Here is a 72,089-nt window from a genome sequence, read left to right on the forward strand (position 1 = left end):
TGGGTCGGGCGGTAGCATAGAACGCAGAGAAGACGGATAATATGAGAGTAGGCTCGAAGAACATTGATAAAATTACCATCTGGAATAGAAAACCGAGGAGACAAGAAAGACGCAGGTATAGCTGAAACAATAAAACATACACTGAAGGAAAAAAATCGCAGCACCAAAGAATAATTAACGAAGAGCTACAACATTCTAGAAATACGTTTGTTCAGGTAAGACGTTGTAAGTGCGCTGCTTCTGTGTTGTGAGCGCGGTGTAGCGCTTTACATTGGATCTGTGACTGCGCTTTCTTTGTAAGAGACTCTGTGGCTGGTCGGACTCGTTGTTGGAAGTTAATCGGCAGTAGTGTTGGGCAGTTGGAAGTTATGAATGGTGGCCTCCACGTGGTTCCAAAGTTGTGCAGCGACCGTAAACAATAAAATTACCAAATAAGCAGCAACCAGTCGCAAAATCATGTTTTATTTATTCACTTTTGCAAATAGATTTCAACTGATTAACAGCCATCATCGGTGCTACAAATACAAGAATAAAAATAAATATAATTAATGACAGTGACCAAACGAATAAATGTACATAAATCAACGTAAAACCAATTAAATGTACAGGATTATTACAAATGATTGAGGCGACTTCACAGCTCTACAATAACTTTATTATTTGAGATATTTTCACAATGCTTTGCACAAACATACAAAAACTCAAAAAGTTTTTTTAGGCATTCACAAATGTTCGATATGTGCCCCTTTAGTGATTCGGCAGACATCAAGCCGATAATCAAATTCCTCCCACATTCGGCGCAGCATGTCCCCATCAATGAGTTCGAAAGCATCGTTGATGCGAGCTCGAATGCGTGAGGATTCTCTACCGCCCAAATTCGCACATTGTGTCCGTTCACTTCACCATTGAGAAAAAATGTTGCTTCATCACTGAAAACAAGTTTCGCACTGAACGCATCCTCTTCCATGAGCTGTTGCAACCGCGCCGAAAATTCAAAGCGATTGACTTTGTCATCGGGTGTCAGGACTTGTAGCAATTGTAAACGGTAAGGCTTCTGCTTTAGCCTTTTCCGTAAGATTTTCCAAACCGTCGGCTGTGGTACGTTTAGCTCCCTGCTTGCTTTATTCGTCGACTTCCGCGGGATACGCGTGAAACTTGCCCGCACACGTTCAACCGTTTCTTCGCTCACTGCAGGCCGACCCGTTGATTTCCCCTTACAGAGGCATCCAGAAGCTTTAAACTGCGCATACCATCGTCGAATGGCGTTAGCAGTTGGTGGATCTTTGTTGAACTTCGTCCTGAAGTGTCTTTGCACTGTTATGACTGACTGATGTGAGTGCATTTCAAGCACGATATACGCTTTCTCGGTTCCTGTCGCCATTTTGTCTCACTGCGCCCTCGAGCGTTCTGGTGGCAGAAACCTGAAGTGCGGCTCCAGCCAAACAAAACTTTATGAGTTTTTCTACGTATCTTTAGTGTGTCGTGACCATATGTCAATGAATGGAGCTACAGTGAATTTTTGAAATCGCTTCAATAATTTGTAATAGCCCTGTATACAGACGCATTAAACCGTTTAAAATGCACATACAAATTTACCTTTCAACAAATATGTGCCCTGAGTAGTAAAATTCTCTTAAACAGAGATCAGACATAAAATGATACATCGAGACTTGACTATGACAACGAGAAACCATAAGGGGGCGCTGCAAAGCAAACCCGCCCTCTATGAGAAAAGACATTACATTTCACCTCACTTTGTATGTCATTTCTTCTTCTCATTTTTATTTTGGCTGTATCTTTTCGCATAGACGGCGGGTTTGCTTTGCAGCACCCCCTCATGGTCTCTCGTTGTCATAGTCAAGTCTCGATGTATCACTTTATGTTTGACCTCTGCTTAAGACAATTTTACTACTTGGGGCACATATTCGTTGAAAGGTAAATTTGTATGTGCATTTTAAATGGTTTAATGCGTCTATATACATTTAACTGGTTTTACGTTGCTTTATGTACATTTTTTCGTTTGGTCACTGTTATTAATTATTTTTATTTTCATTCTTGTATTTGTAGCACCGATGATAGCTGCTAATCAGTTGAAATATATCTGCGAAAGTGAATAAATAAAACATGGTTTTGCGACTGGTTGCTGCTTATTTGATAGTTTTAAGTTGGAAGTTAGTCTGCAGCAGTGATGGAAGTAGTGTTGGGCAGCTGGAGGTGAACAGCCAGCAGTGATTGATGTTAGATGTGAGAAGTTAGCATTGATGGAGGGTAGAGGTCTGAAGTGTTAGCGTAGGCTAACGATCTGGAAGTATCCGACTAGGAGATTGAAAATTATTCATGATTACTTACCTTTGTACTAGATGTCAATGACGATTTATTTTCGCCTCTGAGCTAGATGTCACATTATTGAGGTAAAAAATACATTATTTGGTTTGTAACAAAATCTTTCCCTTGCTAACCACGTGCCCATTAGTAGTTAGTGGCTTTAGTAGTTAGAATCTTTCATTTAGCTGGCAGTACTAACGCACCCCGTATTGCACTAGTTCGCCTGGTGAAGATTTTTGTGAGGTAAGTGCTTAATGAAATGTATAGGTTATTGTTAGGATCTCTTTTTCAGTCAGGGCCATCCTTTTGAAATAATTATTTGAAATAAGGTTATCTTTTTCTGAGCAGTCAGATTGCGTTGCTGGGATATTGGGGGTCTGAGTCATTCAGCAATTTAGGTACAACCACACTCATTTAAATAGAGAAGTTTCAGCATTTAAGTGATTAACTTGTGATCTTCCAAAATTAATGTAAACGCGAGATAGCGCATTGCAAATGTGGAATGCTGGTACATTAACAACCGGGGTAACAGCCACAATGTTGAATGCAGGCGCGCAAACATAGTGCTGTTCAAGTGCCACTGGTAAGTTTGTGGGATGGAGTTCCAAGCGTGGCGCCCTTGCTCAGTCTACACAGGGACGGTTAATCCTGTTTTTGCATTGCACTGTACTTGCCGTCCGATGATGTCCAATACGAGCTCGACTGGAGAAAGATCTAGTGATCGAACAGGCCAAGGCCACATTTCGACCCTAACTCCAGGTGTAGGTCCAATGTGTCTAGCAAGCAGACAGGTTGATCGCAAATAGTGAACTGGTCTCCTTATAACCAACACACAGCCATAATTGGCGCCGAGGCAGAACGAGCTTTCATCAGAAAACGCAACAGGACACCACTGAAGTCGCAGTTCGTGGAGATTCGGGGTCAGTGGAATGTATGCTACAGAGCGCCTGGCTTGGAGCTGATCTTGAAGTAAACGATTTGTGACAGTTCGTTGTGTCACTGTGGTGCCGACTGCCGCTCAAATGGCTGCAACAGATGCTGTACGATGCGCCAGAGCCGTACGCTGAATACCATGGTCTTCCCTCTTGGTAGTACCACTTGGTCGTCCGGAGCTGGGTCTTCTTATGTCCGTACATTCTCGTGACCACCGCTGCCAGCAATCTTATACAGTGGATTATACAGCAATCTTATACAGTCTCTCTACAGTATCGCAGAAGGCACGTACAGCTTCAAAGTGGTTCAAATCCCTCTGAGCACTATGGGACTTAACATCTGAGGTCGTCAGTCCCCTAGAACTTAGAACTAGTTAAACCTAACTAACCTAAAGACATCACACACATCCATGCTCGAGGCAGGATTCGAACATGCGACCGTAGCGGTCGTGCGGTTCCGGACTGAAGCGCCTAGAACCGCTCGGCCACACCGGCCAGCCTTTAAGGCATTCTTGGAAAACACCAGTCCACCAGTTCCAAAGGTGACTAACGCTCAGAAACGTTACAGCGAGTATTTAAAACAACCTGATTTGGTTTTTAATAGTGTATTTGACAATGTTCCGCACTTGTGTAACCGAAATCATGCAGTCGGTACTAGTTTTGTATAGTAACTGTTGATGTAGAGGATAAAAGTGGAAAATGATGATTCACAAGCGAAACCTAATATTGTAGCCTTCGTATTTCGTTTCATCTTTCGTATATAAAGCTTCACCACGTGGGCAAGCACACACTCAATTGGGGCTCGTCGTCATCCTGAACGTAAAACATGACACATTATTGCCGTGCGTCGGAAATCACTTTTTCAAGTGTAGAAGACGGATCACGACACACTATTAACGTGAAAGACTACGCGAAGATGTGCTCAGGTATGAATATTGTATGTCGTGGACACATTCACTATCGTTTCCCTTCGCAGTCAGATTAGATAAAGCAAAACATCGTTGCAGAAATAAAAGTAAAAACTGATATCAACAAGTGCATAAACAGAGTTCTTATACGTCAGAAAAAACATCCCAACGTGCTGTCACTAAGCAAGTGTGCTTCGACTACGAATTAAATACGCACGAGATTCGTACTGTAATAGTATTCTGGTCTCACCGGGCCAACTATGTCTACACCAATTGCGTTCCGGGTGGAGCAAATAGCAGTTCCTAGTAGTCAATGACGACTAAGCTGACGTAGTGAATGGCTAGCGAAAAGAAAGCAAGGTTGTCGTATGCGCATAAGATAGTCCAAACTGAATGCTGAAAGAGATGAAAGAGTAAGTAGTGAAATAGTAGAACACGGTTGAGACATTGCGGGAATCAATAGGTCGCGCCATGCCCCGTACAAGCTTATCTCTGGAGCTTGCAAAGCCCCGAGGCAGCGACTTGGTACCGGATGACCAACGTAAGCGGCGGCGAGGGGATGTGGCGCGGAAGTGTGCGCAGGTGTTAGTTTTGAGTACGATGTGTGCGCTGGGCGTGTGCCCCCGCGTGGCCAATCTTATAATTCGTTGTCGACTTGTGTTCTTAACACGCCAGGAGTGTCTACGAGGAGGACGTGGGGAGGGCATGTCAGTGTATCGACGTGGGCACTCTCTAAGGGGAGCATGCGGGAGGAAGCTGTCTGCGAGCTTCAGACAACACCGCAGTTACCTTCGCCTGACACCTCACAAGTTCTCCCTGGTAAGCGCGTCTGGTAACTCACATTTCTCGGGGCTAGCTTAACCGAGCAAGTGTCATTCATAGTTACGCCACTGCTTGCAAGTTTTTTGTAACAATGCTGCTTTCTTTTCATGTTGTATAACATATAGACCCACTAATTAGATCAGGTAGTAGGTTTTGTTGTATCATTATATTGTATATTGTATTGTATCAATAAAAACTTTTTTTTTAAAAAAAAGTGTCATTTCTGATCATTGATCACGTCCCAGTGTCAGATGTTTCTAGTGGCCCTCCTGCTGCGGCAGGAATCCTTTTTCGGTCATAATTCTGTCTTAACGAAGTGCGTGTGGTTTGCTCCTGGTTCGTGCTTCAGCCCAGCAACCTAACTGGAATTTCGTACTGTCTCCCACATTTCAGTGTGCTGTGCTTCTAACCGGTTTCCGGTGGACTACACTTGTGCCACGTTTTCTTCAAAGTGTAACAGGATACTGTGTAGAAGTTTGTTAAATTTTTGTCCCCTTCCTGTTTACTAATTTTTTATGTATTACTATTGAGTTCTTGTCTTCATTCCCAGCCTGGACTGACAGGTGTCTTGAAACTTAAGTTCGTGGCATTCTGTAACAGATTTGGTGAACCTACGGTGAAACCACCGACCGCCAACAAAAGCTTCCTGGAAAAGCTCGAAGGAATCTCTCTAGCCAACATTTTGGTAGTATTTACGCACGCGAGCTGAGTGTGTCCCGCTTGCCGGCACGTGGATTCGTTTCGGTTTAGCACCAAGAGCGTAGTACTTGAATTTAGTTAACTGTTGATGTTGGAACTTATTCCGATCTACAGCGGCCTATTGTGTGTGGGTGTGTGTGTGTGTGTGGGGGGGGGGAGTTCCTTTCCAACCTGCTGAATTTGCTACCTCTGTTTGACAGTTCTTCTACCTAAAAATTACTTTCGGCGAATTGCTGTCGTTTATTATTATTATTATTATTATTATTATTATTATTAATACTATCGTGATTGTTGTTGAGGTAGTGTTCACCGGTTGTACAGCCGGTGAGTAGTGTCTTTCCATGATTCTGTAACGGATACGCAAATTTTGCACTCATCAAGTAATGGCCTTAGGCGTTTTGGTGCTGCCGACGCAACCTCCTCTGTCTACATCTAATTGTTAATTACATCATGTAGCTGCATAGTCACATGTGCCTATTCTGTGTGTTGTAGAATGTGAGAGCCAGAATTCTGAGCCGCTCGATTTGTTATGTGTCCCGAGTCGGGCCAGTGACGCCGGGCACTATGGATCAATTATTTTATATTGCCTTTCAAACAATGTTTGCAAAATTTATCCTCATTTTATAAATTTTCAAGTCTTAATAAGTATTTTTGACGTCTTGGTGAACTTATTGAAGCTCAGCTCTTAATATTATTAAATGCGGTTAATCTTCGCAATCAATTTTCATATTTTAATAAGTAAATCAAACGTTTCGTTTTAAAATGAACTGGCTGAAACAGTTTAATTGAATTAGTTTCACTTTCCAATATTGCAAAAACTGTGACTATCCTATTCAACTTAATCTGTGTTTCATTAAATGTCATTACATGTCTACAAATTTTGTTTTGAAACTTTTCAGTCATGTGGGCGATGTTCAGTCCTTTTCCCTGTCTTTTCACTTCTAGGCAACCGGGTAAGGAATCTGGCGTATCATATGGTGGGGTGTAAGGGCTTCAAATCAGAAGAGGATAATGGAATGGAGCACGTGACCGTGCAAATGTATGTTAGCGCAAAATTTCGGCAGATGGAGACCCGCTTGTACTCTCGGCTTGCGTCATTTTCAGAGCGTTGAAAAAACAGTGTCTACCTGTTAGGTGCAGTACCTCGGAGTCTGTATTGTGGCGTGGTGGATATCGGAATCTGTTTGACATATGAGTGCTCATGAAAGCACCGGCTACGTTGTTGCAGCATCTACGCTGTCAATGTTCTCCTCCGCAATGGCTGATCTTTTCGTTTGGCAATATCTCCGTGCTTCAGTTTAAATCAGATTGCCAAGTAGTGAATTAGAATAGAAGTAAGGACATTCAGCTGAATTTTATCAATTCTAACACTGTTAAACTCGGAAAACACATTGCTTCATCTTCGCAGGTCATGTCCACTAAACGATATAAACTCAGTTAGCACGCTAGAGAATGAGCAGTGAGCACACTGGCCGATTTTATAGTTATTTATTCGCTTCATCGTTACAAGGACTGCAGAAACATAACGCGACGATTCTTACCATGTGCTGCGATTCATGGTGGTTTGGGCTGAGTGGAATGACAATTTGGTAATTTCTACAACGCCCTTACGTGAACTGCCAAGATGGAGATACTACATAGAAAGTGTGAGAGAAGAATGAGCAAGACCAGGTGAGTTAGTCCAGAGGAAGGCCAGATAATAGTATATCTCTTTAAGAAACACAACTACAGATTATTGTTTGTGCCACAAGCAAAAATAAGCAAAGAATTAAAAGGCACAAAAGGTTGTTTAAAACTTTTATTTTCTCCTACGACGCATTTCAGAGTGCATACACCTACCACTTCAAGTGGATCAGGGGACTAAAGTACCCTTCTGTTAATTTGTTGATGTACCCACCTGTTTTGAATGTTATTTCATTACAAATAATGTACAATTTTCATTTGCTATCGTAATACAGAACTATAACTGTAGATTATAAACCATAATAAAGATACTTATGTCCCAGCAGAAAGAACCCTGAGGGTGATTATAAATGCACACACACGAAACACCATACCAGACAATGCACTCATTGTACCTATGTAGAAATAATTGTAAGACAACGAACATTAACAGCCTGCATTGCCGATCACAGATAGTTTTTATGAGTTTAAATCTTTGCATCTATTCGCTTAATAATATATCATTATTTAAGAAAATAAAAACTTTTAACGAAGATTTCAATACATTTAGTGGTTAATTTGCCAGTATGGTGAATGGAGCTGCATTCACGATTTAAGTGATTAAAGAATAAATGATTGTAAAAGTTACTGTGTATGATCTAGTATGCTTGAAAGGCTTCTAAAAAAATCTTCTACGCTCACAGCTTTGTGATTAACAAATAAATATGCTCAAATTACGTTAACTGTTTTCTTTTTTTCGAAACTGAAACACTCATAAAATACCTTATCTGTATGTTTAATTCGCCATGTAGTGTATTAACGATCTTTGATTTACAAGGCACCATATTTCTTCATACGTACAATCTCTGGACTATTTGTCTTCTTTCATGTGTGTGTGTGCCATCTAACGATAGATGAGTGTGTTTTTAACAAACGTTAGGATTCCTTCTGATAGAATATGTGTTGATTCATTATTGTTTAAAATGGATAATTCTAGAGCCATATTACGAAAACGATTGAAAATAATATATTATTTCCAGCGAAATGGAGTTAATAACAGACAACAAGCTACACAGGAAATAAAAATGTAAAGTAATCCACTGATCTACCTGATATTTGTGTAGCCCTCGAGACGTTTCTTGGGATAAAGTAAAAGGGTTTAACACAGAGCCGCGCGGGATTAGCCGAGCGGTCTGAGGCGCTATAGTCATAGACTGTGCGGCTCATCCCGGTGGAGGTTCGAGTCCTCCCTCGGGCGTGGGTGTGTGTGTTTGTCCTTAGGCTAATTTAGGTTTAGTAGTGTGTAAGCTTAGGGACTGATGACCTTAGCAGTTAAGTCCATAAGATTTCACACACATTTGAACATTTTTTTTTTTTTTAACACAGAAAGTTGAAGTAGGTAATAAGGTTGCCATGAACATTGTCAGTTCCCAAGCAGCACTCAAACATCCACATGATGAGATTCATTAAGCGACAGCATTTTTTTATTTTGTTTTGTGTCATTAGTCTTCTCAGTGGCTTGATGCTGCCCGCCAAGAATAATTTCCTCCCGAATGAAGTGGCACAGTGGTTAAAATACTGACTCGCATTCCGGAAGACAACGGTTCATACCCGCGTCTGGCCATTTTGATTTAAGTTTTCCGTGATTTCCCTAAAACACTTCACGCAAATGCCAGGATGGTACCTTCGAGGAGGCACGGCCGACTTTCTTCCAAATCCTTCCTTAGTCCGATGGGACCGACGACCTCGCTGTTTGGTGCGAAGCAACCAATCAAGAATTAATGTCTTGTGCCAACCTCGTCATCTCAGAATAGCACTCGCACCCTTGCACCCTACATAAGCCCAGACAGAAAAATACGGCGCTGAACAAAGGACAAGGAGACCTTATGCACCGAAGAGCCAAAGAAAATGTTACACCTGCTTAATAACTTGTCGAGCCCCCACGAGCACGCAGAAGTGCCACAACACGACGTATCATGGACTCGACTAATGTCCGAAGTATTACTGGAGGGAAGTGATACAATTAATCCTGCAGGGCTGTCCATAAATCCGTAACAGTACGAGGGGTTGGATATCTCTTCTGGACAGCACGTCGCAAAGTATCCCAGATATGCTCAATAATGTTCATGTCTGAGCAGTTTGGTGGCCAGCGAAAGTGTTTAAAATCGGAAGAGTGTTCCTGGAGCCACTGTGTAGCAATTCTGGACGTGTAGGGTGTCGCAGTGTCCTGCTGGAATTGCCCAGGTCCGTCACATGCAGATGCTTACGTATGTGTCACCTCTCAGACATGTATCTAGACGTATCAAGTGTCCCATATCACTCCAGCTGCACACGCCCCCCACCATAACATAGTCTCCACCACCTTCAACGGTCCCCTCATGACATGCAGGGTCCATCGATTCATGTGGTTGTCTCCATAGTGTTGATGGACTGAGGCAAGTCGTAAAGCTTTGTGTCATGCAGTCATCAAGGGTACACGAGTGGGTCTTCGGGCCGAAAGCCCACGTAGATCATGCTTCGTTGAATGGTTAGCACGCTGACTTTTGTTCATGGTCCAGCATTGAAATCTGCAGCAATTTACGAAAGGACTTCTCTTCAGTCCTCGTTGGTCCCGTTCTTGCAGGATCGTTTTACCGGTCTCAGCGATGTCGGAGATTGTAGCAGCATTAACCAATCTATCAACTGCGCCAGACGCTTGTTATATTATGTAGGCGTTGCCGACCGCAACTCTGTATTCTGCCTTTTTAGATGTATATGTATTTGAATACGCACGTCTATACCAGTTTCTTTGGTGCTTCATTAAAAGTATAAGACCCGCCCATACCTCTTGGCTTCTGGCAGTGCCCGCAGTACCATAACGACACGACACAGCAGAGAGCACGGTATTAAGTGTCAGCTACCTATACCATTGAACCCAGTCCTGCTTAATTTTCTACAGAGCGACAGTACAGGTAGTGCAACAATTTAGCTTTGTGTCAAGTTTCGTATAAAAGCAAAAATAGTGACCACTGTATCGGAGTCTGGTGCGTTGTTAGTGTGTACTAGACTACGTCCAGCGCGTGCCGTCTCTGTGTGGATATCATTCGGCAGCGGTGTCTGAGGGAGAAGGCGAATGTTGCCCATGAGGATCTGCACTACCTCGCCTAATATCAAAGCCTCCCGGGTAGTATACGAATGTAGCGTAATGGAGAAGCGTGCGCAGGCTTAATGCTCGTCTGTGGGCCTAGCGCTGCCTTGTGACGTAGTTAAACGCCGCATATCCTTAGCTGCAAGGAATGGAGTGTGCACTCGAAAAGTACTCGCCAGTAGGCGAGCACTGAAAGCGAACGAAGCCGTACTATGTAGGTGGCGAGAGATGGGAAGCGAGTGTCGTCGGCCGGTGTGGTCGTGCGGTTAAAGGCGCTTCAGTCTGGAACCGCGTGACCGCTACGGTCGCAGGTTCGAATCCTGCCTCGGGCATGGATGTGTGTGATGTCCTTAGATTAGTTAGGTTTAATTAGTTCTAAGTTCTAGACGACTGATGACCTCAGAAGTTAAGTCGCATAGTGCTCAGAGCCATTTGAAGCGAGTGTGCTCACTCAGTTTCTCCACATAGATGCAGTGCCCAAGGGTCTTCACAACTGGAAGGTGGTAGGCGAGATTACGTGTAAGCACGTTATGGTAGCCATTCCGACCACCTCACCCCAGGCCTGAGAAATCGCTAATGGGGAGTCGGAGCAAATTCGGCAATACTCTCGTTGCAAGGTCAACTACTCGTAATTATTTTAAACAAATTTTTATAACGTTTTTCAGTCGCTGCAGTTTCTGTGAACAATACTTCGCAAAAATTTTTCACTGATTAATCTTGAAAATCAGCGACACTCCATGCACACATCCCTGCTGGAGGGGCGTCGAACCACGGTTCATGACTGCAGTGCACTATTAGGATCCTGCTTACGGCCATGAACTGTGCAGCAGTACTTGGGCGCAGAATACTGTTGCTGTGCAGGATGTTCAGTGGTACCTGACGCTGAGCCGGGGTTGACGAAGCAGCCATATTTCACGGCCACATGACGCACAGTGGGCCAGAATCCTGAAAACCCGCCCAAATGGCCAACATTGCTGAATGTGCTCCAGTTTGTCGACAAACGGGTACAATAGGGTTACGGGCCTTTGTCATAAAGACTTTCGATATAAAACTTATACATTCAAAATGGTGGATTCAATACGGCGAAAAGGATCTGGAAATAAAATTAAAGATATGGGTCAAAAATGTTTTTGGTGAATATTTATAATTTTAATGATAAACTTCGTCACACAGTTGCCTGTATTACTGTCCATATTACAGAAAATATGCTATAAGTCTTCTTAATCTTCTTCGTCTTATGCATCTTGTTCTTAATCTTTATTTTCTTTGAAGGGCTTATTTCAATAGTGGTACAAGTCCATTTTTGTTCATTGTGAGATACAGAGTCCTAAAGCTAAATGAGCACTGAAAAATGTGCAGTTGAGATACTAGAAATATTCAAGTATATGGCTTCTTGCTAGAGATGAACCTTTCTTTCTCTTTGTTTGCATCATTAATTTCAGAAGCATTATAGGCAGAAAAGTGGAGGTAATGGACTTTTACCACTATTGAAATGGGCCCTTCATTTGATAAAATTAAATTTATCAAAGGAAAACTTGTGAATATGTGGTAATATAATTATTTTATGAAGAGTACTTTTTATATTTTCAATATCATATTTAGTAAGAATATTTTTATTTGGTAATAGTTTATTAGCTATTTTATAAGAATAACAACTGAATGACTGTGCATATGTGTTTTATTCGCATTTTAATAAAATTTTCAGTTTTCTCATTGTAAATAAAGGCATTTTGCAACTGTCATAAAAACTAACTCAAAGCCGGAGTTCCGGCTAGTAGCTCGATTTCTAAGGTGGATTGGCAAAGATAATAGTACATGCTTAAGGACCGAATGAAAAAAGTGGTATGTCATGGAATCTAAAACTCATCTCTCTTTTTCGTCCGTGTTTCACAATTTTTTCCATGCATTCAGGTAAGAAGTTAATTAACAAAAACGAATTGTTAATTAACGGGTAAATAATGAAACAGTAGTTCGTAATTAGGTACATACCTTCTGGAGTAGCTTCCATTTAGAAAAATCGGTCTGACACCCTGAACAAAGACTAGGATTCAATAGCCCTAAGCTTATTGTAGACAACCTATTAAATGAAACTTCAAACTTTTTTTATTTATTGCCGCATTTTTGGGATTCTGTCCGAATGTTTGACAGATTGGTAATTTCACCAGCCTGTCTGGTATCGACTTGCGGCGAAAGTGACGTCTGGTTATGGATGTCACTAAGCGGGGGATGAGTAAAGGCGTCTTAGTCCGACCCTCAGTCCCATTGGCGTTAGATGCAGGAATGTATGGTAAGATCTTTATTTATAAGCGACCTGACATGGCGTGTTGAGAAGACGATCCAAATGTCACCCTGCCGTAACGAAAAATTGATGTCATGGATTTCTGTAACACTGCTGGTCATCAAACAGAGTGCGTACTGACTTAGTCGGGCTGGCGTGTAGCGTAGTGTTGAACTAGGTGCTTGCAGAAATCTGTGACGGTTATGTAACTATCATGATGTGACGTAAAAGAGCTGTGTAGCGGTGTTATGCTGTATAACTACTAACAAAACGTGAAAGAGAGCGACGGTCAACAGATCTTCAGGCCGGTGTACAGAGTGTAACCAAATTTCCTTTCCAGACGTTGAGGACTTGTAGTGAGGACCAAGATAGTTAAGTTTAGCATTGGAAATAATGACCAGAAACATACCGTTTTCTCGCTGTGTGACAAATATCACAAGAATCGTTCAGGTCTCCCACATTTTCGGCGCACTGGCTAGGGAATTACGTACCTCATATACATATTAGCTGATGTCCCATGTCCACTACAGATTTATTTGCTTGCCAGTCAGTTGAGTTTGTGATCTGCTCAAGGAGGTTTTTACTTGCTGTTGTGCTTGTGGCCTTTGCTCACACTCTAATACTGTATCCACACCGAGAGGTTTGTACCTGCAATTGTGGTTATGGTCTATATTCATACTGAACTACTGTACAGCTGTCATCATTCACTGCAGTACAGAATGAAAGCTGTGTATACATTTCATTTTTAGTGTGTTTCTGTTGACCAAGGCGAACCACACGTTTGCTGAATACCCCGATATGACGTTACTGTCCGGCTAAGCTCGGTGCTGCGGGAGGGCTGATGATCAATGGAATGCGAGCGTCTTCCACATCGGCAGACACCTCCGCACTCCCTCTTTACAACTGTGTACCAGCAGGCCTCGGAGAATGGTATATTCACCACCAGCAGGGTCGCCTGTGGTGCTTTACGGCTGCGCCACACAACCGAGTTCGAAGAGCCAGTATTCCACGCAGAGCAAAAGGACGAGACGACGGATACCAGAAAAATAGTGGGTAGATTAAATGTGGATCACCAGACTGACTGCCATGTTCTGCAAGAACAGCAACTACATCCATACCACCCACAGAAGGTACAGGCAATGCGGTCACAGGATTTTGCATCACCACGCCACTTCTACAGGTGGTCTGGCACTGTTGTGTGGACGAGCGCGACTCACCTTGGCGAATTCTTCACGTGGATGTAGCCAAGTTAAGCGGGGAATTCCCGCAATAGTCACGTGTGGGCTGACGAAAACGCGCAAGTTTCCTCCTACCACCTCACTGTGGGTTTCATGAACGATGTGATCCGAATATTTGGATAGTTTTCCTGAGTGGAACTGTGACTGGGCTACACCTTGTATCATCGCATCCTAAGTTGCAGGTTCGAATCCTGCCTCGGGCATGGATGTGTGAGATGTCCTTAGGTTAGTTAGGGGATTGATGACCCCAGATGTTAGGCCTCATCGTGCGTAGAGCCATCTCAACCATTTTTTCCATCACATTTCACTTGTGCAGCATAATTGGGATTCCTTGATGGCCTAGTGCGTGGGCCCTTGGAACACGTGGAATTGCATTTGCTTCCAGACTTTTAGTTCCAGCAGATGGCGCACCACCTCATTCTTCAAGTGTGGTCTGAGATCGTCTGAACCAATCATCTGGATAGCAGTGGTGGCCCAATTGTTCACCCTGTACGTTCTTCCAACCTCAACCTGCTAGACTACCTCCTTTGGGGTCACATGAAATTGTCGATTTTTGAATCCCGTGTGGCATCAAAGTAAGACCTGTTGACGCGGGCTATGGCTGTAACTTATATTGGATGATGAGGGGTTGATGATAGCGTGTATTGGAAAGTGGTATGGATGTACCGTATCTGAGCACTTACTATGTACCTTCATACTTAGTCTGACGTTGATACTACATCAGAATATTTTATGATCTGAAGATGGCTGTAGTCGAAACCGGCAATAGTGAAGTGTAAAAGTTCGTGTGATCAAGACAGGCCCGTAAGATAAAGTGCCAAAATATAATCACGGACTCATTTTCAGACTTCGTCTTCAATTGATAAGTACCGTATCTGTTTTGACGCTTGTGCTCGTCACATCGTTCCCTACTATACTCCGTACGACGAGAGAAGAGCTCTGACAGCCGGTAGCGCAGTTGCCAGTATTCGACACTGGCGGGCAGCGAGCCTCAGCGAGACTATGGCTCCAGCCAAAATAAAAATTACACACACACAGATTTTCAACATTAAAAGGGTACAACAAATTGCACAAATGTTACTTCTAAAATATCACCTAAGGACGTTACCTCCATTTTTCGTGCGGGAGAAAGGAAGCCCCAAGATCATCGTCATCTGATTGGTCATCTCTCGTCAGGACCACACAGTCTTCGGTATCTTCTCTGCTGCTGTCCTCATCGTCTCATAAATAAACTGCAATATTATGAACGGGTTCTTCTCTTGCACCTTCTTCTGTATTTAACTTTGTAATTGCTTTCCACACGTGGTTCACAACCAGTTTTCTGGCGTTATTCGTCCGACAGCCTCATTTACTAGCCTTTACGTCTCGCAACGTAAAGGTTTAGTTTCGCTCCGCAACATCTGCTTTTATTTGAACCCAGATGAGTTCAATTGCATTGTAATGGCAGTGGTACGGTGGAAGACTTATAACTTTGTGGCCATGGTTCTCTGTTAATGTATCAGATACATAATGTGTTTTCCCTGGCTTTTATTGTTTCACTAATCCTAGAGATTCCGCTTTCCGCATATTCTGTTCAAAGCCTATTTTATATTTCCACCAGCTGACTATTTCGTGTTTCCTTGCAGCAGTCGTTGGTGCCTTATTTAATTGTACAGAATGGTACGGCGCATTGTCCATTACAAAAACACTACCAGAATTGACGTTTGGTAGCAAACGAGTAATGAACCAGTGTTTGAATGTATCTGCATTCATCTCCTCGTGGTAGTCGACAATCTTTTTTAATTTTTTTTTTTACTTAAACATCATCATAGCACCGGGCACAAAATCGTTTATAGAGCACTACAATTAACGCCCTCCATTACCAGTTGGCCGACTCATAGTTCTGTGGCGCATGTCGTCTGTCCATGAGAGGGAACGTGCATGACGCACGTTCACCCATGTTTCGTCAATCCATATTAAATTTTCCGGATTCACTGCTAGAAAATCTCGCAGGAAACGACATCTCCATGCGACAATGTCTCCGTGTTCCATTAATACCTTTCGTCCTAAGAAATTTTTCCAACGGAAACCGATTATTTTCAAAACAATGGAGAGACTTATCATTCTGCCTGTGAACAAACCACTGTTCAACAGTGATGCCATTTAAGTGCCTGGCAGAGGGTTCCTCTCATTAAATAATTGAATACCCGTTACACTCTTAATGTAATCGCCCTTTGTTTTAATTTCACCCGTCAGCCGTTATGGCCGAGCGGTTCTACGCGATTCTGTCCGCAACCGCGCAGCTGCTACGGTCGCAGGTTCGAATCCTGCTTCGGGCGTGGATATGTATGATGTCCTTAGGTTAGTCAGGTTTAAGTAGTTGTAGGTCTAGGGGACTGATGACCTCAGATGTTAAGTAACATAGTGGTCAGAGCCGTTTGAGCCATTTGAACCATTTGATTTTAATTTCACCATAGGTTGTTTTGACTTTCCTAAATGCTGAGTCAGTCCTTCCGACAACCATTTCTTCACATTTTTCATGCAACCATTTCATCTTAGCTTCCCTAACTTCCCATTTATTTTATTCCTCAGCGACTCGTATTTCTGTATTTTTCTGAACATTTTTGTACTCCATCCTTTCATCGATCTACCGAAGTTTTTCTTCAGTTACCCATGGTTTCCTCGCAGTTACCCTCTTTGTACCAATGTTTTCCTTCCCTGCTTCTGTTATCGCCCTTTTTAGGGATGTCCATTCCTCTTCAATTGTACTGCCTACGGAACTGTTCCTTATTGCTGCATCTATAGCCTTAGAGAACTTCAACTGCATTTCGTTATTCCTTAGTACTTCCGTCAAAAAAAATGGCTCTGAGCACCATGAGACTCAACTTCTGAGGTCACCAGTCGCCTAGAACTTAGAACTACTTAAACCTAACTAACCTAAGGACATCACACATATCCATGCCCGAGGCAGGATTCGAACCTGCGACCGTAGCGGTCGCACGGTTCCAGACTGTAGCGCCTAGAACCGCACGGCCGCTCCGGCCTTAGTACTTCCGTATCCCACTTCTTTGCGTATTGATTCTTCCTGACAAATGTCTTCAACAACAGCCTACTCTTCATCACTGCTATGTTAAGATCTGAGTCTGTATCTGCTCCTGGGTACGTCTTACAATCCAATATCTGATTTCGGAATCTCTGTCTGACCATGATATAATCTGATATCTTCCAGTATCACACGGCCTTTTCCAAGTATACCTCCCTTGTGATTCCTGAACAGATTATTCACTATTACTAGCTGAAGTTTATTGCAGAGCTCAATTAATCTTTCTCCTCTTTCATTCCTTGTCCCATGCCCATATTCTCCTGTAACGTTTTCTTCTACTCCTTCCCCTACAACTGCGTTCCAGTCGCCCAAGACTATTAGATTTTCGTCCCCCTTTACATACTGTATTACACTTTCAATATCCTCATACACTTTCTCTCTCTTCATCATCAGGTTGCGAAGTCGGCATGTATACCTGAACTATCGTTGCCGGTGTTGGTTTGCTGTCTATTCTGATAAGAATAACCCTATCACTGAACTGGTCACAGTAACAGACTGTCTGCCGTACCTTCCTATTCACAACGAATCTTACTCCTGTTATACCATTTTCTGCCTCTGATGATATTATCCTACACCCATCTGACCAGAAATCTTTGTCATCTTTCCACTTCACTTCACCGACCCCTACTAGATCTAGATTGAGTCTTTGGATTTTCCTCTTGAGATTTTCTAAACTCCCTTCCACGTTCAAGCTTTGACATCCCACGCCCGTACTGGCAGAACTTCGTCCTTTTGTTGGTTATTCAATTCTTTCTCCTGGCTACCTCCCACTTGGCAGTCCCCTCCCAGAATCCAAACGGTGAACTATACTGGAATCTCTTGCAGATGGAGAGATCATCATGAGACAATTAAATATGTCCTGTGAATACATGTTATGTGTCTTTAATGCAGGGGTTTCCATTGCCTTCTGCATCCTCATGCCACTGATCATTGCTGATTCTTCCGCCCTTAGTGGCAGTTTCCCTCCCCAAAGACAACAGAGTGCCCTGGAACTCTGTCCGTACTCCGCCATGTTTGACAAGGCCTTGTCAGAACGAGGGTGACTTTTTATGCCGGAAGTCTTCGGCCATCAGTTCTGATTATTAATCTTAAGCGGCGACGGGTTCGAACCCAGAACGGAGGACGTCGTGATTATCGAATGCGCTACCCCGAGACCACGGGTGCAGTCCCAACTGTACCAGATGGGAAGCGGTAGCATCGTCTGGAAGCTATCTAAGACGGCTGCTCAGATTGTTTCCTGAGCTGTTTGTATAAATTAGGAACAGCAAACGGTCGGTAACACTTACCTGGGGGACGCCAGATATCACTTCTGTTTTATTCGACATCTTTCCGTCAGTTACTACGGAACAGTGGCCTTCCTGATAAGAAATCAAGAATCCAGGTGCACAACTGAGACGATAATCCGAGGCACGCAAATTGATCAGAAGACACTTGTGTAGAGCTGTGCCCGTAGCCTTTTGGGAATCTAGAAATATATAACGAATTTGAGATCCTCTGTCAACAACACTCATTACTTCGTATGAATGAAGAGCTAGTTGTGTTTCACAAGAACGATGTTTTCTGTATCCTTGTTCACTGTTTGTCAATAAACCGTTTTCCTCGAGGTAAAGTATAAAGATCGAACACGTTATATGGTCCAAAATCCCACTGGAAGTCGACGTTGGTAAATGGGTCTGTAACTCAGCGGACTGTTCCTGTTTCTTTTCTTCAGTATTGATAGGACCTCTGAACTTTCCAGTGTTTAGGTATGGATCTTTCATCGGACCAATGGTTGCATATCTCTGCTAAGTATAGCTATTATGCGAGCGTAACCTGGGCTGGAGGACTTGCCTTTATTTATGGAATGTAAGCTGCTTAGATACACAGAGAATATCTACTTCTGAGTTACTCGTGTTGGCAGCTGTTCCTGATTTGAGTTCTAAATAATTTACTTGGTCTTCTTTGGTGAAGGAATTCGGAAAACCCTGTTAAGTAACTCTGCTTTAGTGAAATTGTCGTTGGTAACATTGCCATCGCTATTGCGCTGTGACGATGATTGTGTCTTTCCGAAGGAGTACCTTACGTGGAGGCGGTGGACAAAAGATTATGATCACCTGACGTATTAACAAGGCGTTAGGCCTCCATTGGCGTTGAGAACAGCTGCAATTCTTCGCAGAATAGATTCGTAGGATCTCTGAATGGTTTCCAACATAATAACTTCCGTTTTTGCGCAAAAACATCCGCCAGTCGCTTCAGCAATGTTGGACCCAGAAGTTTGCTCCTCATCATCTACTCTAGAGCTCAGCATAACGGTTCAATGAAGATAAGGTCGGAGATTGAGCTTCAAAGGGAAGATATTTGATGAAAATTTGACGTTCCGCAAACCATGCACTAATCTTTTTGGCTGTGTGTAGGGAGCATTATAGTTTTGGATTATAGCAGTGTTTGGAAGAAACATAAAACTAAAAATACTAAACTCGTCCCTAACATGCCATGAGGGCCCAACGGTACCGATCAGCCTCCGTGTCATCCTCAGCAAAAACGCGTCACTGAATGCGGATATGGGGGGGCTTGTGGTCAGCACACCGCTCTCTCTATTGTACGAGGGCTATCCACAAAGTACATTACGTTTTGGAATTAAAAATAAATAAAATACTGGAAAATTTTTGTATTATATACAGATGAAAGCCACACTTAAATACTACTTTTCTACGTAGTTGCCATTTAAATTAAGGGACTTATCGTAGCGATGGACGAGCTTGGAAATTCCTTCGTCGTAAAATTCGGCCGCCTGCGCCTTCAACCATGTGGTTACCTCTTCTTGAAGCTGTGTGTCGTCATGAAAACGCTGCATAGCCAACCACTTCTTCATTGCTGGGAATAATTGGAAGTCGCTCGGTGCCAGGTCGGGACTGTACGGCGGATGAGGAAACAACTCCCACTTAAAAGATTCGAGAACTTCACGAGTGACATTTGCCGTGTGGGCCCGGGCGTTGTCGTGAATCAGCAAGATCTTTGAGTCCAACTTATGAGGTTTTGCAGAGTTTGGCAATACCTTTGAGAGTTTATTGTAGTGCCTCTTTCAAGGAAATCCACAAAAAACACACCTTTTCTGTCCCAAAAGAGGTAACCACGTGGTTGAAGGCGCAGGCGGTCGAAATTTACGACGAAGGAATTTCCAAGCTCGTCCATCGCTACGTTAAGTGCCTTAATTTAAATGGCAACTATGTAGAAAAGTAGTATTTAAGTGTGGCTTTCATCTGTATATAATAAAAAAATTTCCAATACTTTATTTATTTTTCATTCCAAAACGTAATGTACTTTGTGGATAGCCCTAGTATTATCAGTTTGAGGGCCGGAGCTTCTAGTTCTCAGTCAAGTAGCTTGTCAGTTTGCCACACAAGGGCTGAGTACACGCTGCTTGGCAGGAATATGCTAGTCTTAATAAGCACTTCATTGTCTGACATGTCGTGATAATCATTCGCCATAGTTCGGCTAGTGAGCCTAATGCTAAGACCAGCTGAAACCGTGTTTGCTTTTCCTTTTTTTTCTACTGCCCGCCACGAATTCCTCTACTGAGCCAATCTCTTAATCTCAGAGTAACACATGTAAGCTACATGCTCAGTTATTTGCAGGATGTATTAGAGGCTCAGTCTTCCTCAATAGCTTTTCCCTCTAGTACCATTAAAGTTTTTACCTGATGTCTTATGGTAAACTGTCATCGTGTCCCTTCTTCTTGTCAGTATTTCTCATACATTCCGTTTCTTGCAGATGCAGCAGAAAACCACATCATTCCTCACCTTATGAGTACACCCAACTTTACAACGTTCTTCTGTAGCGCCACACATCAAATGCTTCGATTCTCTTCTGTTCCGGTTTTCTATGACCAGTGTTTTACTACAATGCATTGCTGTGTTCCAAACATACATTTTCAGAAATTTCTTTCTCGATTTAAGGCCTAAGTTTGATAGTAGTATGGACTTCTCTTGGCCAGGAATGCCGGCCGGTGTGGCCGAGCGGTTCTAGGCGCTTAAGTCTAGAACCGCGCGACCGCTACGGTCGCAGGTTCGAATCCTGCCTCGGGCATGGATGTGTGTGATGTCCTTAGGTTAGTTAGGTTTAAGTAGTTCTAAGTTCAAAGGGACTGATGACCTCAGATGTTAAGTCTCATAGTGCTCAGAGCCATGTTTTGGCCAGGAATGCCCTTTTTTCCAGCACTAGTATGCTTCTTATGCCCTCCTTGCTTCGTCATGTATTATTTTTCTGCCTAGGTAGCAGAATTCCACACCTTCATGTGCTTCATGATCACCAATCCTGATGTTAAGATTCTTGCTCATTTCTCATTAATTTTGTTATTCTTTGATTTACTCTCAATCCATATTATGTACTCATTAGTCTGTTCATTCCATTCAGCAGATCCCGTAATTCTTCTTCACTTTCACTGACGATAGCAAAGTCATCAGCGAACCTGTTTATTTATATCCTTGCACTCGTGAACCTGTTTAGAGTAGATAGTAGGGGAGAAAGACTACATCCCGGTCTTACACCATTTTTAATCGGGAAGTTTCGTTCTTGGTCTCCCACTCTCAGTACTCCCTGTTGAGAACCGTAATATAGCTGCCCAAATCATAACGGAACTTCCAACATGCTTCGTTGTAGGAAGCAGGCAGCCCGGATCTTTTATTTTGGGGTTTTTCACACATAAAACTGGCTATTCGTAGGATGCGATGTGAACAGTGATTGAGTCAGACCATATCACAACCTCCCAGTCATCAAATATCTCGGTTCTATGATCGTGGTACCACATTTTCAGCAGCGTACCACTTCTTCAGCAGCATTGTCTTGTCTTCCCTTATTAAGGGTTTAGCAATTGCAGCCCTTCCATGAATGTTAGCCTTGTTAAGCTTCCGCCTTACTGTTCTTGTCGCCCTACTGTTTTTGAGTTCTGCAGTCACGTTGGGCTCAGTAGTGTAATTGTCTGGCCAAAGTCAATTTTAATGCTCATCTGTTCCTGTCAGTTAACTTCGGTTTTCGCTTATTATAGCTCCTCTCCAACTATATTTTGCCATGTTTTGTGTACGCTATTATTATCATGGATACTCTCCCTTAGGGAAACAAACAGTTCAGTATTTTTCGTCACAGATGCTTCCGATAACCGCGCACCAACGAGCTGCCCTGTTAGTAAATCTGAGGGATCACACATTTCAACTATCGCTTGCGTTAACAATCGTAGAACAGAGCATAAAGTGCACTGAAAGCTAACTTCCAACACGTGGCACGACAGCGTTGCAATGCAGCCGCGTCGCAGTGTAGACGTGCACAGTGGTGCCAACTTACAATAAGATGTACTATATTGCGTGATGTTCATTTTATTTTGTCCAGCCTCTGGATTTTTTTCTGCCAGATTTCGAGAAAAGGTTTCATAGTAGAAAATATTGAGAGCAACTTGCACAATTACATGCTTTCTGTAGAGACTGCATTATTTCTTCTTTAAAATCCCAGCTGTATCTTCCAACCAGCATCAGGTGTTCAAAATTTGATGAGATTCGTTAAGATAGCATTGTAATATATTTTAATTCTGTTTGTTTGGGTGTTTCTCGTCATTGAAACATGGGCATTAGTGAACTTCCACGTATCACTCAACAGCTGATATTTAGTGTGCGCCTGAGATACTAATACACTTCCCACAAACTAGCGTTTAATGAAGTCTTGCAAGTCCTTACCAATTATACCTGTTAATTTAATTTATGCGGTGCAATATCTCTTCAAATTTTTGATGTCTCAAATGGACCTAGTGATTTGCAGTTCTCGTAATATTTTTGAATGTAGTAATTTTTAAAGAAGTACATTACTTGCGAATACTGTATTTTCTAGACCCATTGAAACGGTACTCGATATAATGTTCATATGATATTCTATGATTTTAAGTGATCATAAACTATGAACATTGTACTTTCTGGACCCATAGAAACCGTACTGCTCTGATATTCTGAAAACGTTTCGAAATTCCAAATGACCATAGACCGGTAAGATTGAGAGTAAAAATGTACGCAGACCTTAATATAAAAATAAGGAGATATACCAAAGCAGGTCAAGGATGTCTGTCATTATATCGACATAAACAAAAAGAGGCAATAATTCAATAAAAGTACTTAGTTAGTGAAAGACGTATTAGGTACGAAAGAAAAGACAAGAATATAGCAAACTGAACAACGCAAGCTGCAATAGAGTAACAGCATCGAGTAAACGACAACAGGAACGTGATAGAGTATGCAGAACTTAACGGAACTGTTCCAGAAAGTCCCCGAGCGATGGAGGTCTTAAAAATAGAAGCAATATGGTTAGTAAATAAAGGGAAACCTTACGTTGAGCAGATATCACATTTGGTCAGTAAAGACAGCTACTGGCACAGTAGCTAACGTCAGAGAGAAAATTCTATTTGCTGTCGAAAAATTCTATTTGTGTTCGTACATCACAAGATAAGAGTAACACACATGTTTAGCTACCAATGAAGACAATCATTCAGGAAATAATGTTACATGAGGAGTATTAGGTCATTAGCGGAATGAAGGGAGAAGAGATAACTAGAAATAATGGTTTTTCAATAGTGACACCCAAAAGAAGTAATTTGTAAAGGGAAATTAGTTAGAGAATGATAGTGCCGTAAGACAATGCTTCAAAACTGCTTCACAACGATGGTCAGAAGCACGACTGACACAATTATCTGGAAAGCCATTTCCTTCCGATGCATAAAATACTAACCAATATTGTCAAGAACGGTATATTTAAAAAAAAATGCATTCTAATCCAACACAGGAACAAACTGACTTCACAAGTGCAGACGGTGCCGTAGATTCTTTACAAGGCGGAAATGAAGAAACAGAACAAATCAGTGGGTTTGAATTACCACTCTTCCTTGGATTCATAGATTTTAAGAAACTTTTAACAAAGTTCCAACAAAATTTCCACTGGTAGCCCTAGAGAAACAAGCCAATCTATGCCATATGGAAGAACATCCATCTTCCATTGGGGTAGAGAGATATGAAGTGAAATAGGAGTTAGGTAAAGAGATTCCATATCACGAAATCTTTTCTAGACAGACTTAGAGGAAATATCATTAAACTGTGTAAAAGAAGAAATACATGTTCCTCGAATATGTGTGAATCTCGTTGGGTTTGCTTGTGACATTGAAACACGTATGTAACATAGCAGCGATGGCGAGGCATTGTAGCATCTGTGACCAGAGAGTATGCGCTTGACCGCGCGAGTGTTGCGAGTCTGTCAGTAGTCGTTGCGAGTCAGTCAGTCGTTGCGAGTCGGTCAAGTCAGTCGTTGCGAGTCTGTAGCTCTGTCTAGTTGAGAGCAGTACTCAGTCTGTAGTCGTCATGCAGAGCGGTCGGCAACACTGGTCAAGATGGTGAATAAGGTATACTGTTAATTAATATAATCATTAGATAATGTAAAAATTTATTTGTTGTAATTATTCTCTAACAAGTGCCCCAATAATAATTTTTATTTCAAAAGCATTTTTTTTCAAAAATTTAATTTTTATTGAACTAAAGATTTCGTTGCACTTCCCATTTCACTCCACTTCTTTAAAAGAAAATTTTCAGTAAAATCACAAAAAAAAGAGAATATTATTATTTGCAATGCAGTTCCTCCAAGCGGTGCGCAACAACAAGAGCAGAAATGTGACATCCATTTATTCTGAGGTAAGACTTTAACTCCGATTGTTTTACACAGGGCCAAAGACCGATATTTCGGTTTAATTGAATTTTCTTATCACTGAACGGACTTTAAATTTTGTGAAGAATTTACATTCGAGTCAGATTGCGTATTTCACATTTTGTTGCCATTGTCAGTACATTTCATTGTGGGCAGGTTACGCATAGAGCAATGTCCATCAGCATTTCTAATTAGTATAGTCCTTTCTTTAAAAATTTTGTGAGGAGGTTACACTTGGCTCCCATTTGTATTAAGTATTGTCTTTTCTTTTTCTTCTTAAATTCGGTGGGGAGGTTACACTTGGCGACACCCAGTCCAGGATCGTATTTCGTTGAGAGTCTTTTGAACAACAGTCAGATATCTGCTCTTGTTTGCTTAGATATAATTAGGATTTAGCGCAACGCTTTTATTAATCTTGTGACTTTCTCTCTACAGGTCAACGGCAATTTGTTGCTTTGTTGTATTTGTGTGTTGCTTTTGCATTGTGTTGATTTGTTTTGTGGAAAATTTTGACTATTGTAAAAATGCCGCGAAAGACTGTGAATAGTGTATCGCGAAGTATTGTGAATGAAATTACCGACTTAAACAACGTGACCGATAGTAATTGTGATATGCAACGTAATGATGACAATCCTGCGTTCACTAACAATCAGTGCATTCCAACCACTAAAGATGACTTTCACCTTAATGATGAACAAACGAACTCAATTGTCTCGTCTGTTAACTTGACGACAATTGATGACGCAGAATGCTCTATGGTAATGAGCGCTGCCGAGTTTAACACACCCGATTTAGAAAATCCAAGTAATGTACAGACAAATTTTTCGAATGAAAATGATCAGTGTAGTGAGAGTACGATGGATCTATTTAATTCCGAAATAGTGACCGACAGTATACATACGGCTGATAAACCTTTTTGTAAATTACAGAATGACCAAATGGTCATACAAAACGCGACAATTGTAGAAACACCATCAAACAGTAGTGAGAATAGAGTAGGTAATGTCACCTTGGAGCAATTTATGGCAATATTGATAGATATCAAACAACAGAATGAGAAAACAGACAACAATTTCAAACAACTTAGGGAAGATAACAAACACTTAAATGAGAAACTTGACAATAATGACGAAAATCTCAAACAACTTAGGGAAGATAACAAACAACAAAATGAAAACCTCAAGCAACTTAGTGAACAGGTCAGACAACAAAATGAAAAATTTGACGACAATTCGAGGCAGCTTAGTGAACAAATTAAAGCTGTTGCCGCGCAGTGTCATGACACTAAGGAACAGTTGCGCGCGGAAATTGAGGCGTGTTCACAAAAAAATAGCGAAGAAATTAAATCTGTTGCGCAAGAATTAAGAGAAATGCAAACAGCCGCAACAGAAACACTCAGAGACGAAATTAGCGGAGTCGCTAAACAATGCTCTGAAAAAGCTACACAATTACGGGACGAATTTAAAGCAATGACGGTAGAACTTTCGCGCACAATGGACGCAAAGATAGACGCGAAATTCGAACAGCAGAACACTCAGATTAACGAGCGCTTTAATCAGCACATACAGAACAGTGATACGCGTTTCCGCAAATTTATTCAGGATCAAAATAAAGTCAAACGTCAGGTTATGGAAACAATCACTGCACAAAGACAAGAGGACAAACGTAAAATGTTCGCGAAAGCGAAGACGTATGTAGACAATAATATTACTACAGTGTCCGACAAAATTAATACCATAGAACAGTTGAACGCGGAATTACGGGATGAAATTTCTGACCTTAAATCAAAAACAGATACACACACAGTAAATATTCAAACAGTGACAGACAGATTCGAACAATTAGATCTAACACAGGATTGCGATGTCATCAAAGCTGATGTTAAAAAACTGAGCGAAACTACGCGTAAGTTGCAAAAACAGATTAATGCGTCTGATTCTAAAACCGATGATCAGGTTAAAATACTGACTGAAAAATGTGATGAATTGGCCAGTCGTATTGATGTTATCGAAAATACTAATGACGATAAATCAGACGATACTGCACCGGTTTCATTTAACCAAACACTTGAATTTCAAAATTTACAGCAGACAATTAATGAGATCGATTCGTCTAATAACACGTTACGTAGGAAGTTATCAAATTTACAACAAGAAGTAACAGAGATGAAAAACATTTCAGTTAATAACATGCCACAACAGACGCCACTTCATGAACATGTGTCAGACTCACGCAGCGTGTATAATGTGAGCAATTTACAGCAACTACGCGACTTAAAATCCGAAAAGCCACGCGACTTAAAATCTGAAAAGCTACGTAACTTGAAGTACGAAATGACACAGATGAACAGATTCACTCACAAATCTGAACGTGTTATCAAACTGAGTGACGAGAACGTAGATTTCGAGCAATTTGCATTTGTAAGAAAATCTAAAGAACTTAATAATGACAGCGTACCGGTACACGCTTTGCACTGTATACGACAATTTATCTTTGTACATTCACCGCTATTACCTGTAATGCAGAAACTAGCTTTGAACCAGAGGCGACAATTTGCTATTGTATTTTCATCAGCATTACGTATTATGCAGAAACTGGAGTTAGCAAGAATACAGCGATTTACTTTTGGAATTTTACCGCTATTGCTTGCAACGCAAAAGTTAAAAATTATTTGCAGTGCGTAATTGACCTCAGGGGATTCATTACGCTTTAATGAATATGTGCCGTAGCGAGCATAGGGCCCCGAGCTGTAGTAGTGCTGTTTCATCTTTAGTTTTCTGCACTGCTGCCTTTCCTTCTACTATCCTTTATATCTATCCAAACTGCTCTTTAACTATTGCTCTACCTAGTATTAAGAAACATTGTAATGAAAACCCGATATGACAAATCTTTACCGAATGTGACAATTTTCATTAGGCACTCCAGAATCACGAGAACTTAAATAACAGATAAAAATCGTAATCGTCAGTATGTGTAAAATTATCAGCAATAGCAAACCACATTTTGGTAACAATAGATGTTTTTCACTACAATAACACGAAAGTCAACCGCTTAGCATACCTAACCAACAATGCAGTCTACAAGGTCAACTAAACTTTAATGTTTCGCCGCGTGCACGTATAGTCCCAGCCCCAACAAATAGTAACGCATGGCAGCAAAGAAATAACTACGTACAAACAACACAGTATTTCAATTCCTATCGTAATGCACCGTATAGGAATGACTATTACGACAGACGTAAAAATAATGAGGACAATTTTCAGCGAACATCTAACAACAGTCGGTCATACCAACAGCAAAATCATACGCAAGAACATATTCTCATGAATGAACCCGACAGTAGGTACCATCCAGAGCGTAACACGCCTGGAAGAAGTAATAGGACAGTTCAAATAGTCGAAATGCCACAGAATCCTCCTAATAATAATAACACGTCAGATAGAATCTGACTAAATACTGCACAGGACGCATCTTCTAATAACACAAGCACTACCTTTGACACGCAAAATGTTGTTCACGAAAATGTAATTACTTTTGACGACATCAGAGACACTCTTTTACAGGAAAGACCAGTTATTCAGAAAACCATTTCACATCCTGTTATCGAAATTAAAATTGGTTCATCGAAATTTTCAGCAGTAATTGATTCCGGATCACCAATATCAGTAATTAATGAGGAGACTTTCAACGAGTGCAACAAAGAGAATACTTATCCGACGTTACCTTTAGGCAAAACAAAAGTGAAAGGAGCAGTATCGAGTAAAGGTGTAGACGTTAAATTACAGACGCATTTATCATTTTGTATTGGAGGTCATACTTTTCACTCTAATTTTTGGATTGTGCCTTTATTGACAACAGACGTTATTTTAGGTACGAATTTTCTGGTACAACACGACGCAGTTATTGATTTTCAGAATTCTTATTTAATGTTAAAGGATGAAAATGTACAACTTGCTTTAGAATTTCAGCACTCTTTATCTGCGGAAGAACAAACAATTAACCGCACAGAGGTCATTTCCGCAACACGTAACATAGACTGTAATCCCACATTGTTCACGGATACGTACGTACACAACTATAGTACTCCAGACGAAGCTGACTACGACGTAATGCAATTGATTTCTGATAAGGTTAAAGAGAGCAGTGCAAGTACAGACGACGAACGAACGCAATTACACAAAATTCTTTTACAGCAAGCTCCAGTTTTTGACAACGTTCCTGGTACTATGTCCGGATTTATGTATGAATTTCAAGTCAAACAGCACGATACATTTAAAGCAAAGCATTATCCCATTCCATATATTCACAGAGAACAGGTTAAAAAAGAATTGCAGGATATGCTCGACCAAGGAATTATAGAACCGGCAGTTAGTCCGTACATAAACCCGCTACATATTGTTAAGAAAAAAGATGGCTCACTTCGCCTTGTACTTGATTCACGTCACATTAATGACATTATTGTTAACGAAACAGATCGACCACAGACACTAGAGGAACTTTTACAGAAATTTCATGGTACAGCTATTTATTCTACACTAGATTTGAAATCGGGATTTTGGCAAATTCAACTTCATCCGAATTGTAGAAAATATACAGCTTTTCTCTGTTTCGGCGACTGTTATCAATTTTGCAAACTACCGTTCGGCTTAACTATTTCTTCTGCAGCTTTTATTCGCGGTTTGAACACAATACTTCCGACAGAACTTAAGGACAGAATTACGACGTACGTAGACGATATTCTTATCGCAGAAGCTAACTGGTCTGAACACAATCTGATTCTTGAACAACTGTTACAAACTTTCCATGCACAAGGACTTACAGTTAACCTCAGTAAATCGCATTTTGGCAAAACTTCCATAAAATTTCTTGGACACGTAATTTCAGCAGAAGGCATTGCGCCTGATCCAGAAAAACTTCAGGCTCTACGTGACATTAGTGTTCCTACGACGAAGAAGCAATTACGCAGTTTTTTGGGCTTAATTAACTTTTTTCGTAAATTTATTCATCACTCTGCTTTAGACACACCCAGATTATGTCAATTAACAGGTAAAAACAGTATTTGGTCTTGGGATAAGCAAGCTCATTCTGAATTCATGAACCTGAAACATGCTTTGTTGAATGCACCACTTTTATCGCACCCTGATCTTACTAGAAATTTTTCCATTGCCACCGACAGTTCCAACACCGCTTTAGGCGTACATATTTTCCAGGAAATCGAAGAAGATGGTTCAATAGTAATCAAAAACATCGCATTTGCAAGCCGCATTCTGTCACCTGCTGAACGAAATTATTCCGTTACAGAATTGGAAACATTATGTGTTGTATGGGCTTTTATGAGATTTAGGCACTTTCTTTATGGCAGACATACCACAGTTTACACAGATCACAGAGCGATACAATTTTTACTTTCGGCCAAATTCACTCACGATAGATTAAGTAGATGGAAACTTTATTTACAGGAATTTAATTTTACAATAGTTCACATTCCCGGTACACAAAATGTTATAGCAGACGCACTGTCGCGTTCTCTCGGCAATAATCAGCAAGACGTAGCAACCAACTTCTGCAAAACAAATTTCAGTGTCATGTACATTCAGCAAGTTGCATTTGAAAACTTTATTTCATCGTCATTACAGGACATAGCACGAGAACAAAATAAAGACAATGTGTGGAAAGAAATTAAACACCTTTGGGAAGATAAGAATAATGTTACGATTAGAAACCACTACACTGTGCGCAATGACATTCTGTTTCGCCGCTCTCATCCTGACAGCAACAGCTGGTTATTATGCATACCTGACGAACTGGTTAACAAATTAATCTGGTACACTCATTTAAGTTACGCACATTACGGAGCACGAAAATGTTTTCTTATACTGAGACAGAACTGTTATTTTACTAACATGGAAAAACGTATACGACGAGTTTTAGCGTCTTGTAAAATTTGCCAGAAAGCTAAATCAGACACCACTTCACATATTCCTCCTTTATATCCCATTATACCTGTTAAATTAAGACACATGGCCGCAGTAGATATTTATGGTCCGATTCCCAGAACTAACAGAGGTTTTTGCTACATCTTTGTCGCTGTTGAGCTCACTTCAAAATTTGTTACTTTCACTCCGTTACGCAAAGCTACTGCTAAAACTGTTTCGAAAGCATTTGTAAAACATTTTCTATCTCATGTAGGGCATGTAATGAAAGTAATTTCTGATAATGGATCTCAATTTCGTAGTAGTGTATGGACACGCATGTTACGAGCCAGAAACATTTCTCCGATTTATATATCCAAGTACCACGCTTCTTCGAACCCTTGTGAAAGATTAATGAAGGAAATTGGTAAGCTGTGCCGAATATACTGCCACAAAAGACATATTTATTGGGATACACACATACTCTCATTCCAAGATGTAATTAATTCCATTCCAAATGAATCCACTATGCTATCTCCGACTGTTATACTGAAAAACGTTGAACCACCGAACAAAATTAAAGAATTAATAGAATTTCCCAAAAGTCGTCGCCTACGACACCACGAAATAATTGACATTGCGCTGAACAACATCAAACGTGCCGCAGAGCGCCGGAGAAGACAGCAAAAACAGGTTTGTACACGCCGCGACTTTCACGTTGGACAGAAGATATTGATACGTACACACTATTTATCCAGTAAATTAAAAGGTAAGTGCAGTAAATTTGAACTTCTATACGCAGGTCCATATCGGATTCGCAGCATCCCTCACCCCAATGTTGTACATGTCGAAACTTTGAGAACTAGAAAATCGAAAGGCAATCACCATATATCAAACATTAAATCGTTTATTGAGTGAAACCACTGTATGATTCAACACACTATGATGCCATTTACTAATGCAATTATTTCACGTGACTAATTATTGATGATTATCGTATTTTTTCTTGGCAAGTGCCCGGCAAGGTAAGGTTAGCAGGTCGCTTTTCTTGTCGTTACACATCAGACCGTGCACATTTTCCATTTTTTTGTGTATGTGACTGTACTCCAGTTTTGTTTGTATGGGCTATGAAATAGTTAAGATATAACACACACCAGTCGACTTTGACATTTTTTTGCCTTATGACATCTCAACATCGTGACTGTTTCACATTTTTTTTGCTGCTGCATTGTATTATTCTGTGTATATCTTTGTTTTTGAACACTGTCAATGTTTTTGACATATTACGTTTTCTGTCATGTTATGCTGTAGGGTTAATTATGTTACCATAAACCAGTCATTATCTAGTGGGTATATGATTTAAATGCAGGACATTAATCTTTGTTCATCAATTTCAGAAAGGAATGATGATTCTAAGAAATAAATTTAACATAAATGGGAATTTCACCTACGGAATAAACGAAAGGAGATGCAATGACTTTATGAGGAAGAGTAAATGGATCAGGATTAACAAGCATTAACAAGAATATACAATAGTCATCATAGAATAGCAGTCTTAACTAATTTTTTCTTTCAGAATACAAGGTGATTGATGCAGGCTGTCAGAGAGAACTACACATCTTAGTTTTAGTGATGAAATATGTTAGAGATAAGGGATAGTTATGTAATGAGTAATGAAGTGATTTTTTTTTGCAGATGATAATGAATACTGATGAATAATGATGAAGGATATGATATTATGAATAATGAAGTTTTTCTTTACAGGTGATGATAATAATGAAGTTATGATGATATGGATAATGAAGTTTTTTTCTTTACAGATGAGGATAATGTTGAAGTAATGTATTTATGCTACGTAGTTATTTAAGTATTTGTTGCAGTTTGCTTTGACAGCAGGTGTTACATTGCATAGTAGGATGACTGAAAGTTTTGGAAAGGACAGCTATGAAACACATTTTTATACACATTTCACTACCTGTTAATTCGAAGTTCACTACTTTTCAGCATAGTGTGCGTTTCTTCTTTCAGGTCAATAATCCGTTTTTGTATTTTTTCCAGGAGAAGCTTTTCATGATACTTACTAAACCTGTTACTTATTATACCTGTTCTAGTACTTGCATTTTTATATTTTTTCCCATTTGTGTCTATCGTTTATAAATGTGATCACATGTACTGCCTTGTTACATAATCTTGCTACAGCTGACTCATGACGAATGACGTTACCTATCCTCATTTGCAGCAATAGGTCAAAAGCAAAAAGTATTATGCCTCAGCAATTAATTATCGATCCCAACGCAATGCATTGCTAACAAAAAACATGTATTACCAGTCCCACATAATGTCACTAGTTTATGATAATTCTGAATAATACTGATCAACTCTGAATAGCATGTCACTTGATTAATGACCTCTTAATGAGACTATATTCAAAATGATGCTTTGTCACTAGCTAATAACTGCCACTGTTTATTGTAATGATACCACTTATACTGCCTGTGATTATTAATGATTTGACTGTAATTAACTGATTTTTAATAATGACTTCGTAATAACCTGAATAATACTGAATGATGATTCTATTCAATACTTGCTGGCCACTGAGTGCCAATAATTGTCACTTGAAGAATTGTGATTAATTATGCCATTGATTAGCTCTTGTTTCCAATGTTGATACTTTGTAACCAGAAAAGAATGTGACTGTTTAATAATGCTTTGTAATTAATTAAGGCTAATAATTCTTACTATATTGAAATGACAAATGATCAATTAATTAACTGTAATTAGACAAATGATCAATTAATTAACTGTAATTAGACAAATGATTAATTAACGACAAATGATTAATTAACTGTAATTAGACAAATGATTAATATGATTAATTAACTGGAATTATACAAATGATTAATTAACTGTAATTAGACAAATGATTAATTAATGACAAATGATTAATTAACTGTAATTAGGCAAAGGCTAATGATTATTGGAATGACAAATGATTAATTAACTGTAATTAGGAGAAGGTTAATGATTCTTAATTATACTCTGTAACTGAAAAGAATGCGATTATTTCATAATGCGTTGTAACCAGCAAAAGAAGGCTACTGATTCTATGTACAACAATTAATGAACATTTTTCTGTAATACTACATACTTGGTACAGAAATGTTCAATAACTGGGCTATGAATGCCACAAACTACTAATTAAGTCTGTAATTGTCAATATTATGTGACATAATGTCCTTCTCCTTATGAGCTAACTACCCTGAATTACTGCAATGTCCATTTGTCCTGTTTATCCTAGTGATCATGGAGCACTATCTTTGGTTTTGCACTAATTCTACGTTGGTGTGCCTTGTAAGAGTGTGGTGTTGACACGACATGCTGTCCACCACCGTGAGCAATGAAGACGTTATTATGGTCCCACTGTTTGGTGTACCTAATGTACTGCCAAAATGAAAACATGGAACATTACTACGACAGTTCAGTGTCTTTGCTACACTGATAAATTCTGATGGGAAAAGATCTTCAAGTTGTGTCACTTGGTGTTGTACTTCTGTGGAAAGATATGGACTTTCAGAGCAGCTGTGTGCAATCTAAAGTGCTACAACCATGGTGCAATCCTTCCCTTTCCTATCCTGATTCTTGTCACATAAAGAAAAAATTTTTTTTTTGGTAACATCATTTATGTTCATAGGTTATACATTTTTCGATTCGCTGAACTCCAATGCGAGTACACTTATGTCACTTGTCAACATAATATTTTTTGCCAGTCTGTTCATTTGTTCTGAATATGGTAAAGAATTTTCAGTGCCTGTGCACTTTGTTATCTGTCAAATAATTTGTATATACTTTTCTGATTTGCTACTATGTTTTGTACTCACATTTTGTCTTTGTCTGATATATTTTGTACTTAGTGCGTGTGCACAACATTTACTTTATGTACTACATCTAATTATTCTTGCCAGTCTGTTTATTTGTTCTGCATATGCTAAAGAATTTTTTCAGTGCCTGTGCACTTTATTATCTGTCAAATAATTTGTATATACTTTTCTGATTTGCTACTATGTTTTGTACTCACATTTTGTCTTTGTCTGATATATTTTGTACTTAGTGCGTGTGCACAACATTTAAATATTCTGTAAGTTGTAGAATTTTGTTAATTAAAGGAAAATTTTGCCGCGCTTGGCAAGTCCAAATGACTCACCATCGCTGCCAAATTTTTGCCCCCCCAGTGGAGGGTTATGAAACACGTATGTAACATAGCAGCGATGGCGAGGCATTGTAGCATCTGTGACCAGAGAGTATGCGCTTGACCGCGCGAGTGTTGCGAGTCTGTCAGTAGTCGTTGCGAGTCAGTCAGTCGTTGCGAGTCGGTCAAGTCAGTCGTTGCGAGTCTGTAGCTCTGTCTAGTTGAGAGCAGTACTCAGTCTGTAGTCGTCATGCAGAGCGGTCGGCAACACTGGTCAAGATGGTGAATAAGGTATACTGTTAATTAATATAATCATTAGATAATGTAAAAATTTATTTGTTGTAATTATTCTCTAACAAGTGCCCCAATAATAATTTTTATTTCAAAAGCATTTTTTTTCAAAAATTTAATTTTTATTGAACTAAAGATTTCGTTGCACTTCCCATTTCACTCCACTTCTTTAAAAGAAAATTTTCAGTAAAATCACAAAAAAAAGAGAATATTATTATTTGCAATGCAGTTCCTCCAAGCGGTGCGCAACAACAAGAGCAGAAATGTGACATCCATTTATTCTGAGGTAAGACTTTAACTCCGATTGTTTTACACAGGGCCAAAGACCGATATTTCGGTTTAATTGAATTTTCTTATCACTGAACGGACTTTAAATTTTGTGAAGAATTTACATTCGAGTCAGATTGCGTATTTCACATTTTGTTGCCATTGTCAGTACATTTCATTGTGGGCAGGTTACGCATAGAGCAATGTCCATCAGCATTTCTAATTAGTATAGTCCTTTCTTTAAAAATTTTGTGAGGAGGTTACACTTGGCTCCCATTTGTATTAAGTATTGTCTTTTCTTTTTCTTCTTAAATTCGGTGGGGAGGTTACAACATTCTGATACCTGCATCCAGTCGAGATAACATTTCGACAACAAAGACTGAAATTAAGTGTAAAAATTATGATATGAAAAAGAAACTTTGAAAAGAAAATTTTCCAAATAAGTACTTAATCTATAGGTTCTACTGACGATTGTTTATATTTCGTACAAAAAAAGTCAGCTGCATGATCTTCAAAAGAAGTTAACAGAAGTATGTAACACCCTGGAATGTTGCACAAAAAATAAGATTTTTCATTTATACCTTTCCGATACGTCACAAACGAAAAATGTGGATTTCATATGCATTACCTGTGTTTACTCATGGTGACAAAGTATGTACTTTAAATGCGAAAACCATTCTAGGACTTGGGTTACACAGAGCTGCAGGTAATGGAAAAATTGAATAACTTGGAAAGACAGAAAAACAGGCAAATCAATCAATCCGCCGAGGAATACGTAATTCGGAATTTAATGAAAATCAAATGGAGATTGGTAGGAGAGGCAGCATGGCGAATACTACGAAAGTTCTTTTCGCGGTTTCAGCGGCTGTAAAGTCGAGAATATTACTCGAATGTGGACGGATGATTTATAAAAGCACGAATGGATGACTTGGTTGTGTACAACTCAATACCGCATTGCTTGTAGAAGCCCAGATTTGGATCTATGGGAGATTATGACGATAATACTGAATTGCCCTATTATTCATCAGTGTGACTAGATATTCACGGTAGAATCCTTTTTTCTTGTCATTTTAGATTCGAAACATGGAATCCAATTTCATCTCCGTGGGACCGCAATGCAGATGACGAAACCTGAAGATATTAGTGGATATAATTTTTTCCACAGCTCGGTGCGACGTAATTTCGTGACATCTCTCATTTACAGTTTGCAAATTGCTACATTATTCGTTGCACGCACGATTTTCAGCAGAAACAATGACTGATGAAACCATCACTCGGAAGACTGAATAAGTGAACTTCAGAGTACTGTTGAATGAGCAACAAAGGGAATGTAAGAAGTGTAAAAAAATAACATGCGATTACGGTCAGCAAAAGAGGTCTCCAGTAACACTAAAAAATGATTGATATCGCCACAGATTTCCCAGACGACTTCAGAAAATATCATTTATGTTTCTTCGTGTTACTAAATCAGATTTATGGCACGATCTGTGAAAGAGTTTCACAATATTCATCATCTTCACTTCAGTGAGTAGGCTTATACTTTGTTCTCTCTTCACAAAAAGCCGCCTTCTCCTTGGTCTTATCTCTGTTCCCTTGGTCTGACTATTGATGCTGTCTCCATTCTTTCAGTATTCTTCTAGCATTTTGCTATCTCGTCTTGTATTCTTAAATTTCTCCAGAGTATGTTTCATTCTTTCCTTATGTCAGAACCTTTATTTGACGTCTCAGAGTGCACCATTTCACTTCCTCAAAAAATTTCATTTCAGCTGACTGTATTCTTATTTAGTCTTTCTTAGTTCTTGTCCTCATCTCATTTCCGTCTTGAGCATAGGTGCTACCATACCTTTGTAAGATTATTCTTTGTATAGTTTCTGGTTTTATTGGGTGATATTCTTTGTATAGTGTTACATATCGTTTGAAATTTGTTTAAATTATCGGAAATGTCACTGTCATATTCATAATTCATATCACAGCCTGCTAGCTGAAAATGAGAACTGATCAACTGATTTTCAATCGTTGTAAAGCCATAATTGGGTTCCATGTACTGACATTCTCGAGTTACAATGTTTGTCAAGTCCAACCGATATAGAGAAAGTTGTAAATCTTTCTCCGTATTCTGTAAAGTTGTTTGGGCATGAACAAAGAGTACAGGATTTAAATGTGTATTTCTAGGAATTATTTTTATTCAGGGGTTAACTTCCTATTTCTAAGAATGCTGTCAGTATATATATATGTTATAAAGTGGGTGAGACACTCTTCTCTTAGTCCTCCGTTAACCGTTGTTGGTATTGAATTCCATTTGCCTATATTAATTAAATTTTTCTTATTTGAGTACTTTTTCACTTGTATTAAATGTTTAAGATAACATCGTCTTTGCATTAAATTCCACAATGTATTCCCTTTATCGAAGACTTTTTCATAATCTACAAAGGCAGTATGAGTCTCCAGGCTACGGTTCCGTCCCTTTTTCAATTATCTGCCGCAATATTGTAAGATTGTCACATCATAAGCGTCTTTTTCTAGAGCCACTCTGTTTCCTCAGTAAGAGCGCAATACGTATTCTTTTCAGTCTGTTCTTAACTATTCGTACACATGATTTATACCCAGTACTCAGCATATTCATTCATCTGTAATTTTCATACGCGCTTCTAGTTCCTTTTCTACAGAGTGATATTACTTCCACCCCCTCCAATATTCAGGTATAATCTTTAATTTACAACATTCGTTTAAAAATGCAATAGCCCGAGTTCTAACAATAAACCCCAGATTTTATAAGTTGTGCGTAAATATTATGGGGTCCTCCTGCTTTACTATTCTTCAGCTGCTTTAAAGGTTCTTGTATCTCCTCCTTGGTGTATTTCATCTGTTCTGTGTCTCGTCAGTTTAGTTTTATTATTGCTTTCGGCCCGTAATCATTGACAGTGTTTTAGTCAAGTTTCTTCCTCATGCAAAAGCTTTTTCCTGTTTTTTAACTCGTTTCAGGAGATTATAAGTCGCCTCTTGTCTACTATGTAGATCATTTAAAATGTTTGATACCTTTCTATCCCAGTGTTCTTGATGAACATCTCCCACTATTTTCGTGAAGTAGTTACGTTTTTCGTTATACAGCACTTCATTTTCTACAGTGCTGTGGACCTTAAATGTAGGCTTTTTGTTTCTCTTTACTTGCGTTTCCTAATCTCCATTCCACCCTTTTTCTTCCAGAGTTTCTTCTTTTTGCCTGTTGTCCCAGTGGCCGCCTCATTACAAATGCTTTTATGTTTTCTCAGTCTGTATTTATGCTATTTCCTGTAAATTTGTTTCTTAAACAATGCGCGAGCAGCTGTTGGAATAGACTTCTTATACTATCTCCTTGCAGGAGGTAGACTTTCAAAAGTTTACATTCGATTTTATCCCTCCCAATAATTTCTTTCTTCCATCTAGTAATCAGGTTTACCTTGGAAATCATCAGAAAGTAATGTGACTTTTGTCCCTTCACCTACGTACTAGTCTTCTGTACTAGTCTCTGTTTAGTATGACAGTCAAGAATCGATCTATGGCCCCTTGCACGCCAAGTGAATTTCTGAATATCCTGTTTTCTAATGATGCGGTTGGTAGTTACCATTTCATTATATGTTACAGGGTGATGTAATTATTGTTGATTTTTATTTATTACCTGCTCTCTAATTGTTCTTATTGTTCCATGTATCCGCAAATTCTCTACACGTTCTTAAAGAGCTCCACCATTCAAAAAGTACTTATTGTTTTGGTCTACTCTCTTTTGAAGGCCATCGTAGAACAATTCAGTTCGTTCTTTCTTCTTCATAGGCATGTACACCTATTATTTTAAGATAGCTTATCTCTACTGAACTGAATACGGACTAATAATTTTCGCCTTGTCAGGCATCAGATTCTTATCGAAAGCAGTGTGTCGAGTAGTCGACCAATGCTGTCGATTTCTCTCTTCTGTACTGTTGTTACCCGACAATCAGATTTAATGCAACAAGTTATTTTGTTACGTAAGTGCAGTTAGTGCAAACTGCATGAAATGACATAGTAATTACCAATTATGAGAGCCTGAATCGTGTGTTTTATAATAGCAAAGACTGCAAGAGAACGAATGTGTTATGTGCTTGCTGTCCGCCACGGTAGCTGAGTGGTCAGCGTGGCAGACTGTCAATCCTAAGGGCCCGGGTTCGATTCCCGGCTGGGTCGGAAATTTTCTCCGCTCAGAGACTGGGTGTTGTGTTGTCCTAATCATCATCATTTCATCCCCATCGACGCGCAGGTCGCCGAAGTGGCGTCAAATCGAAAGACCTGCACCAGGCGAACGGTCTACCCGACGGGAGGCCTTAGCCACACGACATTTCCATTTCTTTATCTGCTTGCTGTGTGCTTTGGTTATTCTGTCTGCCACTGTTTCATACTAACGGAGCGGCAGTTTGTCCCACGTCGGATGGCACCGAGCTATTGCATGACAAGTCAAATCACCGCGGCCGGAGTGCTGGTGGCCACTTCTTGCCACTCTGCTATATTAACACTAGCGTAGGCCCGCATGGCACGGCACGGCACGGGACCGTTTCTTGCAGCACCGCTCGCATCGCCCGACCCCTGTTGTCGATTCGCCCGAAGTTCGGCAGCTCTGGTGGCAAGAAATCTGAGACCACAGTAGCGGCCAACACATGCACTAAATTAACTGCACTGGTTCTTGTAAGCTTGCTGCTTGACCTACATAATGGAACATTCAGCCTTAAGGAAAAGGCATGTTGTACTTCTCAACGATAATAGCTCCAGCTTAAGGGAAGCTAGAACGGAAATTTTTTTCACTTTATCGGATTTTTATCTCATTATACAACTTGTAATTTTCCGAATAATATATATATATCACTTACAAACTCACATGAGAAGTATTTTATTTAATTTTTTAAATATAATCTACACCAGCTGAGAATGTTAATATTTTTACGTGCATTACTTCAAGATATAAAAAAATCGGTAATCTGGATTGCTGTGTTATAAAGGTTAAATTACGTGTCTGTATTAGTGACACTGTCAAAAACAGTATCGTATCGTTTCATGGTATAAACACGCGTTGTCTGCCGAAGTGCTAACGTTTTTCCTAGGAAAAGTGACGAATAGATTGGTAAATCTCTCAAAAAGTAAAGTACGATGCCAAAACGTAGTGTTTTTAAGAAATATGGGTTTCATAGCAATAGATTTTCGGATAAAGGGAAACATTGTGTTTAACATGTGGCGTGTGAAGTTACAGACAATGAAATACAGGCAAACTCGTCAGTATCTAGAGAAACACTCATTAGTGCTTCGAAGGTTAAAATAAAATGTTGTGATACACATCACGAAAGTGATGTAAGTGGTCGGTTAGGTTGCATTCTGATAGATTTACACATCCTAATAACGGTGCTAGGTGAATGTGTGTGTGTCGTAAAATACGTGGAGGGCCAGTTAGTTTGCATGAAGGCAGTGAGGTATCAATGGGACTAGCCTGGAAGCTTATCATTAATTGTGCCAATTGTGAATATATTCATTCATTTTGGAATTCTGATAAGTGTAATTATTTTGAAGTAAATGTTAAGTGGTTTTGAGAGCTATTGGCAAAGGACACACTGCAGCAGAACCCATGTGTGCCGTGATGGATACGCCACGCCCACCTTGTAAAATCGACAAGTATTCAGGATTTATTGGAGCTGCTGTGGAATCCGTTGCATGTAAGTCAATGAAGGGTTCTGCAAACGAAGCTGCTGAAATATGTGATGGTATGACTGACATACCAGTAGCTTTTGATGGCACTTGGCAGAAGCGCAGCTACAGTTCTAAGAATTCTTTTGCGTCGGTGACCAGTGTGGATACTCGAAAGGTAATAGATTTCCAGATTTTAACCAAACATTGTTACAAGTGTAAATCAGGGAATGAAGAAGGGCATATCTGTGACAGAAGCTACGAAGAAAGAAGTGTTGGTGTGGAGAACTCTGCAGCTATCGAAATATTTAGTCGAGCTGTGAACGAAAGGGGAGAGTGTTACACTGAGTTCTTGGGTGATGGAGACTCAAAAGCAAATAACAGTGTAGTAGCCGCTCAGCCTTATGGTGAGGAGAGAGACAAGAAACTTTCTGATAGTAAAACCATAAGAGGAAGGCTAACAGACAAAAATGATTGATTGAACTACAGGAGTTTTATGGGATGGCCATTAGAAATAATACTGAGGATTTGTTGAAAATGAAGCATGCAGTATGGGCTACCTTCTTCCACAGACTGTCAACTGATGTAAAACTAATACAGCACCTTTGCATTGAAGTACAATCTGCAGTACGAGCTACAAATATTTTGTTTGCTTGCTGTGAAAAACCGAGAAATTTGTGAATTAAAAACAAGAAGGTATTCCGTATTTGTACTACTTCCTCTATGACGTGCCAAGTGATCTTTACTGACGGCTACTCTACGCCGCAGGGTGACACAGATGTACGACAGTAGTTTTCAACAGTCACAAAGTGTTTGTAAACAACGGTCGAAACGTTCTACTAACGGTTTAGTTCCTCGATGACAGAGATTCCTCATTGGCCACGGCATCAGTCGGGACCGCTATAACTTTCCCCACCATACATTTCTTCAACTTGCCGAGAGGATAGAAATTGTATTGTGCAAGATCAGCATCAACCACGTCTTTGCGGCCTTGGTCAAATTGTTGGCACTATTTCACTACGGCTTGAAGTGTTACTGCGTTTGGCCGAAATACAGCTAAAACTTGACCTATAATCTGTGTAAAATTTAGACTTTCTGCCCTTAGGGATAGTACTGTGCGGCCTAATTCAACTTTAGAAGACGTCTGCAGTTGGCGCACCATTTGAATCGCACACAGTGATGCACCTGTTGCGCTTATCGCGTTATGACAGTTGCGTGACATGAAGTGCAAAGTTTGATTTGAAATACCCGCGAAATAAATACTCTTCAAGTCGGTAGCAAATAATTCTTTAATAGTACTTACACTGCTCACTGTAAATTAATTTGCTTAAGAAGAGCAATTTCTGAAAATTCAACCTGTGTACTGTTTGCCTACAAGAATGCAATGTGAGATCTGCCCTGAAATAAAAGTAACTTATCTCATGCTCAGCATGCTGTTTTCTGTCTGGTGTAGAGATGTTCTCGAGAGGCCATTGAAATCAGCAAATGCAGCAACTAAAGAAAAATAACCTACTCACTATAAAACATGTATTTTTGCTTCTCAGAAACGATTTGCTACTTCGTATGGAGTAAGGTGTAATGCACACACGACAAAATATTCAGAACTTTACTAAGAATGATGGAGGAGGCTTTTACTTTAAAGAAAGTCTTAAAAAAACTGTGAATGTTGTCAGAAGCGACTGCACAACATAAGAAGATTCTAACAGTTACAAAAGATTCCAACACCCAAAGTAAACACAAACACCCTTGCAACAGTGTCCGAAACGTCGGTAGTTTTACATATTCATAATACGTCCACAACCCCGGAAAAATTTACTAACTGTGACAATGGCCGTGGAAGCCTACGTTTATTATTACAAAATTCTCTCATTACTAAAGGAATTACAGCCATTTAAGATATCTGCGCTGCTTGTGAGATAACAGAAACAGAGAGATCAAATCAGCGCTAATCATGAATATTATTAGTCAGCTAAGGGACAGAGATTTCCTTCAATTAATAGTTGTAACAAACAGATGTTTCATTCTTGTGCATGCATTGGTTACGTCGAAATATTCCTCGTAAAATCTTCTCCATCCATGGAATCAATAACATAGTTTTACAAACTATTTTCGTCTCCATAATACATTATTTCATACAATGTCTACCAGTTTCACAAATATCAGACCTCTTCCTCTGAAAACTCAGCTGCTCGCCACTACGTCTCTAATAAGAATGCTCCAGCGCTGCGCAATTGACTGGCGACAAAGCGAATGAGACATAAATTTAAACACAGAGTCAAGGATCTTATTCACTACTCGTGCAGCTGGCTCGTCCGTCTGTGCCCCGGTACAGTAAAGATGAATTATTTACAGTGGCAGAAAAGGTATGAGAAACCTCACAAAGTTTACGTCTGATTAGTTAGCAACGATGAGTCGCTGTGCGTAAACCATTACGATCTCATAGTTCTAGTCGATAGAAGTGGTAAGAATAGGTGACCAAATGGAGTCGTAGGTACAATGACCAAACGTTTCGAAACAAATTTTTAATATCAAAGGTCAGTGTAAATGGTATTTAGGGGATACATGAACGTAAGAATGCAGCATACGTGGCAGAGTCCTACAGACACAGGAAAGTTTCAGGCAGAATGTACAATGGTAAGCTTCAGGTTGAGTAACCAGTTCTTAAAACGTGATGTATATTCATTGGAGCAGATGTTGACTCGGGTCATAACGTATTAGTTAAGGACTGCAGATTACAACTGAAGAAACTACAGAATTGTGAGAAATTAAGGAAACAGAAGGTGGGTTAATTGAATCAACCGAAGCTTGCTGAAAGCTTCAAAGGGAGGAACAGGTGACGATTTGTTGAAACCGGTGAGCAAATACGGAATAGAGGCTATGAAGACAGTAAATGAACAACTAAGCTGAAAAACAAGGCTGTCTGTAAACCCGTGGATGATACAGGAGGCATTAAATTTAATCAATAAAACAAAATAGAAATATAAATCAAACGACTGAGGCAAAGTGAAATGAGGGTGTCGAAAAAAGAGAGAAACGTAAAAAAGAAAGAATGGCTAAAGCAGAAAAGTTAAAATGTAGAAGCATCGGTGGCCTTAGAAATACAGAGGCCGAGTGTAGGAAAATAAAAGAAACATTCGGAGAAAAAAATAACCAACAGTACAAATACCGAGACGCAGTGAAGGGGGTTCTGAAAGATAAATATACAGAAAAGATCATTAAAGGAAATATTACAGAGACATCATTTGAATAAGCCATGGCTGCATTTTCTTTCAATGATTAAATTTAGATCTCCTGTATTATCCAAGGATTTATAGGCAGATTTGTCTTTTAGGTTAATGTTCATCTACTGCCTTCACAATTTCCATTCATTCTGCGTTTTCTCAAGTGTTTCAATAAATCCTTGGCTATTTTTCCATCTGTTTGGTTCAGTTAATCCAGATTCTGTTTCCTTTATTGCTCACGAAAACTGAAACTTGTATTATCTACAGAAGGATGCAAAGTACGAGAATACATGCCGATATCGGATGCTGTAAGCTTCTTTCCGGGAGAAATGTCGGAACACGTGGAGCAATAATGACCCTACGAGTTATCTTGGAATATAGGTTGAAAAACGCTGACCACCATTTGTGTAGCAGCAGTAGAGAATGGACAGAGTCTTGAAAAAAGCTTATAATATGGAAAGTCGACTTATGTAGAATGAAGGTACTGAACATAGTCAAATTAGGTAATACTACGTGAGTTGAGAAAGAAATTTCTGAGCGTGTACATTTGAACCACAACTATGAGTGGAAGTGAAACAGAGACTGGGAGAAAACCAGAAAAAAGAAGAGAATCGGAGCATCTAAGATACGGTGCTAGAGAAGGGAGTTTACATGCAGTTGGGCTAATAAGACAAGATATGATGAGGTTATCTACAGAATCGGCGTATGGAAAACACTAACAAGAAGACGCGACGGGACGATAGGACGTGAGAGATATTGAGAGATTTAGTTTTGCTGCATTACTTCGTTGTGAAATGAGAGTAATCCGGAGATACTAAGTTCCATAGTGACTGCAGATTAGGGTAAGGAAAGATTGCTTATGGTGAGAGCGGGGGATACACTTGGGTAGTGCTATTCGTCTCTTTTTGTGCAGTCGATCGATCTGCGTTGAACACATCCGTCTTCTTGTCCCTCCGACCAGAAGTTAGTTGAGTAATTACCGAATGACATAACCGTGACTGAATAAATACTGTTGTTCCTAGAAAGTGGACCTAAGAAAGCGAATTTCTATAACCGTTCCACCATCACTATTTCCTAAGACCTGTGTGTGTCTAGGGCGAGTGTAACACAATAACAGCTACATCAGAGAAAGAATTATAACGGGTGATACGAGATCGCACAGGTTCCTCTTATCTTCAGGGATCGTAAGATATCAATACATCACAGAAAAAGTTCTCTTTTCTACGTTGCCAATTTCAGGATATGTCAGGTACGACCAGGTTTAGTAGACGGAAATAAATGGAAGTTGATCACAGTTCCTTTGCTTGTGGTTAAGAACCTCCAGACGAGATCTTATCCAGCATCTGAGCGGTAAGGTTCTACAGAGCGACTGCATTTTAACGGCAACTGGCCATCGTAACTTAGTGACAGAAGAAACGAAGTGATGTCACAAAACCTATTATCCTACGTGGACTTACACTAGTAAATAAGAAAGTATTTAGTGCGTCGTCTCGCTGTCTATTTTAGAGGGGAGGCAACAAAACTGCACCACAAACGCTATGAAATCCCCAACAACGAATTTTATTTGAAACTTAGGCTAACACGATTTACTTTCTTTCCAATCAGTACAATAATTGTTCACATTAACTGTGCTTTTGGGTGTATGTAAATCTTGCCAGAGGCCTTGTGGCAATGGTGACACCGGTTCCCGTCAGATCACCGAAGTTAAGCGCTGTCGAGGTTGGCTAGCTCTTGGAAGGGTGACCGTCTGGATCTGCCGAGCGCTGTTAGCAGGTGGGGTGCCCTCAGCCCTTATGCGACCAATTGAGGAGGTACTTGATGGAAAAGTAGCGTCTCCGCTCACGAAAACTGGAGAACGGTGTGTTGACAACATCCTCTCCATGTACGCACCAAGCGGCGCCTGTGGATGGATGATGACACGGCGATCGGTCGGTACCGTGGGACCTTCTAGGCCGGTTCAGACGGAGGGAGGGAGGGAAAGAGAGAGAGAGAGAGAGAGAGAGAGAGAGAGAGAGAGAGAGAGAGAGAGAGATGCAAATCATACCATTTATGTACACTTATTATGTCGAAATTTGAACCAGTTAATAACTTGAATGCAGTAGGTAAGCAGTTTCCTTACTTGTAATAGCATTACTCTGTTAGAATAAGAAGTTGTGTATGCTGCTGGTACCTCGTTACTACAGTTTACTGCTATTACAGAAAATTAAGGTAAGCTGTGTGTGAAATGAAACAGTACTTTACAATGTCTAAAGAAGTACAGGAAATGATGGTTCGATAAGCAAAGAAATTTCACAACTGTCATGAGTACCGTCGCATAAAGAGTTTTTCGTATTTGAAACTTTTGCATCTACAGCAGACATTTTTTAGGTTTAAATTTTAATACTGGCCAAAACGTGGTAACTGGTGGTTGAGGGAGAGACGTTTTAACGAGATGTACGACGCCATGTCAAAAACATTGCTCATTAAATCCGCTGTCCCCCACGGCCATCCTCGCTTGCAGCCCGTGATCCTGAGAGCCACAAGAGGGCGGCTATAATCCCTCTGAAGTATTCTGGCCAGGGGCTTCCGAGCCAGGCCTGCGGTACGTTTCCCATCTTTTCCTTCTTTTTATTTCGTTTGCGCGACCAGCATGCGGTCGTGGGAGAGGGTAGCGGGAGAGGCAGAACGTCAGAATATGGGTAGTGGTGGGGAGCAGGGTCGGGGGGAGGGGGGCAGATGCGAGGCGTTCTCCGGGCATTCCATGTAGATTAGTTTTCATTAAACTTTCATGTCGGGCGCACGCGCTGGAATGCATGACCGCCATTCTGTCACAGATAATTTTTTTTCCCTCCATTTGAAAGGAATGGCTCGAATGACCCTACACAGCGGCGGCAGTTGAAAATGGACCGGAAATTGCGCTGACGATGATGCTACGGTCGTTAGAGCGTAGCTAACGTAAAGCGCTTGTGGGACATGCCAAGTACGCCTTTTATTCGTAATTTGAGTTTGAACACCGCGGGTTACAGTAAATGTGAAATATCGTGACTGGGGCGAGTGTACCAAGAACGACGTTTCAGTTTTGTGTAAAATCGTTAACATCTGATTCTCCCTTTCGTAGCTTTAACTAAGTGTGTCTTTGAAGGTGCTACCGCCTACGTAGATACAAAACACATCAAGAAGTTTCCAGATTTCATTCTTTAGAAACATTTGCAAAACGGAACCGCATTCAAAAAACCGACCCGGCGCAAAGTTCGCAAAACCCTTCTCACTTTTTTTCCTTAGTGGACACAACAGCTACAGATTTATTAATCCTTTCGTGACTGGATACGTAGGCCCCACTAAAGTTACAACGATTTTGAGCGTCGGGACATCTGTCTCCCTTACCTGTTTAATGCCAAGATAGAGAGGGATGCTTTCGAAACTTAGAGAAAAATACCAATGACCAGGGGGTGGATATATCGGAGGCTGTGTGTGATCAAATGGGGCCGCGTACGTTCATAATGTGTCTGTTTCTCGAAAATGAGGTAAAACAACGATCTTCTACATTCCAAGAATGTCTGAAGTAACTAATTGTATTTTCTTACAAAAAAAAAAAAAGTACAAATGGCTCTGAGCACTATGGGACTTAACATCTGAGGTCATAAGTCCCCTAGAACTTAGAACTACTTAAACCGAAGTAACCTAAGGACACCACACACATCCATGCCCGAGGCAGGATTCGAACCTGCGACTGTAGCAGTCGCGCGGTTCCAGACTGAAGCGTCTAGAACCGCTCTGCCACTCCGGCCGGCATTTTCTTACTCAAGATGGACATTGTTCTGAAACATTACTACACTCCTCAGTAATTCAACTGGTTTGTGCATAATTTGTATATAGTGTGACATGTATGCCACATAAAAAGTCATATAATATAGAAAGCATTGGTGTGTAGTATGTCAAAGCCATCTTCACATGTCCTTTTGTGGAGATGTGTGTGATGTATCATTATACGTAGAACAAATTTTTTGTTGTATTAATTTGTTATACTTTTATTTCCATTCTGATAAAACCAATCTAAAATTGAAAATGTAACTCCGAAAGTCCTAAGTTCACATGAAAACTGGGATATAGTTAGGTTCGTGGGGCAGATGTGGCTCACCTCACCGAAATCAAAATCGATCAGCTTCCAATATTTTTGGTAGTGAACGTGTATTATTTAACATAAAGGAAGACGTTTTTAAACTTTTATTTGAGAAATACGTGCAAAATAGTTTTTAACCAAGAAAAGGTTAAATAAATGGAGCATTTCTACACTTCGGTAGTAATTGTTTAGACTTTTTTCTTTTTTAAAGCCAGTATGAGGTGTTTGTGATGATATCGGCTGTGTGAGGCATCAGAGGTTTGAAATACTGTATTCTGCTGGTGCGTGAAGATTCCGTAACCAACGGAAACCAGAGGACCGAAGTATGCTTCGTAACGTTCGAGCACAACTTTTCCCAGGCTATACCTTCGCCTCTGCGCCCTGTCACACAACGGATACAGCCAATACTCTGCGTATGGAATATATGAGCACAACAACTCATAAAACGCCAAGGTCACCATAGTGCCCACAACACAAAACAAACTGTCAGGAGAAGATTGTTTTTTGTTACAACAGTCGTGACTCTTTTACAACACATACTTAACTCGCTTTTAGTTAACACAACCTAGGTCTGAATCTGATGACTTAAACTGAAATGGTTGTGTCAAAAAACCGTCCCTGGATTGGAAAAGGAAACGCAAGTTAACCAAGGCAGTTTTATATAAAAATCATTAGGTGCTTATTTTTACCGACCCATCACCTAATTGCTTACGGTAGGGGTCATTTACTGCCTATGCTGCTGTGATCGTTGTACAGGACGCGAGTGGATCTGAGTAGTTTTTTCGTCCGTTGTCTACACACGATCATACTGTTACCCGTGTCCCGCCACGTGGAGGTGAGCTTTTCGTACATTTGTCTCTTGTTGTTTTTGTTTGTTTATTTAGCAGCGTCGTACTTTACCAAAATGTAATGTATGAATTGGAAATGGAAATATAAAAATTTTGTTAAATTTAAGAAGAAACAAATAAAAAAGATAGGAAAGAGTTAGAGATGTTAGTCTCGCCACCTACGAGCATCTGTCTGAGGATGAATACCCCGGAATGTACTTCGAGCCATTGACTCCTAGACATGTTGCAGGTAGGGTGGTCCTTATACTATATTCCTTGATCGTAACTGTCTTGTGTATTTACATATTTACAGGTTTACAGTGACAGTTGTCGTAGGCAATTTACGACAATACTCCGACACTTTTAAGTCTAATTACGCGAGAATTCCCATACTTATTTATTTAGTTACTATTTACATATTTATAATGAATGTTGCCTTTGGGAGTTTGCGACAATGCGCCGGCACTTTATTAACTACAGTGGCCTCATGTGCAGTACCAAGTGTCCGTGGTTAGAGTAACATATTACTACTAAATACACCCACATTTAGGTTAATGTCTAACTCGAGTAGCAGTGTAGTTACTAAATGCGCTGTCCTCTGCGCTGTCTGCCGTATTGCCCTGTGTGTCGTTTTCGTGTCGTTATCCACCCTGTGGAGACTTGTTATCCTGCTGCATGTTGTCTTGTCTTCTGTACCGTCGTGTGCGTCGGTATTCTTCGTGTGTTGTCTTTGGAATATTATCTGATAGTGTCTATAACTGTCAGAATTATGTTCCGTTTCGTAGGGCATCGTATACTTGGCGCTCCATGTTGGCGTTGTGAGCTTGTATCGTTTTCCTGATGCGCCTGTAATTCCTGCCGAATAGGGCTGTATGGTACGAAGATCCCATCTACCCACGTGGACAAACAGATGTCTGCATCAGACCCAAGCGGTTCAGGTGCTTGGGATGAGGTCCGTGTATTGGTTAAGAAGTGACGTGGTGTCGGCGTGTTTCGTACTTAACCGTTCCGATACGCCCGTCCCTTATCACTTGTGGCCCATTCAGTCTGCCGGGTTTCTATTCGCCAGCACTTTTTTAAAGGTACACCTATTATTTGGCTATCACGGTCTAGTCCACCCTTCTTTAACCAGTACTGTGCAGCCATATATCTGATAGTCGGGTAGTTCATATGAAACATCTTGCCGCTCTTGGGTCTCACTATACACACTCAACTCACGAATGTCGATGAGTAAGTCTTTCGCGTTCGCCGCTCAGGAAGTCCCAGGAAAAAGTGTCGTTCTCGAGCGGTGTCGTCTCCAGACTGGCGTTCGTGCCAGCCAATCAGCAGCTGGTTCCTCCCTCCACACTACTATTTTATAATGTCTTTGGCTTTGAAACAGTTATTTATCTCTCAAGACGACTTCGTGACAGACAGCCATAGTCATTGGCACTACTGGAGGTCATCAGGTTTTTGGATGGCGTCATCCTTTCAGCAGAATTCGGCATTTCATATTTGTACCATGATTTTACAAAGGGTTATTGTGTTTTTCCAAACCCTCGCGAAGCCTGGCTGGACCACTCTACACCAGCATCCACCATTAGGCGTTTATCAACCCCGCGGCACCTGACATTAAACTGGTTGGTTCCCTATTATTTGCTCGTTTCCATTACAAACAAGGAGGAGTGTTTAACTGAAAAGGTACGGATTGTCGTAACAACCAGACGGGATGAAATTTCCATATGCTGCTTTATGATAACGTAGTGACAAAAATAGGAACGCGAATGTAGTGTCATCATCTCCTCGTAAAAAATTCAAAATCCTGCCCTTAGCATATAGGGTCTCGCTCTGCGTCACATCAGTATTCAGGTACACACCAATTTCCTCGATCACAAAAGACCAGTGACAGCTACATGTACTTCGAGACACTCTGTGGCCTAAGCAGGTTCATCAAGAGCCTGGGCTGCTCACAGAGGGAGTGATTCTGCTCCATGATAACTCGCGTCCAAGCTCACACAAAGGGTAATGCCCAAATTCAGGTGGACGGCTCGGTGGACGGCTCGGACATGTCTCATTACGACTTCCACGTGTTCGGTAAGTAAAAAAAAAAAAAAAAAAAAAAAAAAACATGCAAAGGGAAGCGCTTGGTCTCGAACAACGAACAGAAGAACCTACTGGAGGCCTGGCCGCTATCACAGTCACAGGAATTCTGGAAACGGAATCCGTCGGATCTTGGATGGACCATTGCCTTTGCCACTGCTGGACGTCATCGGCCTTTTGGATGGCAGGCTGTCGGCAGAATTAGCTATTTCACATCTCTACCACCATTTTAGAAAGGGTTATTGTGTTTTTCCAAGCCCTCGCCCATACCGGCGCGCAACTCTTCACCAAACACCACCATTACGCGTTTCTCAACCTAACTGCACCCGATACTAAACGGGTTATGCTCAAGTCTCTGGTGACTGCTTTTTAATAAAGGCCGACCGGAGTGGCCGTGCGGTTCTAGGCGTTACAGTCCGGAGCCGAGCGACCGCTACGGTCGCAGGTTCGAATCTTGCCTCGGGCATGAATGTGTGTGATGTCCTTAGGTTAGTTAGGTTTAATGAGTTCTAAGTTCTAGGCGACTGATGACCTCAGAAATTAAGTAACATAGTGCTCAGAGCCATTTGAACCATTTTTAATAAAGACTTCAGTTATATGCTCACCGTTAATTTGTATTGCCTCTTTTGAACACTTTTCATAGGAAAAGGTGCCATATGTGTGAAATGGGAACATATTCAAATGTTGTACCTCTGTTCACCTTGTTTAGTAATTTCAGAGTTGATTAAAAACCCAAGAACACAGAGATTTATGAGCAAAAACGAACGGTTGTTGATCTTAAGAATACCTGGCCTTTTTGAAACATATGGCACCTTTTTCTAGCCAAATACTCGATAATGGCTTACAAAGCACGAATAGTTGTGGAATAACGTGTAAATAAATACAGCCTTAGTAAAAATGCATTGCCCCAGAATTTTTAATGACGTAGCGCCTCCAGTATTTATGGCACTACGGAATAAAACAGCAGCTCTGTCATGGTCGTTATAAAAGGGCCAAATACGCCGGGGACGGGGGAGCTCACCGAAAAGCCCTTTACGTCAGATGCAGCAATGCCCACGTTATGGGCCAGGATCAGTGCCCACAATAACAACCACACTTCAGAAATCGGTACGTCCATTTTTATAGCGATGGTCGTGGGAGTCGGCTCTTCGATTAATGATGTCAAATTAAACACCTTTCAGCCGTCAGTTTTCAACCTTATTTTGTCAGGCAACCAGTTTCGGCGCATTATTACGCTATCTTCAGGCCCCTGGCCGACATGTAGGAATAATCTACCTCGCTTGTGACAGAAGCAGGAGCCAGAGATAGTGATACTAGTAGATATCTACTGGCTACAGTGACCATTTCAAACATGACCCGCTGATTCGTGTGGCCTCTACTTCGATCATGAGATGACCGTATGGCATTGTTGACCAGGAGGTCCCATTCGGGACCGGCCGTCAAGTGCAAATCTATTTCAATCGGCGCCTCATTGGGCGACGTGCGGCCGATGATGAGGATGAAATGATGATAACACCCAGTCCTTGAGTGGAGAAAATCTCCAACCCGGCCGGGAATCGAACCCGGGGCCAGAGCATAGGAGGCAAGCACGTTACCACGCAGCTAAGCAGGCGGGCACAAGCGAGGTAGGTTTACCTACAAGTCGGTCAGGAGCCTGAAGATGGCGTAATAAAGCGCCGAAACTGGTTTCCTAGCAAAATAAGGTTGAAAATCGACGGCTGAAAGGTGTTTCATCTGACATACCACTGCAGAAAGGCGGGGTTACCGCGCCAGTTGCTCTACCTTCCAGACACCACCTTGGTTTTGTGTATTTGCTCGGAAGCGGTGTCTCGCCACAGGAAGTAGGCACTGAACTTGGGTCTCAGGCATCTCTAACTGCAGCACCAGCTATGAGGGAAGGACTATGTCAGGCGATTGCGTGACACCTTCTGCACCAAGCGAGGTGGCGCATTGGTTGGCACACTGCACTCGCGTCCGGTAGGACGCCGGTTCAACCCCGCGTGCGGTCATCCAGATTTAGTTCTTCCGTGTTTTCCCTAAATCGCTCCAGGCAAATGCCGGGATTGATTCTTCGAAAGGATACCGCCGATCTTCTTCCTCTTCCTTGGCACAATACGTGCTTGTGCTCAGTCTCTAATGATCTCGATGTGGACGGGACGTTAAACCCAATCTTCCTTCCTTTCTTTGACACCCTCTGTAACTAACAGCTGCGAGGCTTGGGCCCCACCCCAGATGATCCTACTGCCTGTTTTCTGCCTACTCCCTTGGACTTCACGCCTTTCAAACGCATCTTCAGCTGAGCTTGCACTCTGGCCTGGAAGTCAGCCGTTCCACCTGCTGTTCTTTTTCGGGCGAACTCAGGTGATGCGCCTCTGGTCACAAGAGCGAACTCCACTGCCGTGAGCTGTCTTCGGCTACAAGAATCACAGCGGGCTTTCACATATGCTGACGCGCCAAACCTGGAGTTGCAGAGTCGAAGACGGTGCAAGTGCTGCTGCGGACGTCACGTGACTGGATTCCGGCACAGCTGCCAGCAGATCGCTGGGCTCCTGTTTTGTCAGTACTGCAGCCCTTGCCGCTCTCAACACATACCAAGGGTGCACTGCCAGTTTTTAAATAAAATGTATGACCGTGAATGCCGTTCTTTTTTTTTTGGAACCACCGTGAGCAAACGTCCTGACGAGAACACACCGACTCCACTCAACTCACCCACCCCAGACCTCTTTGATATTAGAAGCAGATGCTTCGCCCTTTGAGCATTTACCTCAGCAACGTATGAATATACCAGGCAAAAGCAAGTTACTGCAGGATGTGGGGTGAGATTAGTCCATCCTGAATCAGCTTCTTGTGGAACCATTTAGGCTTTTTGATGGCTCTCGATCTTCCACCATAATCGAGTCCATTAACATCGTATGGCAAATATGAGGTAGCCAAGGAGGTTGGAAACGTGGGTTCTACTATGCCAAGACTGCTTGGTAGCCACAACGGGAAAACACAATTAATTAGCAGGTGTAAAAAATCAGAAAGTATTTATTACTTAACTGTACTGTATTCCATGATTAGTTGGTCGACAATTATAGACGCGACTAGACTAAGCGTCTGTAGAATGACGTAATTTACAAGTCACGGATCCTGCAGTGACGAATTAATCTCTCGTAATCTTGACTGTTGATCCGGTGAATTTGAAGACTAACTTGCAACGGAGCTACAAAGACTTGATGGCAGCAATGACTGAGCTGCAGACGATGACTAACGTCGGCGCTGGCTGACCACTGAGCGCGGCTACGAACTGCAGACTGGCACAACTGCACTACTCTCCTGCTGCACATGAAGTGGCCTCGAGGCGAGCATAAGTACTGCGACTGGCTGTGTACTCTGTGGCTAGCACAGCCGTTCTTCTGTTCCGTTTATCGAGAGAATCGCATCCGGCGGATCGATCTCTCAGGCGGCCGTGTGGTCGTATGACTGATGTCATCACACTTTTTCTTATGTGCTCTGTGTTATAGTTGATCTGATGATGTACCTCGTAGTCTATATCGCTACTGTGCTGTAAACTGATAAAGTGTTGCTTCTGATAGCGTTGCAGGGAGCTTCTACTAGGTCACAGGGACATCCTGTCTCCAGGAAAAACAGTAAATTATTGAATTTTGGAGTAACTATTAAATCTCATACTAAAAAACAATGGCATTGCACGGACGTCACGACTTCTATTAACATTTTTCCTACTGAAGACAACGCCACGGCTCTTGAGGCAGTGATAACTGGCCCAGTTTTTCTGAAAGCTTCGACACGTGACCTTAGTCACAGGTTTGCAGCACTGGAAATTCACTGTTTCCAGAACCAAAAATAAACCAAAATTGGTCATACTTCATTTGTAGTGAGAGTAAAAAGACTGTGATCAACAAATACAGTTCCAGATAAAAGCTGTATTTATCAACGCAGAAAATTAAAGTTCTTCCTGAGCAATGTCGCACCAGACGGTGTAACCTCCGCGAGACACAGTACTCGTTAAAGCCTGTGCTATGGTAAGTGAGCGGGATTCACCTTATGAGAAAGGATTTTCGTATAGATATCGACCGCGTGTACCTGAATGGTGGCAGATCAGACTTACACCAAATCTGTAATAGCAACGATTCGTAAAGCAAGATCGAAATGCAATTACACGTCAGGACGGATCAAAAGCAACCCAGAAGGTGCTACCATTTAGATAATAATACGGTTGCCAGCCTAATTAGGCATTAACTGAGTTTCTTCCCTATACAAGTTGGTATATATTCATGCAAAACAACAAGTAGTAACACTGCTTAATATAGTAGAATTTTAGAATAAAAAAGCGGGCGGGGGACCCTGAAACTGTTATGATTACGGTATTAAAAAAAGGATCACTGAATTTATTATGCGTTCAAGATTTCCAGTTTATAAGTTACCACTCTTTTCATCTTATTTACTGCTCATTTAAATACCTTTATATCTGTCTCGAAATAATAAAATTCATTACTATATCAATATTAAAGTTATCTTTCAACTTCGTTAGACCTTCGTTATTCATCTACTGGTTCATTATCAAAACATTTCTTTAAACACCATTCTGACATAGCTAGTTCTGCAAATAATTTTTATTAACACAAATTTTAATTTTCATTTTGGGACACTCGGATTGCACAGCATTTGGAAAGGACCCTGTCTAGGTTAGTTGCGAGGATAATTAAATGATGGGAAAGTTCTGGTAAAATTTTGGTTATTATTGCACAGTTCACTCTCTGATCCATACGAATACAGTACTAAAAGTTTCAACCTGCTTGTATCGATGCGGCGGTTGGCGGGCGGCGAGATGGCGAGGTACAGAGCACACATACAACCACAGCTATGGCTCTTTATGTATCGGCACTTTAATTCTTCTTAGCGCCGCAAAACTTTTCCATTTAGTGCCTGTGGAATTTTGCCATGCTATGTGGGCGTTGAAACAGCATACCCAAGGCTCAGTGAAGCTACGTCTTCCAGGAGAGCCTCCTCGCTCCATAAGGTGTCGCTCAAACCAATGCCAAACTCCAACTACTACTGCTGAGCCCGTTGTGCCGTGCAGTGCCCGTGCGCATTTTCCCGCGCTCGCCCCCCTCCACCTTTTACCGCTCCCTTACGGACAGGGTATTCATCCGAGGTTTTGCATTCTACATATCCTAACACATTGTCTACGTATGGACCAGACGCACACAGTTTTAAACAACTTACAACAGTTCCAAAATTTGTTACATTTCAATTCTATCACAATATTACATGACATTTGACATAAACATTAATATTAACATTGAAACTTGTTTAAAGTTTTCTTAACACAATGGCATGAAACAAAAAAGAAATGAAATCAGAACATCAGTTACACAAATTTATCGAAAAATCAGAAGAAAAATAATATTTATATGTACAGTACTACAGAGTCATTGTTGTTACAACGGTACCTACAGGGTGTTTCAAAAATGACCGGTATATTTGAAACGGCAATAAAAACTAATCGAGCAGCGATAGAAATACACCGTTTGTTGCAATATGCTTGGGACAACAGTACATTTTCAGGCAGACAAACTTTCGAAATTACAGTAGTTACAATTTTCAACAACAGATGGCGCTGCGGTCTGGGAAACTCTATAGTACGATATTTTCCTCATATCCACCATGCGTAGCATTAATATGGCGTAGTCTCTGAATGAAATTACCCGAAACCTTTGACAACGTGTCTGGCGGAATGGCTTCACATGCAGATCAGATGTACTGCTTCAGCTGTTCAATTGTTTCTGGATTCTGGCGGTACACCTGGTCTTTCAAGTGTCCCCACAGAAAGAAGTCACAGGGGTTCATGTCTGGCGAATAGGGAGGCCAATCCACGCCGCCTCCTGTATGTTTCGGATAGCCCAAAGCAATCACACGATCATCGAAACATTCATTCAGGAAATTAAAGACGTCGGCCGTGCGGTGTGGCCGGGCACCATCTTGCATAAACCACGAGGTGTTCGCAGTGTCGTGTAAGGCAGTTTGTACCGCCACAAATTCACGAAGAATGTCCAGATAGCGTGATGCAGTAATCGTTTCGGATCTGAAAAATGGGCCAATGATTCCTTTGGAAGAAATGGCGGCCCAGACCAGTACTTTTTGAGGATGCAGGGACGATGGGACTGCAACATGGGGCTTTTCGGTTCCCCATATGCGCCAGTTCTGTTTATTGACGAAGCTGTCCAGGTAAAAATAAGCTTTGTCAGTAAACCAAATGCTGCCCACATGCATATCGCCGTCATCAATCCTGTGCACTATATCGTTAGCGAATGTCTCTCGTGCAGCAATGGTAGCGGCGCTGAGGGGTTGCCGCGTTTGAATTTTGTATGGATAGAGGTGTAAACTCTGGCCATGAGACGATACGTGGACGTTGGCGTCATTTGGACCGCAGCTGCAACACGGCGAACGGAAACCCGAGGCCGCTGTTGGATCACCTGCTGCACTAGCTGCGCGTTGCCCTCTGTGGTTGCTGTACGCGGGCGCCCTACCTTTCCAGCACATTCATCTGTCACGTTCCCAGTCCGTTGAAATTTTTCAAACAGATCCTTTATTGTATCGCTTTTCGGTCCTTTGGTTACAGTAAACCTCCGTTGAAAACTTCGTCTTGTTGCAACAACACTGTGTTCTAGGCGGTGGAATTCCAACACCAGAAAAATCCTCTGTTCTAAGGAATAAACCATGTTGTCTACAGCACACTTGCACGTTGTGAACAGCACACGCTTACAGCAGAAAGACGACGTACAGAATGGCGCACCCACAGATTGCGTTGTCTTCTATATCTTTCACATCACTTGCAGCGCCATCTGTTGTTGAAAATTGTAACTACTGTAATTTCGAAAGTTTGTCCGCCTGAAAATGTACTGTTGTCCCAAGCATATTGCAACAAACGGTGTATTTCTATCGCTGCTCGTTTAGTTTTTATTGCCGTTTCAAATATACCGGTCATTTTTGAAACACCCTGTATGTATATACATAAACTTTTATGAAGGTAAAAGAGAATGAAAACGTTATAGCCAGTGGGCATTGATTTATGTCAATGGGCAACTTGAAAATTTTTGCCAGATCGACTTTCGAACCTGGTTCTCCGGTTCACTGGGCAGATGTGCTGACCACTACATCACCCAGACACTATGGTCGCCACAACCGATAGACTATCCCAGCACGCTTCCTATCAGAACCGAATTCTCAATTTGAACCACACGTTACTGATGTACTGCCCCTGCATACTAGTCTAATCATTCGCAGCATATCGCTGATCCCTGTAAGAGTTCGAGCTTGATATGCACCAGTGCTCAAGGTATCATTGGCCGTCACTGCTTTAATTATATAATTTGTGTCTGTTCTTTCGGACACAAATTTGTCTCATTGGGGACCAGCCGAGAAATGTCATTGCTATAAATGAAACCGGTAATTAGGCCCCTGATTTTTATTCGTGATACTTCAACTCGTGTTGGTACGTTGCTTGCTCTCCTGTCCTTTTTTGTGTGGGTGAGTTGTGGCTGGGTGAGGACCATCTGCATTGAATGTCGCAGATGAGCGTGAGGTCGGACACCGGGCCAGATTTTCTGCGAATGCAAGGCAGAGTGGACAGTGGTACTCAGAACGGCTGAGCCGCTACAGCTATTGGCCATTAGACACAAATCGGCTGCGAGCGCGACTCTGTGGGCAGCTTTTTATTGATGTTCGCCGTCTAGGCTTTGCTTGGCTGATGCCAGGTGTTGATATTGTTCCCAGTAGTTCTCCGAATCCGAAGCCTGAATATAGAGGGCTCCCGACGCACCGGCGCTTGTGGGCGATTTTTTGTTCCTTTTTGGCGGGGGTATTCACTGTTGCTTTCGCGCTTCCCGCATAATGCAGGGAGCTGATTAAACAACTCAAGACGACATGATGTGACGTCAGAGATCCCTTGGCGGGGTGCACTGAACGCAGGTGATTGGCGTATTTTCCCGTGGCCTCCTACGACTAGAAACATTCCAGTGTAGTGGGGGCGCGTGACACTGGTTTTTGATGTCTGTGCGCTGTGTGCGAGATAGTGAATCTCCTCTGGACAGCCACGGAGAATAGGTGTCTCCCCGTGGGGGAAATCTCGTGCAGGCTTAAGACTAAGATTGCCTTGATTTACATTCTTCTGGGTATCTATCTGACTGGGTATTACACGCTGTCATCGATCATCAGGGAGCCCAGCGGTACGGAGATATGCGGCTGCATCATCCGACTGCCGTTTGATAATACTCCGTTTCTCAGCCTTAGTAGTGCATGACAATATTTTTATAGTATCATTGAATCTCTACAATCAGTAACAGTGTTTTTTTGTGATATTTTACAATACAGCATCACAGATCTTTTGCGGTCTAACTGTGTTAGTGAGGCAGTAAATCTACCCACAGGGCAGTGACACTGCGTCACTGCAATACACTTTGGAGGTGTGGCGGTGGGACTAATAGTCCCGTACCACCCTCTGACGGTGACAGTACTCCCTCCGTCAGGCAGAAAAATTTAGCCTAACGTGGGCAGGTAAGGTGGGAAAGTATTGGACGAAGAATGGGGTTGAATCCCGCCAAAGGATGTATACGTGATGGGCGTGCCAGGCCTATCGTAAGCCTGGGTCGGAATCCGTTTCCTCTAGGATGGTTAGGGGAACCGGATGTCGATGCCAGCGGCGTGGAAGTGTTGTCCCAACGTGGTGTAACCCATGGACAGTGTCCCACAAGGCATCCACTTTCTCGTAGAGCCGCCGCGCGTAGTTGCGTATGGTCGTCTTTAGGGGGACGATATCCGCTTCCTCGTGGAGAGTGACAATTCTCGTGAGTGGCGGGGCGTGCAGGCTCCACCTGATGACCTTGTTCTGCAGGAGCTGCAATGTCCGCATCCTGGTGACACTAATCGTGGCCCATGCAACAGATTCATACGTGAGGGCAGGCAGGATAACTGTTCGGTTAATGCGGAGCTTGGTATGCAGGTTAAGTTCCCTACTGCGGAAGAGTGGGTACAAAGCCCTGGTCAGCTTTTTCTCCTTGTTGGTGACATACTCCGCATGAAAGTGGAAGAGCAGCATGTGGTCCATCTGAACCCCGAGATAGGTGGTTGTCGGGGACCAGGGCACCTGCACGCCTCTAATCGAAATATTGCGGCGGAGGACTGGGCGCCGTTTCGTGAAATAGACTGCAGTAGTTCTGGCGGCATTGAGAGCTATTTTGTTCGTCCGGCACCAGGTGATGGTGGCGTCCACCTGTCCCTGGAGGCGGGTGACGACAGCGTCAGTAATGCGGCCAGTGGTGTATAGTGCTGTGTCGTCAGCGTATTGTGCAAGGTGGCACTCGGGGATGACAGGCATATCATTTACATAGATATTAAAAAGGATGGGAGATAACACCGATACTTGCGGAGTGCCTGCCGACAATTGGCGAATGCCAGAACGCATTCCCCGTTGAGCCACTAGGAAAGTCCTACTGCGGAGGAAGTCATCAACGATCTTGACATAAATATCCGGTATAGGGGTCTGTGTCAGCGTCTTGTGTACGAGGTTGTCTTGCCAGATCTTGTCGTAGACGTTTTGCAAGTCCAGAAAAACGGCAGCTGTCGACTTGGTGGTGTTGAAGCCTTTGCAGATGTGTTCAGTGATCCGTCGGACCTGAAGTTCGGCAGAGAGCTGCGAAGTGAATCCAGACTGTTCAGGAAGGATCGTCCCAACCGCCGTAAGAGGTTGGGAAAGTCGGTGGACGATCACAGATTCAGAAACCATCGCCATAGTATTTGGAAGGCTGATGGGCCTGTTGTTGGTGGGGACCGTGGGGTCCTTTAACCTCTTGGGGATTGTAATCAGCTTGGCTTGTTTCCACTGAGGGGGGGAAAAGGCCAGACGTGAGACAACAGTTTAAAATCTTGGTGAACAAGATGAGTGGTGTGCGGGGAAGGTGGCAAAATGTTCATTTAAAATTCCGTCCAATCCAGTGGCCGACCGGCCACGTTTCCATCGAAGGATGCGCTGAATTTCTGCCATGGACGTAAGAAGGGGAGCAGACTGGGGTGGGCGCTTGCGGAAAGCAGCAACAGCAGTCAGGACTTCATGTTCTTCCTGTAGTTCGTTCCGAGAAGCGTCCTGGACAAGAGGGTGATTTTGGGCCTCGAGCGCATCCGCCAGCGTTTCCACAATTTGGGGCAAATATTTCTCAGGAGAAAGCGCATTTAGGAAGGGGAGCAGACTGTTGTGGGCGGTTACGGAGAGCAGCAACAGCTGTCAGTGTTGTTGTTGTTGTTGTGGTCTTCAGTCCTGAGACTGGTTTGATGCAGCTCTCCATGCTACTCTATCCTGTGCAAGCTTTTTCATCTCCCAGTACCTACTGCAACCTACATCCTTCTGAATCTGCTTAGTGTATTCATCTCTTGGTCTCCCTCTACGATTTTTACCCTCCACGCTGCCCTCCAGTACTAAATTGGTGATCCCTTGATGCCTCAGAACATGTCCTACCAACCGATCCCTTCTTCTGATCAAGTTGTGCCACAAACTTCTCTTCTCCCCAATCCTATTCAATACTTCCTCATTAGTTATGTGATCTACCCATCTAATCTTCAGCATTCTTCTGTAGCACCACATTTCGAAAGCTTCTATTCTCTTCTTGTCCAAACTATTTATCGTCCATGTTTCACTTCCATACATGGCTACACTCCATACGAATACTTTCAGAAATGACTTCCTGACACTTAAATCAATACTGGATGTTAACAAATTTCTCTTCTTCAGAAACGCTTTCCTTGCCATTGCCAGCCTACATTTTATATCCTCTCTACTTCGACCATCATCAGTTATTTTGCTCCCCAAATAGCAAAACTCCTTTACTACTTTAAGTGCCGCATTTCCTAATCTAATTCCCTCAGCATCACCCGACTTAATTAGACTACATTCCATTATCCTTGTTTTGCTTTTGTTGATGTTCATCTTATATCCTCCTTTCAAGACACTGTCCATTCCATTCAACTGCTCTTCCAAGTCCTTTGCTGTCTCTGACAGAATTACAATGTCATCGGCGAACCTCAAAGTTTTTATTTCTTCTCCATGAATTTTAATACCTACTCCGAATTTTTCTTTTGTTTCCTTTACTGCTTGCTCAATATACAGATTGAACAACATCGGGGAGAGGCTACAACCCTGTCTTACTCCCTTCCCAACCACTGCTTCCCTTTCATGTCCGTCGACTCTTATAACTGCCATCTGGTTTCTGTACAAATTGTAAATAGCTTTTCGCTCCCTGTATTTTACCCCTGCCACCTTTAGAATTTGAAAGAGAGTATTCCAGTCAACATTGTCAAAAGCTTTCTCTAAGTCTACAAATGCTAGAAACGTAGGTTTGCCTTTCCTTAATCTTTCTTCTAAGATAAGTCGTAAGGTCAGTATTGCCTCACGTGTTCCAGTGTTTCTATGGAATCCAAACTGATCTTCCCCGAGGTTGGCTTCTACTAGTTTTTCCATTCGTCTGTAAAGAATTCGTGTTAGTATTTTGCAGCTGTGACTTATTAAGCTGATAGTTCGGTAATTTTCACATCTGTCAACACCTGCTTTCTTTGGGATTGGAATTATTATATTCTTCTTGAAGTCTGAGGGTATTTCGCCTGTTTCATACATCTTGCTCACCAGATGGTAGAGTTTTGTCAGGACTGGCTCTCCCACGGCCGTCAGTAGTTCCAATGGAATATTGTCTACTCCGGGGGCCTTGTTTCGACTCAGGTCTTTCAGTGCTCTGTCAAACTCTTCACGCAGTATCATATCTCCCATTTCATCTTCATCTACATCCTCTTCCATTTCCATAATATTGTCCTCAAGTACATCGCCCTTGTATAGACCCTCTATATACTCCTTCCACCTTTCTGCTTTCCCTTCTTTGCTTAGAACTGGGTTTCCATCTGAGCTCTTGATATTCATACAAGTCGTTCTCTTATCTCCAAAGGTCTCTTTAATTTTCCTGTAGGCGGTATCTATCTTACCCCTAGTGAGATAGGCCTCTACATCCTTACATTTGTCCTCTAGCCATCCCTGCTTAGCCATTTTGCACTTCCTGACGATCTCATTTTTGAGACGTTTGTATTCCTTTTTGCCTGTTTCACTTACTGCATTTTTATATTTTCTCCTTTCATCAATTAAATTCAATATTTCTTCTGTTATCCAAGGATTTCTACTAGCCCTCGTCTTTTTACCTACTTGATCCTCTGCTGCCTTCACTACTTCATCCCTCAAAGCTACCCATTCTTCTTCTACTGTATTTATTTCCCCCATTCCTGTCAATTGCTCCCTTATGCTCTCCCTGAATCTCTGTACAACCTCTGGTTCTTTTAGTTTATCCAGGTCCCATCTCCTTAAATTCCCACCTTTTTGCAGTTTCTTCAGTTTCAATCTACAGGTCATAACCAATAGATTGTGGTCAGAGTCCACATCTGCCCCTGGAAATGTCTTACAATTTAAAACCTGGTTCCTAAATCTCTGTCTTACCATTATATAATCTATCTGATACCTTTTAGTATCTCCAGGGTTCTTCCATGTATACAACCTTCTTTCATGATTCTTAAACCAAGTGTTAGTTATGATTATGTTGTGCTCTGTGCAAAATTCGACCAGGCGGCTTCCTCTTTCATTTCTGTCCCCCAATCCATATTCACCTACTATGTTTCCTTCTCTCCCTTTTCCTATACTCGAATTCCAGTCACCCATGACTATTAAATTTTCGTCTCCCTTCACAATCTGAATAATTTCTTTTATTTCATCATACATTTCTTCAATTTCTTCGTCATCTGCAGAGCTAGTTGGCATATAAACTTGTACTACTGTAGTAGGCGTGGGCTTCGTATCTATCTTGGCCACAATAATGCGTTCACTATGCTGTTTGTAGTAGCTTACCCGCATTCCTATTTTCCTATTCATTATTAAACCTACTCCTGCATTACCCCTATTTGATTTTGTGTTTATAACCCTGTAGTCACCTGACCAGAAGTCTTGTTCCTCCTGCCACCGAACTTCACTAATTCCCACTATATCTAACTTCAACCTATCCATTTCCCTTTTTAAATTTTCTAACCTACCTGCCCGATTAAGGGATCTGACATTCCACGCTCCGATCCGTAGAACGCCAGTTTTCTTTCTCCTGATAACGACATCCTTTTGAGTAGTCCCCGCCCGGAGATCCGAATGTTAATCCTGTGGTTCGTTCGGAGAGGCATACTGGACAAGAGAGCGACTTTAGACCTCGAACGCATCCGCCAGCGTCACCACTACATGGAACAAATTATTCTCAGTAAAATGCACATTTACGGAACAATACTCAGGTATAAATAAACTGAATTATCGCTTTCGCCTGCGAGAGCGCAGCATTGTAAATAACATCGTTGGCTCGTTAGCATTCCGTGATTTTTAACAAACTTGTTTATTTCGTGAACTAATGATTTTTTTCCTAATAGTTGACTTGACTAAGGAAGCATGTATTTTGAAAGGGGGGGGGGGGGCGGGTAGCATTTTTAAGAAATATTAGAAACGACAGCCGGAACTGCTGCGAGATATCAGAATATATATATATGTATTTTTTTCAATATACGCTCTTGTAAGAAGCAGTGTCAGATTTACATATCCCACTAGGCACGGGCCTAGGGGCGACACCTTAAGGGGGACGACATTTTTTGCTCTGTACTCATTTTAACCTCTTACGTTTTAAAATAATTGCGCATACAAACGACAAAATTTTTTAATATTGTTAAACAACTTGCTAGTTTAAGTAAGCCTTAAGAACGAAATTCGACAATACAAGCTTGGAAATATACATAGATTATTTGGTGACTTGTTGGAAACTTAACATTGAGTAAGATCTTAATGATTGCCGGTTGGTGTGGCCGTGCGGTTCTAGGCGCTTCAGTCTCGAACCGCGCGAACGCTATGGTCGCAGGTTCGAATCCTGCCTCGGGCATAGATGTGTGTGATGTCCATATGTTAGTTAGGTTTAAGTAGTTCTAAGCTCTAGGGGACTGATGACCTCAGATGTTAAGTCCCATAATGCTCAGAGCCATTTGAACCGTTGTTAGCCATCTTCATGATTATTCAAAGTATTATGAAGTAAGCTGTCAGGACGGAAATCTACAATACAATGTTTGTAACGCTACTATTCTGAGAATGTTGTCGGCTTCTACTTAACCCTACCATATATTCCCCGTGAAAATACCGGGATCCCTGAAAAGCTGTTATAAACTGAGCAGCAGTTTCTTAAATATTGTAACATACGTGGCCTCAGTATGTAAAACGCGACTCTACTTAAATTTCTTGTACAAATTACGGGGAAGTATAAAGTCAACCCTCCCTTACTGTAATTAACGTGAAAGCTCTGTGGTCTTCAGTACCTGAGCTTTGATTTAATGACACGTGTTTAACAAAACATGTTGATACTGGGAATGTTTGTCATTTTTAAACACATGTTTATACGAAAAGAACATAATCAGAATATTTATTAGTGTGTGAAATACACTTCACAACAGTATAAAAATTTTATTTATTTATTTACTCAGTTACTTTTTTTGGCGAAAAAAGAAGAAGAAACCAACTTTCGCTTACCTCATTTATTGTGTTGCAGCCTGCGCGGTATCAAAGTTCCCACTCTGTGCAATCGAATAGTACATGGCATTGCAGATTTTATATTAAACTTCTTAACTAAGCTTTTTTTTTTCTTCTTCGAGGAAAGGTTATTTTTATTTTATGTTGGACTAAGAGATGCAGCTGCATGTAGACATAACAACAGTGTTCACACAAATGACCACACACCACAGCAACTGCCAACAACACTACTTAAAGTTTCTAGTCTGTCTTCTCTGCCCACAGAAACGGCTAAAATGTTATAAGAATAAGTGGGATAAGAGTCGACCCAGCACACCTTACGGCAACAATTATTTGTTTTTTAAGTGCGAAAGACAGTGTCAAGAATATTCTGAACATATCGGCGTCCCAGCTAAAATTCCGGCGACGCGGGAAACAAAAGCCAAAAAAGGGACGTCCCGTTTTCTTTACTAGACGAATTCCAGCCGGCAGGTGCGCTTCTACTGTTCACTGGCAACAGAGAAACAGACGACAGTGAAATTGTCGTTCTTTCATAGCACAGTTACGTCGAGTAATCGGAGTTGGTCAGTTCATCGCTCCGTGTTTAAAGGAGAATTCTTTGTGCTCATGTGAGGTGTAGTACGATTGGAACTGGATACAGTCATTCTTTCTTTCCTACTATAAATTTTTTTCTATTATTTTGACTGTTGGTTGACAATTTTGTAAGTGCCTTAACATGAATAACAATGAAAAAAGCAAACGTGCAAAATTAAGTGGGGCGGCATTTCGGAAATTATCGAAGAATAGGCGAGAACGAGAAGCCAATGTTCTAAAAACGCTTGGCAGGGTAGGTAAATTTTTCGCAAAAAAATGTTGCTGGTTCGACCACAAGCAGTAGGGATGGTACATCTGGCACTGCAGCTGTTGTAAAAGAAGTAAATAAGTAAATAGGCCTACTCCTGATTTTGAGTTACACGAAAAACTAAGTGTCGACTCAGGCAGTACTAAAAGAAATAACCTCGTTAGTGATGATCCTACAGAATGGTGTGTCAATGAATCAACAATCGACATTCTCTTACAACGTGGCATTCATCAAAATTGTAACGCTGACTTTTCTAATTCCAGAGGATCAACAGGCGATAAAACCAGATGTTTTACCGTAAACGTTAAGGTCGCGATTGCTACTAATGGTATGGTAGATTGGAAAAATATTTCTAGTATCTATTCTCATCATGAGAAGTAATTTGAATACAAAAATTCCGAGTTATCACTCTTAACAAGAATAAAGTCACTTGGAACAATAGATGACCATTTCGAGCCATATGTTGAGATAGTAAAAAAAGTATTGGAGCAGTGTATTCAAAAGTGTGTTTGTAATAGTGAAGAAGCTAACAAGTCGTTGACTTCGCCTGCGTGGACACGTTGAAAGAATCCATTCATTACATAATGTTCAATTTATGAACTCTTGAACTTATAGAAGAGTTTGATCCTTTTCTCGCAGAGCACATCGAGCGATATGGAAATGCGCGGCAGGAACATAAAACTTATATTTCTTCAACAATCTGTGATGAAACAACAGAGCTTCTTTCTGAGCGAATAAAAAGAATTACCTTAAGCGAAATAAAATCGGCCAAATATTTCTCTATAATAGGATATTCTACTGCGGACATTTTGCATATTGATCAATTATCTTTCATATTAAGATATGTGAACGAGAATGGCGAACCTGCGGAACATTTCTTTCTGTTTTTACCAAACCCGATACACAAGTCCGGAAATTTAGCTAAGGCCGCTCTAAATTCCTGTCTACAAATTCCATTGACATTACTGGCTGTAAAGGCCAGTTGTATGACTTCGGAAGCAATATGTTAGGAACTTACACTGGTTTGCGGGCACGCATTGAAGAACGAAATCCGAAAGCGCGTTACGTGCCTTGTGCAGGACATTCTTTGAATTTAGTCGGCACTAGTGCTGCAAGCTGTTGTAGGGAAGCGTGTTCATTTTTCAATGTAGCGCAAAACCATTATAATTTTTTCTCTGATTCTACACAGCGCTGCGATAAACTTACTTTCTTTCATGAAACCAGGAAGCAAAACGGTAAAAAGTTTATCAGAAACCCGTTGGTCAGCAAGAGAGGAAGCGTGTGTATGTCTATATGAAAACAGGGAGGGCGTTATCAGTGCTCTCACAAATGTTGCCAATACTACGTTTGAAAAACCACTTATGTGAAATGATGCTTCAGCTTTATTGAATCAACACAGCAGACTAGGAACAGTATTCATGAAGACAATTGGGAACGACATACTTCAGAGATTTAATAGTGTAATCCTGAAATTCCAAAGTGTAAATATTGGTACCGTACTAAAATAGTGCATGAATTATATGAATCACTTGTGGGATTTATTGCATCTATTCGTGGCATGTTCGACTAATATGAAAATAAATCCATGAACATTGTGACTGATGCAGACTATGAATGCACTTATAAAAGATTACGAAAACGCAAACTTCATGATGACGAAGAAGCGGACTCTGAAGAAGTTTTTCTGACGGGAAGGGAAAAATTTCGAGTCGTAACATATCTCCCAGTTGTCGACAACTTGGACGCCGAGTAAGTGAGGAGGAAGGAATGCTATAGAACACTGTTGGACTCCTTCACAGTTTTCAGTAACCTTAAGAACATTTCACCTGACGACATTGCTGAACGTGCAGCAAAACTCCAAGCATCATATGACAGAGATTTAGAGCCTTCCTTTCCTAGTGAATTTGTAAATTTCGCGGAACTTTCGAAATCTTCTGAGATTAGTGATATACCAGTCGAAATGAGTGAATTTTTACGAAAAGAGAGGTTATAGTCCGTGCTTCCAACTGTCGACATTGCTCTTACAGGGGAACCTCGCCATCGCACCCCCCTCAGATTTAGTTATAAGTTGGCACAGTGGATAGGCCTTGAAAAACTGAACACAGATAAATCGAGAAAACAGGAAGAAGTTGTATGGAACTATGAAAAAATAAGCAAAGTATACAAACTGAGTAGTCTGCGGGCAAGACAGGCAACATCAAGGAGAGCGCGAGCTCAGGCGCGCCGTGGTCCCGTGGTTAGCGTGAGCAGCTGCGGATTGAGAGGTTTTTGGTTCAAGTCTTCCCTCGAGTGAAAAGTTTAAATTTTTTATTTTCAGCCAATATTGTCTGTCTTTTTTGGGAGTGATTATCACATCCACAAGAAAACCTAAATCGGGCAAGGTAGAAGAATCCTTTTACCCATTCGCCAAGTGTACAAGTTAGGTGGGTCGACAACATATTCCTGTCATGTGACGCACATGTCGTTACCAGTGTCGTATATAATATATCAGACGTGTTTACCTGTGGAGGAATCGGTTGACCTATGACCTTGCGATCAAATATTTTCGGTTCCCATTGGAGAGGCACGTCCTTTCGTCTACTAATCGCACGGTTTTGCGGTGCGGTCGCAAAACACAGACACTAAATTTGTTTCAGTGAACAGAGACGTCAAGGAACGAACGGACAGATGATAACTTAGCGAAAATAAAGAAATTAAACTTTTCACTCGAGGGAAGACTTGAACCAAAGACCTCTCGTTTCGCAGCTGCTCACGCTAACCACGGGCCCACGGCGCTCCTGAGCCGACCTTGTCCTGGATGTTGCCTATCTTGCGCGTGGACTGTTCAGTTTGTATACTTTGCTTATTTCTTCATAGTTCCACACAACTTCTTCCTGTTTTCTCTACTGAATTGTGTTCAGTTTTTCAAGGCCTATCCACTGTGCCAACTTATAACTAAATCTGAGTGGGGTGCGATGGGGAGGTTCCCCTGTTAGAATATTTCTATGTATGGCACTTACAAATTGTTCAGCAGAACGCTCGTTTATGGCCCATAAAAGACTGAAATCGTACCTACGCTCTGCGTTGTCAGAGGAGAGATGGAACGCCTTGTCCGTTCTTCACATCGAAGCCGACCTCCTAACTGATAACCGTCTGAAGTATGAAGATATGATCAAGGTGTTTTCTGCCGTCAAAGCCAGACGCAGACTTTGCTGACAGGTAAGTCTGTATATTTATTCATATCAGTTTTAAAAATTTAAGATTATAATTTCATTTTTATTACAACTTAGAGCACATTCATTGGATTTACAAACTACGTATTACCTGTTTATTTTACAATTGCCGATGTCAGAACGCGGAACTAAACCTCGTTTACGTGCAGACTTGGCCGAAGGCGCCCGACAGTGGTAAACAATACCCGACTGACCCAGGCCGCTCGGCGTTGTACAGTCGTCGCACTGACACTGTAGTATGTTACAACTGATGCGTATTTTTGGCGTCTGCTGAAATGTGTAGTTATCACGGAAATATACGTTATCGGAGAGTACGCTCAGATGAAAAAGTGTTAATAAATAACGTAGTTCAGTTCCGTCGATAAATACGTAAAACCTTTGCTAATACCATTAGATAGAGCTATGGTGAGAGCAGTAGTTGCAGTACCAAACTGTTCAGCCCTTACATGGATTAAAGGTATTTTGTACATTTATTATGCAGCATCTAGCTACACAGACCCTAATCCTTTATACATTAACTATTACATTATAAAACAAATCTGATTTTTCCACACTAGGCTGTAAAATTATGTGATAGCAAATCCAGTTCTGTGTTTGTTAGTCTGCATGTAGTTATTAGTTAGTATATGGAAATCTCTATTTCATTTCCTTTTCTTAAGCTTTGTTATAGTTTCACGTATTAATACCGAACGTGTTTTCTGATCTGCTACACATTCAGGTTATTAGATCGTAAAACGACAGTTTAATTTTAATTTTGAACGGATTTCTGTAAAAGTACGTATTAATTTCTAATGTATGAGACGTTTGCTTCAATTTTTAGATCGAAACATAACTTTATTTTCATTTTCAACGGTTTCCTGTAAAAGAACCATATTAAAAGTGAATATATATAACAAAAATCCGTTCTCCTCTACACGCTCTGCTGAATTTTTAGGTCATAAAGGATAAGTTATTTTCCTTGTGTTCGTTTCTGTTGTATTTAGACAGAAGAATACGTTAACACAATGCAGTTTTAAGTTTGTTTTATCCGCTGCCGTACACAACGTACAGTTCAGGATCCATATTACATTTTGATTGAGCGCGACTAGACCGCTGACGAGTTCTTCAGAACAACGAATAGCAGAATACGGAAACAGCTCACAGCACTCCCACCCAAAACGGCAAATGTGTAGTGATCAGGTAAAATTATTTAAAACATGTTTTTTCTTGGGGGGAGGGGGGGGGGCATACAATATGGTGTGCCTAGGGGTGCAAAATTTTTAAATCCTCCACTGGTAAGAAGCTGGATATATACTGTAATAGTTGAGCACTGAGAAGAACTTTTTTGTGAAATAATAATTGTTATCTTAAAAGGTAAAATGTTTCTCATTTCTGAAGTGAATGTTACGGTAATTTTTTCTGACCTAGCAATTACGATAAGCCAGCCGGTGTGGCTGAGCGGTTCTAGGCGCTTCAGTCTGGAACCGCGCGACCGATACGGTCGCAAGTTCGAATCCTGCCTCGGGCATGGATGTGTGTGCTGTCCTTAGGTTAGATAGGCTTACATGGTTCTAAGTTCTAGGGGACTGATAACCTTAGACGTTAAGTCCCATAATGCTCAGAGCCATTTGAACCAATTACGATACAAAGTGGAAGCAAGCAAGCAAGATAGGATGTTGAATGCTAGGTAGTACTGTGCGATTCCTGTTTACTAACACGGTCCTTTACAATGAACAAATTCTCTTCTGTGAAAAGTGAAAATTTATGAAACTTGCCCTACCGAGACAGACTATCATAGTTGCTCAGAATCGTATCCGTCTGACTTTCTCTTCAATGACAGAGTCAAGAATTTTTCAGAGCTACATTACGACGCAGATCTTGAAAAGTCGTTTCTTACGCTTGCTGCTAAGAAGCACTTTAACCCTGGGTGCGCTCGACTGCATTCCGGAGACGCCACGCATTACTGCAAAACTAATAATTTACTCTTTTTCAGCCGAGAAGACAGTAATAAAGATCAACAGCACTAAATGTTTTATTTTAATGGAAAAGTAAGTTTCAATTTTCATATTCGAAAGTAACACCAAAGGACAGAT

This window comes from Schistocerca americana, chromosome 6 (assembly GCF_021461395.2).
Source record: "Schistocerca americana isolate TAMUIC-IGC-003095 chromosome 6, iqSchAmer2.1, whole genome shotgun sequence".
Taxonomy (NCBI): domain Eukaryota; kingdom Metazoa; phylum Arthropoda; class Insecta; order Orthoptera; family Acrididae; genus Schistocerca; species Schistocerca americana.